The sequence below is a fragment of the Nicotiana sylvestris genome, chromosome 9, assembly GCF_000393655.2.
Source record: "Nicotiana sylvestris chromosome 9, ASM39365v2, whole genome shotgun sequence".
Classification (NCBI taxonomy): Eukaryota; Viridiplantae; Streptophyta; class Magnoliopsida; order Solanales; family Solanaceae; genus Nicotiana; species Nicotiana sylvestris.
Window position 1 is genome coordinate 191678249 of NC_091065.1, and position 72089 is coordinate 191750337.

The 72089-nt window shown below is 39.1% G+C and overlaps 1 protein-coding gene and 1 pseudogene across 1 annotated transcript; both read right to left on the reverse strand.

The window, feature by feature from the left end:
- Positions 1–14449: 14449 nt before the first annotated feature.
- LOC138877125 (acylamino-acid-releasing enzyme-like) lies at positions 14450–58208 on the reverse strand (annotated as a pseudogene).
- Positions 47406–48743, reverse strand: LOC138876924 (aquaporin PIP1-2-like). The gene is made up of 4 exons (XM_070156174.1): positions 48690–48743; positions 47839–48356; positions 47580–47635; positions 47406–47464 (listed from the first exon to the last, which is right to left on the reverse strand). Exons 1-4 carry the CDS (start codon positions 48741–48743, stop codon positions 47406–47408), a joined length of 687 nt encoding a protein of 228 aa, XP_070012275.1.
- Positions 58209–72089: the final 13881 nt, after the last annotated feature.

Genomic DNA, 72089 nt, shown 5'->3' on the forward strand with positions numbered 1-72089 from the left:
GTTGGAGTTGTTGAAGGATTATGATATCGCCATCTTATATCATCCGTGAAAGGCCAATGTGGTGGCCGATGCTTTTAGTAGGAAGTCAGCTAGTATGGGCAGTCTTGCTTATATTCCGGACGGTGAGAGACCGCTTGCTTTGGATGTTCAAGATTTGGCTAATCAGTTCATGAGGTTGGATGTTTCTGAGCCCAATCGGGTGTTAGATTGCACAGTAGCTCGTTCTTCTTTATTGGAGTCTATCATGATCGGCAGTATGATGATCCCTATTTGTGTGTCCTCAGAGACACGGTGCAGCATGGAGGTGCCAAGCGGGTTACCTTAGGTGATGATGGAGTTTTGAGATAGCAGGGTCGAGTTTGTGTGCCTAATATGGATGGGCTTCGCCTTCATGGTGTGCACGTGTCTATCATTTCGGACTGAGGTACGCAGTTTACCTCACATTTCTGGAGAGTAGTTCAGCGAGAGTTGGGCACACGGGTTGAGTTGAGCACAACATGTCATCCTTAGACAGACGGGCAGTCCGAGCGGACTATTCAGATTTTCGAGGATATACTCCGAGCTTGTGTCATTGACTTTGGAGGCTTGTGGGATCAGTTTTTGCCTTTAGCAGAGTTTGCCTACAACAACAGCTACCAGTCGAGTACCCAGATGGCTCCTTATGAGGCTTTATATGGTAGGCAGTGTCGGTCTCCGATTGGATGGTTTGAGCCGGGAGAGACTCGATTGTTGGGTATGGATTTGGTTCAGGATGCCTTGGACAAGGTCAGGATCATTTAGGATAGGCTTCATACAGTGCAATCCAGCCAAAAGAGTTATGCCAACCACAAGGTTCGTGATTTAGCATTTATGGTCGGTGAGCGAGTTTTGCTACGAGTGTCGCCTATGAAGGGCGTGGTGAGATTTGGGAAGAAGGGCATGCTTAGCCCTAGGTTCAATCGTCCGTTTGAGATTCATGATCGAGTGGGAGAGGTGGCTTATAGACTTGCATTGCCGCTGAGCTTATCAGTTGTGCATCCAGTGTTTCATGTGTCTGTGCTTCAGAAATATCACGGCGATCCATCCCACGTGTTAGATTTCAGCACTGTCCAGTTGGACAAGGACTTGTCTTATAAGGAGAAGCCGATAGCTATTCTAGACTGGCAGGTTCGTCAGTTGAGATCGAAGAGTTTTCCTTCTATTCGTGTTTGGTGGAGAGGTCAGCCTGCTGAGGCATCGACCTGGGAGTTCGAGTTTGATATGCGGAGCCGTTATCCCCATCTTGTCCCCGACTCAGGTACTTCCTACTTATGTCCATTCGAGGACGAACGGTTGTTTTAGAGGTGGAGAATATGATGACCCAAAAGGTCATCACTTGCTTTTAAATTGCATTCTGTGTTCTGAGGCCTTAAAAACCTCTTTTAGCATCACCTTGATTTGCGTGCATGGTCCGAACGTGTAGCCGGAAAGCTTATATGTGAATATCTATGAAAAATGATAAGTTTTAACTATAAAATGAATTAATTTGACTTCGGTCAACGTTTCAGGTAAATGGACTCGGACTCGTGATTTGACGGTCTAGGAGGGTCCGTAGGAAAATGGGACTTGGGCATATGCCCGAAATTGAATTCCGAGGTCCCAAGCCCGAGAAATGTATTTTGAAGAAAATTGTTTTTTGAAATTGTTTATAAGGGTTGGAAATGAATTTTGATTAGCACATGTTGGTATCGGGCCTGTATTTTGGTTCCGGCGCTCGGTACAGGTCTAATATATAATTTAATATAATTCTGCGAAGTTTGGTAAGAAATGGAATCCGTTCGACAGGATTCAGACCTTAAATGCAAAATTTGATGTTTTAAGAAGTTTGGAAATATTTCATTGATTTTGAGGTTTAATTCGTTGTTTAAGGGGTTATTTTGGCAATTTGATTGCACGTATAAGTTCATATGATGTTTTTGAGTTATTGCGTATGTTTGGTTTGGAGCCCCGAGGGCTTGGGTGAGTTTCGGATGTGTTTCGGAAGGTTTTAAACTCTTAAAAAGTTGCAGGTTTTCAGTTGCTGGTATTCTTGTATTTTCTTCTTCACGTTCGCGGGAGGACCCTCGCGACCGCGATGAGTTAATTGTGCTAAAGGAAAATTCCTTCTACGCGAACGCGAGACCCAGGTCGCGAACGCGAAGCTTAGGGGGGTTTCCCTTCGCGAATGTGGGCCTGTATCGCGAATGCGAAGTCTTATGGCCTGGTCAGGGGGGAAACTTATACCTACGCGAACGCGACCACCTGGACGCGAACGCAAAGGCTCGAGGAGTTAATTCTCTGTGAACGCGAAGGTCTGTCAGACTTAACTCATCGCAAACGCAATGAGCTTATTGCGAACGCAATGACCAAATCCGCCTAGTTATTTTAAAAGTCCAGAAACAGAATGCATAATGGGATTTAACCCATTTTTAACAAACTTCTTCTTCTCCACACCTCTTGGGTGATTTATGAAGAACTTCTTCACCATAACCTCTTGGGTAAGTAATCTTTGACTTGTTTTCTCCCATTTTATCAACACCCACTAGATTTCTAGGCCTAAAACATGGGATTAAGGGTAGAAAATTAGGAATTTGGGTAGAGTTAGGGCTTTTTGATTATTTGGGAATTCGACCTCGTTTTGTGGTCAGATTTCAAAACAAATTATATATTCGGGCTCGTGGGTGAATGGGTAATCAGATTTTGGTTTGAACCTCGTGTTTTGACCAAACGAGCCCAGTGTCGATTTTTGACTTTTTGGAAAGAATGATGGGAAAGCTATAATTAAGCATTGAAATTGGATTGTTTAGCATTTATTGATATTATTAAGTCGGTTATGTCTAGATACAATTGATTTGGAGCATAATTCGAAAGGAAAGGTGGTGTTTGAGGCTTGAGTTGGTTGTGGAAGTTCGAGGTAAATGTTCGGTCTAACCTTAACTTGAGGGATTAGGAGTTGTGTCTTATTTGCTATTTGCTTCTTGTTGAGTACGACGTATAGGCATAGTGACGAGTATCTATACGTTGGTGTCGCGCATTACAGTGAGTCTTAAATTGAAATTTGTTATGTTCTTAAATGATACTATAGATACTTTAATTGATGATTCTCGATATTGATCAAGGATTGAGTTTCGTTTCGTGGAAGTTACTTATGACCGAGTATTGGTGTTAGCTGAGATGAGTAGATGTTGGGTTAGGATTGGTTATAGTTGTTTCTCCCTTGCCGGGACGTAATTGCTTTTATTGTTGAATCCTTTGCCGGGATAGAGTAGTTTATTGTTGATCCCTTGCCAGGACTCGTGGTATGGTTGTTATTAAAGGTATATAAATATATGGATCGGGTTGCACGCCGCAACAATGTTATATATGGATCGGGTTGCACGCTGCAATAATGTTATATATGGATCGGGTTGCACGCCGCAACAATGTTATATATGGATCGGGTTGCACGCCGCAATAATGTTATATATGGATCGGGTTGCACGCCACAACAATGTTATATTGGATCGGGTTGCACAACAAAATAGTGATATAAATGGATCGGGTTGCACGCCGCAATAGTGTTAAATGATCAGGGATCGGGTTGCACATCGTACAGTGTTATTACTATTTTGTAGTAGATTTTGAATTGTTCTCCCCTATTTTCTTAAGTTTCTGCTAGATTAGATATTTTCCCCGTAGCATGTATCCCCTCCCATTTAAATTGTTTATTCCTGTTTATTTTCCACTATATATTATAAATCTGCATAGGTTTATCTGGAGTCTGGTCCTAGCCTAGTCACTACCTCGTCGGGGTTAGGCCAGGCACTTGCCAGCACATGGGGTCGATTGTGCTGATACTACACTGTGCACTATGTGCAGATACCGGAGCAGCATTTGGGCAGTAGCACTTGGGGAGCCAACCTTCAGTCCAGTCAGAGATCTCGAGGTAGTCTTGTAGGCATCCAGAAGCCCGGCGTTCTCTTTTATTTCACTATGTACTTTGTTTTCATTAGATTTCGAGACAGATTGTATCTCTTTCAGACATTTGTTATAGTAACTCTTAGTCCGTCCATGAATATTGTGACACCAGATTCCAGGTAGAGGAGTATATTGGCATGGTAGTACTGGCTTGGTTATTTTAACTATTTAAGTCTTCCACTTATTCTGTTTATCGTTAAATTTCTTTTTTTTTAAATGTTGATCACCTGTTAATTCAAACTGCTAGAAAGGATTAAAATGAAATACTCAGAAATTCTATATTTCACGGCTTGCCTAGCTTCTACGAGTAGGCGCCATCACGATTCCCGAGGGTGGGAAATCCGGGTCTTGACAGAAAGTACCTAGAAGATTCTAGCTATGTAGAAAATTCTAGAGAATGGACTTACTTGTAAATAATAAGTTCTTGTATAATACTCCTTTCGTTTTAATTTATGAGAACCCATTTGATTGGGCACGCAGCTAAGAAAACAAAAGACTTTTGAACTTGTGGTGTAAAATAAGGTACATATATTTATGTGGCTATAAATCATTGCATAAAGGTAAATTATTTCCAAATAGGGAAATAAGTCATTCATTTTGGCATGGACTAAAAATGAAATAGGTTCACATAAATTGAAACAGAGGGAGTAATAAACATTTACTCACCATTCCCTAGGAGACTAGTATATAATGGGGGCTATTTATTTGTAACTCATCAAGCAAAACGATTCAAGTTCTCTCTAATACAAAGCTTCTTTTAATAATTCTCGTGTGTTCTTTCTAACATTCCCTTAGCGATCTTGAGTGTAGTAACGGTGAATTGGCATAGCAAGAACGTAAGCTAGTTGTACAAGATCGTGAACGAGTTTCCAAGAGCCATACATGTACTTAGTTAACAACTAAGGACGTGACAATGTGGTATCAGAGCAAAGGTTGCAACTAAGGGAATGACAAACGATGGAGAAATTAATGCTGCTAACACCCAAGGAAATATCATCTTGGATGTTGTTGGCAAGAACGGACATAACAATAAAAGGAATGCCACTAACAAGAGCCAAGAGGTACCTCCTGAGGTTATGCCAAACAAAAGGCTTACTTCCCAAGAACCATCTGTCACTGAGGCGAGCGAGGATGAAGTGGAGGTCCTGCCGGAGGACGTCTCACTCGGTAAAGAATGGATAATGAAGGTGAACGCAAGGATGGACACCGTCGAGATCTTTGGCCAATGCTCGGGAAATGTAGAAGGCACCCTAAGTGCTCCTAAGGGACACACTCTTAAGGAGATTAAGAGTATCCGATGTCACGCCCCTTTTTCTTGCAAAATCAAGTTTCGACATTGACAACCATTTTAAGGAAGGGTTTTAAAAGAGAGAGTCGCCACCTAACGGATTAAGGTGTATTAGGGCACCAATTTGCAGATAACTTCGGATTAACTAGTTGCATCATCAGAGATCGGCTAAGGGCTCAAATTACCTTGAGGAGAAGGTGTTAGGCACTCTTCGAGGTCCATAATGATGGGTCCCGGCCGAACTTGAATTATATGAATTAGTCTAAGTGGAATGACAAATAAAGGATTGATTTTCAACAAAGATGGGGGATCATATGTTTTTAGCCTAAAGGATCACCCCGTGCAACGTAAATAATACTTCGTAACTTCCTCAAGGTGGGGTATTACTCATATTAGAACATCTTTTCCTCTTGAATACATGGTAGCGATAGACGTCCAATCAATCAAGTTCTTCGGGTTGTACATGTGTCAATGGAGTTGAACGGTACGCTTTCTTAGACTCTAACTTGAGATTGATTATGGATGGTGTTTTATTCTTTACTATGGTTGATAATTAATAATCTTACATACAAAATATCTCGCGTTCAAGCAGGATCCGAGAAATGTTGCACGAAGCATCACGAGTTTTGTAGCTTATTGCCATGGCCCGCCATAGCATCATGCCACTTGGCATATATATTTCCATATGGAAAGGTTACATATGAAATAGACTAACACATGTGGGAAGGTTCTACAGAAATATGGAGATTTCTTATGAAAGACCTTAGAATCCTATGGAATTGCTAGGAAAGTCTTTAGAAGATTCTAGCTATTTAGAAAATTCTAGAGAAGGGATTTACTTGTAAATAATAAGGGTCTTGTATAATAATTATTATTTAGTCACTAGCCCTTAGGAGACTAGTATATAAAGGTGTCTATTCATTTGTAATCCATCAAGCAAAATAATTCAAGTTCTCTCTAATACAAATCTTCTTTTAGCAATTTTCTTATGTTATTTCTAACGTTCCCTTAGAGATTTTGAGTGTAGATAGGCTATCTTGACATAGCAAGAACGTGAGCAAGTTGTGTAAGATCGTGAGCGAGTTGCCAAGTGCCCCATGTGGACTTAGTTAACGACTAAGGATGTTACAACGTGTTGTGCCAAACGAAGGGCTTACATCCTAAGAACTATTTGCCACTAAGACGAGCGAGGATGAAGTGGAGGTCCTGCCAGAGGACGTCTCTCTCGGTGAAGATTGAATGATGAAGGTGAACGTAGGGATGGACGCCATCGAGATATTTGGCCAACGCTTGCGGAAGGTAAAAGGCACCCTAAGTGCTCCTAAGAAACACACTCTTAAGGAGATTGAGAGTATTTGAAATGACTTGGAGAGATGTGCATAGACTAAAATGTAATTATATAATTTCAAAGCTTCACTTTGTTTCACTGTTTTGTCCAGTAGTATATATTCAGCAGTATGTACTCAATGTATTGTAGAATGTATTCATATATTTTTTTAATTAATATAATTTATGTATTCAGATGTATATATGTGTATCTGCAATATGTATTCATATGTTTTTGCACTATAGATGACATGTTATACTTCATGTTTCAATTTATTTTTATGCATTTAACTGTATTCAATGTAATTATATAATTTCAATATATAGGTCTATTTGTCTATCACGACCCAAAATCCACTAAGGGTCGTGATGGCGCCAGACACCACTGTCAGGCAAGCCAACCAAGATACTTAATTAAATTCTCGTTTTAATAATTTTGAAAACTATGATTTCCCTTCAATTTACCAGTAAAAGATAATCATTTCAAATCAAATATAAATGTTAAGAAGTTAATACAAGATACCCCATAATCATCCCAGAACCCGGTGTCACAAGTGCATGAGCTTTTACTATGAATGAAATAAAATATAGTAACTGTCTGAAATACAAGGGGACAGAAATGAAAATACGGTACAATACTCTGAAGGAGACTCTGCTGGCTATGATCGTCTCGATAAATGCAACTCACCTGAGTCTCTGTATCAACCATGCTGCTATGCCACTAGCCACACATAAACTTGTGCAACAAAAATGCACAGCAAGTGTAGTATGAGTATGAAAATGACATGTACACAATGAGTATCCCGTCTAATCTCGAAGAAGTAGAGACGAGAGGTCGACTTCGACATTTACTATTGGTCCAATAGTAATATATTTTTAATGCGAGTAGTCATGGATTTATTAAGAACGACAGTAATTTCAAATAAGTCACGAATAGGTAAAAGTTCCTTTTTATATTAAAAGTCTCCGGTTTCATAATCTATTAATTAACATTTATCTCAAGTCGGGGAGAGAAAATATCAATATCAGTAAATCTCCAGGCAAGCAATACAAGCATGCGCAAATCATGCCGAGGTCGTACGACCCGATCCAACATAAATGTATAATATGCACTGCCGAGGATCGAACGGCGCGAACCATAGATGCATCTATTACCCCGCTCGTGAATCATCCATGTGACGCGGTCAACATAAAATAAACAAACATCATGCTCGCGAATCATACATGCGACGCAGGTACACATAGAATCACATATTCAAACAGTTAATCAAGGCTTCATCGGGGAACAATTATCCAAGGAAAATCCAATTCTCTTTTTACAATTCAAGAAAATGAAGCTCAATCTTTTAGAAATTCACTTACTAATCTGATTTCCATGTACAGGATGCTTTTGGGTCCTAGACTACCCGGACAATAGCATAATAGTAGTTTCGCATGGACTCTCGTCACCTCGTGCGTACGTAGCCCCCACAAATAGGAGCACATAACCAATTAACTCACCTATGGGGACAATTCCCTCTTACAAGGTTAAAAGGGAGACTCACCTCGCTTGGAAGATCCCTAACCGGCATTTCCACGCCTTTTCGAAGACCCGAATCGATGCTAAATGCTCCAAAACTAGCCAATAATTATGCAAATCCATTAATATATGCTCAATTACTCATTACAATCCAATTTATAACAATTCCTAACTCCGACCGAAAAGTTGACAAAAACGCCCTAGGGCCTATGAGCCCGGATTCCAAAAAAATTTGAAGGATAAGTTTACCCATAACCTCACGAACTCAAATATATAATTTACTTTAAATTTCATACCCAAAATCGTGGTCAAATTCCAAGAATATCAATTTTCTAGGTTTTCCCTAAAACCCCAAGTTTCTACCAATTTCATGCTCAAATCCGTACATAATCAATGTATTTAACTCAAGATAGGTGGGGATACCCTATCTTATCGTTGATGATGAAAATCCCCTCTTGAAACCCTCCAAGAATCGTCCAAGCCAAGAAACTATGAGAGAAAATGGCCAAGTCCCGATTTTTAAAACACTCACTGCCTCCAGCGCTTTCCGCACCTGCGATCATTTGGCCGCTTCTGCGGTTCCGCAGGTGCGGTTACAATACCACTTCTGCGGTCCTCCTTCTGCTGCCCCAGCCCGCTTCTGCGGTCCACTGGCCACATCTGCGATCTCGCAGGTGGGGGATTTCCTTCGCACCTGCGGCCTTTGAGCCCTTCACTTCTAACCGCTTCTGCGGCACGACGACCGCTCCTGCGGTTCCGCACCTGTGGCCCTAGCCTCGCAGGTGCGGTTACACCAACAACTTTAACCTCCTCCAAAATTCTATTTTCGATCTGATAACCACCCGGAATCCACTCGAGGCCCCCAGGACCCCAACCAATCATACCAACCAGTCCCAAAACACATTACGGACTTGCTCGAGGCCTCAAATCGTATCAAACAACTCTAAAATCATGAATCGACCTCCAATCCAAGCTTTATGAACTTTAGAACTTCAAACTTCTACTTTCGATGTTTAAACCTTGAAAATCACGTCCGATTGCTCTCAAATTTTGCACACAAGTCATATTCGACATCACGGACCTACTCCAACATTCGGAATTGAATTCCGACCCCGATATCAAAAAGTCCACTTCCAGTCAAACTTCCCAAAAACCTTCAAATTTCTATCTTTAGCCAAATGACTCCAAAACGACCCACGGACCTCCGAATTCACTTACGATCGTGTTCCCAACTCTAGAATCACCATACGGAGCTATTCCCAGACTTGAAATCCCAAACGGACATCGATAACACTGTAATGCACTTCAACCCAAACTTATGAAATTTCTTCCAAAATGCTAACTTCCACAATAGGTGCCGAAACGTTCCCGATCCAAAACCCAGTCCGGACATATGTCCAAGTCTGAAATCATCATACGAACCTGCTGGAACCTTCGAATCCCGATTGCGAGGTTGTTTACTCAAAAATCCAACCTTAGTCAATTCTTTCAACTTAAAGCTTCCGAAATGAGAATTCTCTTTCCAAATCAACTCCGAACTTCCCGGAATTCAATTCCGACCATGTGTACAAGTCATAATACCTGAAGTGAAGTTGCTCATGGCCTCAAACTGCTGAACGACGTGCTAGAGCACAAAACGACCGGTTGAGTCGTTACATTCTCTCCTACTTAAACATACATTCGTCCTCGAACGTGCTAAGAACTATGCTGGGGTTACCTGAAATCACTGTTTAACACCTCGAGCACCTACTCGTGCTACACAACTCAGCTAGGCACCCTAGCTCGATCAATCTGAAGATACCCTTTTTCACTTAGGCAAATAAGGCTTAGAGCCCAATTCTAACATCTGAAATTCTCTGTCAGGCCTGTTTCCAACATACGAACACCGTATAAATCACTACATGATGTACCAGAACATGACTGCACATCTTTGCTGAATTCACACCTTGCAGTGCTTTATTCATAGAGCCACAATAACATTCTCTGAGCATAATAGTCGAAATTCCACGAATCTGATGCTCCCAATGCACCTCAAGATATATATAAGTCTTGCTCTAACTCTTACAATACCGCCATGATGGAAGAGATGTGTAGAAATTCATAACCAACTGTTGAATCAATAAATCATTGGGTTTATACTCCTGACAAGAACCATCACCTCATTCTAAACCAAATAATGGTCTTAGCTCCTTAATATACTTCATATAATCAGATTGCACTGATCCTAAATCTAATGATCTTGTCTCACCCAGTACGAATTGCTCAGGCAATGAGTCATCCCGGACATGATCCAAAGTCTCATATGATGACACAATGTGCCAATAGGCTACCAATTAGAACGTGATACAAAGGAAAACGAACTCTAAAAAGGAAATCCAGTTGCCCAGCTCGAGAATCATACATGCGACGTGGTCAACATAATTAAACAAACACCCCGCTCACGAATCATACATGTGACGCAGGCACAAAGCTAATACGAGTTTTCCTCAGAAAGATATGAAACAAAACACATAAAAATAGATATATGAATCTGTACTCAACATCACAATGTTGCGGCGCACAACCCAATCTAAACAACATACCAATGGCGGCGTGCCACCCGATCCACACATAAAATTCCCAAAGGAGTTACACACCGAGCCAGATTGCTCATTACAATAAAATATCGAATATCGGTCACAAGCATACTAAGTGGATAATACCATCCCTGGGGAGACATATAGCGCCATAGGCTACAAAACTCAAGCACAACTGAGGTACGATATACGATCTGAATCTCGAGAGCCATCTTGCTCATATAACATCATCTCTGTGCAGAACCTCAACGCATAAGAAATTCACCAAGCCATCTCGCAACTCATACAGCGCAATATATCATTATATGAAATAGCTGATGATGAAATAGTACCCCGACTACTCTTCTACAAGGAGCGCATTGCTGAAATGAACACATTTGGCCCGACATAGAGCCTATATTCACATTTAGATCCATCCACAGACCTTAAGTTGATTCTGATCACACTAAACTAGTCTAATAACCTTTCAAAGGTCCTTAATAACTCCCTTTTTTCTCATAACATCCCAGAACTACCATCATGACCGGAGTAATCCTCCACAGTCCACAACCCAATAAGTCGAGTGCCCTCTAGGCATCAATTCTCACTTTAACGACATCACTACAATCTTCATACTTGGTTTTACTCTTCAATCAATCAAGTGACTACCTGCCACACTTATACAACCTTCCCATGGGGCACGCTCCCACAACCTTTCGTAACGGATAACAGATCTGTACATCCAAACCACCGGCCATACTAATGCTAAAAAGCGATCAAGAATCCTTAACCAGGATGCAAAGCTTTTTTCACAAAGCACCAATCTCAGGTGATGCTGAGGACAATACCAACTTACGTTAAACATCAAAACTCTCTTCCTGCTCATCTGAGCCCGTGACATCCTTGTCAACACCAAACTGCAACCTTGATCCTTACTTCAATCTCTATACCACTTACTGCACCCATCATGCCAATATGCGATAGAACACGATTTTCATCATAACTCCGGAACTATTAATATGTTAACGCTTCATCATATAAAAACTTTTCACCTAACTCACTTCAGGAGAACCATAGTAACACACAGGTAAATTCTCATAACCGTAGAATATGCAAATATCTAAGTAGTAGTCTAAGACACCATACCCTTTCTGGGATCCGCCTCCACATAACAGGCCATAACAGTACAGTGCTTCTGAATAACATCAATTACGGCGACCGACAAGCCTCACACGTTCCATCACAATCACTTGCATAACTTGATCATGCTGAAGGAACTGATCACTACCACCAATATGCCAACTCAACTATGGCTAACCAATCTATTTTCTTCCAATTTATCCTTGATTGCCTTAGAAATAATAGTAACTCCATTCAACACCTAACACACTCCATCCGCACTCATCCCGAGTGACCTTGAATCACGAGACCATGTTGTCTCAGATCCCACAAACCATTTCATACCCCCCCCAAATGCTACATTGCAAGTCAAAACATCATAGGTCAGTCTGTTCCTCTTCTCATATGTTGCTACAAAGCGTGCTTCTTAACTGTACCTATAGGCTCTAAATCATTAGGCACCACACTTTTACCCATATGAATCCACTAGAACCATTGTTGAGAGCTACCCGCTCTGACTTGGCCCCGAACAAAATCAACTTCATGAATCTCTTAGCACATGAATACCTTCTCGACGAAGCACCCGACAAAATCACTTCCCTTGAAACCCGCATCTATACAAGGCATAAATCTTGAATCCTTTCTCAAGTCTGAACATGAACCAATAAGGCCAACCATAGCACTCCTTTAACAATTCTTTCGCTCAAATTGCCACTTATGTTCTTTTCTCGTAGCTGAAATAGCCCATCAATATGCTAATAACCAGAAACCTTGCAAGTAGTTAACCATGCAACCTAATCATAGGCGGTGGGACTCTCCCACTTAGCTCGAAGCCACTATTACACAACTCTAGAATTCACCAGGATTCTTTATCTCTTATTGACATAACCTTGCGCAATCAACCGCCAAAATTCTCGAAATCTTCATGTAAAACCCCTTTTATACTCTGAATCATCAACCACATTCGCACGACCGATCTCTTTGTTGTACAACCAATAGCATTCTTCGCAGAAGCCTTGCCAACCACGCAACCGCTAACTTGCTCACAGGGAATAACCCACCTGTGGAATCACCTCCCCACATCTTCCAACGTTGTTGCACGGGGTACAATCACTACGACATCAATAACTCATCCTGAGTCTGAGCTCACTCTCTAGCTGCACAAGTCCATTCACCCCTCGTGGACATCAATTAAATGTATGGCAACATCCTTCCAATTCAAAGTTATGTGGTATCCTTCTTCATTTCAAGCAGCTCATTCCCGTTATATCAAATCTCATGCCGCATAATAGCCCATACTTCAACTTAAATCCATAGACCCGAATCACCAATCACTAAAATCTCCAAATCATTCCAAACTCTCCTTAAGGTGCATAGTCATCTTACCACAAAGCCCACACGCAACTCTGCCATTCTCCTACTTTGGCGAAACTCACCCCTTTAATCGACTACTCGACCTTTGCTTCTTATAATTGACCTTCTAGAAATTTTAACCACCACATGACACTCCCCACATGTCCTTTCTTATCCTTCACTGCTCAGTTGTTACCTTAAATAAAATCTATCTTCGCAGCACTTGAACCCTCAAATCGCTACTAACCTTAAACTTTTCCGAAGAAAATCTTTCTCGATCCGTCAACATTAGAAACACCAATTCAATCCTGAATCACCATACCCTGCGATCTCTGACAGTCGTTTCTTCCATATTATTTCATAATATCTTACCCCAAAGGCAAATTGCAGAAGACCATAACACCGACGAACTTAACACATATAATCGAGGACGACGACACTACCTCGCAGATGAAAATTCCACCATGTTCGAAAATACCAAATCTCATTACTCCATCACCCCAAATCTGGACATTCATAGGCCAATTGCTTTTCCTCCGCTGAAAATGAAATATTAGATCTCTGAATCGTGCACTGAGTAGACTTTCTTTCAAATTATTCACCGCCCCAACACATAGGCAAGTATCCTACCATCAAGTCAATACTGTGCGATAAACCAATCATGAGTAATCATAGCAATCTGTGCATAGTCTCAAACCTCTCAGGAATACTGTTATTGAGCTAAAATGACAAGATATCCTCCCGCAAGGCAACGACAATAGCCCAATCAACAATACCGGGAGAAACATCTCGCACCACATCTGTAGTGCCATTACAATCCTTCAATTCTCAATTTATAACCAGCGGTTCCCGTCGAGTAAGATTGAGCAGGAAGGAAACAAAGGAATAAGCCCCAAGGGATCAAATCGCACGATGAGGAATCAAGAAGGGAGGTGCTCCTAATAGTCCTGTAGCCTCTCGAAGATATGTACAGACGTCTCTGTACCAATCAGCGAGACTCTACTAGACTTGCTCATGACTCGTGAGACCTAAGGGAACCTAGTGCTCTAATACCATGTTATCACGACCCAAAATCCACTAAGGGTCTTGATGGCGCCGAACACCACTGTCAGCCAAGCCAACGAAGATACTTAATTAGATTCTCTTTTTAATAATTTTGAAAACTATGATTTTCCTTCAATTTTACCAGTAAAAGATAATCGTTTCAAATCAAATGTAAATGTTAAGAAGTTAATACAAGAAAAAAAAAGATATCACATAATCATCCCAGAACTCGGTGTCACAAATGCATGAGCATTTACTAGGAATGAAATAAAATACAGTAACTGTCCAAAATACAAGTGGACAGAAATGAAAATACGGTACAATACTTTGAAGGAGACTCTGCTGGCTATGGTCGTCTCAATAAATGTAACTCACCTGAGTCTCCGTATCAACCATGCTGCTATACCAGTAGCCATACATAAACCTGTGCAACAAAAATGCACAGCAAGTGTAGTATGAGTACGAAAATAACGTGTACCCAATGAGTATCCCGTCTAATCTCGAAGAAGTAGAGACGAGAGGTCGACTACGACATTTACTGGTGGTCTAATAGTAATATATTTTAATTGCGAGTAGTCATGGATTTATTAAGAGCGGCAGTAATTTCAAATAAGTCACGAATAGATAAAAGTTCCTTTTTGTATTAAAAGTTTCCGGTTTCATAATCTATTAATTAACATTTATCTCAAGTCTGGAAAAGCAAATATCAATATCAATAAATCTCCAGGCAAGCAATAAAAGCATGTGCAAATCATGACAGGGTCGTACGGCCAGATCCAACATAAATGTAAAATGTGCACTGCCGAAAGTCGAACGGCACGAATCATAGATGCATATATTACCCCGCTCGTGAATCATCCATGTGACGCGGTCAACATAAAATAAACAAACACCCTGCTCGCGAATCATACATGCAACGCATGTACACATAGAATCATATATTCAAACAGTTAATCAAGACTTCATCGGAGAGCAATTATCCAAGGAAAATCCAATTCTCTTTTTACAATTCAATAAAATGAAGTTCAATCTTTTAGAAATTCACTTACTAATCCGATTTCCAAGTACAACATGTTTTTGGGTCCTAGACTACCCGGACAATAGCATAATAGTAGCTAGTACGGACTATCGTCACCTCGTGCATACGTAGCCCCCACAAATAGGAGCACATAACCAATTAACTCACCTATGGGGATAATTCCCTCTTACAAGGTTAGAAAGGAAACTCACCTTGCTCGGAAGATCCATAACCAGCATTTTCACGCTCTTCCGAAAACCCGAATCGATGCTAAATGCTCCAAAGCTAGCCAACAATTATGCAAATCCATTAATATATGCTCAATTACTCATTACAATCCAATTTATAACAATTCTTAACCCTGATCGAAAAGTTGACAAAAACGCCTTCGGGCCCACGTGCCCGGATTCCAATTTTTTCGAAGGATAAGTTTACCCATAACCTCACGAACTCAAATATATAATTTACTCTAAATTTCATACCCAAAATCGTGGTCAAATTCCAATAATATCAATTTTCTAGGTTTTCCCTCAAACCTCAAGTTTCTACCAATTTCATGCTCAAATTCGTACATAATCAATGTATTTAACTTAAGATAGGTGGGATAGCTTACCTTATCGTTGATGATAAAAATCCCCTCTTGAAACCCTCCAAGAATCACCCAAGCCAAGAAAATATGAGAGAAAATGGCCAAGTCCTGATTTTTAAAACACTCACTGCCTCCAGCCCTTTTTCGCACCTGAGGTCACTTGGCCGCTTCTGCGGTTCCGCAGGTGCGGTTACAATACCACTTCTACGGTCTTCCTCCTGCTGCCCCAGCCTACTTCTGCGGTACACTGGCCGCAGGTGCGGGATTTCCTTCGCACCTGCGGCCTCTGAGCCCTTCACTTCTAACTGCTTCTACGGCACGACGACCGCTTCTGCTGCCCTAGCCTCGCAGGTGCGGTTACACCAGCAACTTCATCCTCCTCCAAAATTCTATTTTCGATCTGTTAACCACCCGGAATCCACCCGAGGCCCCCAGGACCGCAACCAATCATACCAACCAGTCTCAAAACACATTACGGACTTGCTCAAGGCCTCAAATCGTATCAAACAACTCTAAAATCACGAATCGACCTCCAATCCACGTTTTATGAACTTTAGAACTTCAAACTTCTACTTTCGATGTTTAAACCTAGAAAATCATGTATGATTGTCCTCAAATTTTGCACACAAGTCATATTCGACATCACGGACCTACTCCAACGTTTGGAATCGAATTCTGACCCCGATATCAAAAGGTCCGCTTCCGGTCAAACTTCCCAAAAACCTTCAAATTTCTATCTTTAGCCAAATGACTCCAAAACGACCCACGGACCTCCGAATTCACTTCCGATCATGCTCCCAACTCTAGAATCACCATACGGAGCTATTCCCAGACTTGGAATCCCAAACGGACATCGATAACACTGTAATGCACTTCAACCCAAACTTATGAAATTTTTCCAAAATGCTAACTTCCACAATAGGTGCCGAAATGTTCCTGAGTCTTCCAAAACCCAGTCTGGACATACGCCCAAGTCTGAAATCATCACACGAACCTGCTGGAACCTTCGAATCCCGATTCTGAGGTCGTTTACTCAAAAGTTCAACCTTAATCAATTCTTTCAACTTAAAGCTTCTGAAATGAGAATTCTCTTTCCAAATCAACTCCGAACTTCCCGGAATTCAATTCCGACCATGCATACAAGTCATAATACCTGAAGTGAAGCTGCTCATGGCCTCAAACTGCTAAACGACGCGCTAGAGCTCAAAACGATCGGTCGGGTCATTACAAAAGATACCACTAAAAACTATTTTAGTAAAGATACCAGTAAAAAAAGAAAGGATAGATTGAATCTATGAAGATTGCTTTGTATTTGGGGTGTTTTTCGGTTGAGAATCTTTTCTATAATTAGAAAAATACAAATTTTGTGTGTTATAATTGAGTTTGTTGAGTTATATTAGGAGTCTATCACGTTAATTGATTCACTTACCGTTTTTAAACAGCTGAAGACTTTTTTCGCAAATTCCGTTACTGTATTCACGAATACAGCTCGCAAATACATATGAATATAGTCTATATGTTAGCTGTAATATCTCTTTTTTCCACCTACTTTTCCTATTGTATTCATGAATACATTAACTTAAATACATCGAATACACTCTATAACAAGTTTAAACATAGCTATAGGAAGTAATTTAGTAAATGGTAGCTATAGCAAGCTAATAATCACTAAAAGATAGTGGTTGCTGAAAATTTCTCATATTTTTTTCTTAAAAACCGAGAAATTCGAAGGCATGGTTCAAAACTTGATGAATAAGGGGCTCGCCCCTTCTGCTCCTCACCACTTAAATACATTGTCCCTCTGCTCTTCTGCTCTACTTGCAATATCAGCAGGAAGGAATGTGGATCTCTTGGATAAGATATGAATAGAATCCATCTATTTGCAGTACTTAAACCACACTCCAATATTTAATAAGCTTTAAAAGTCAGATTGTGGTATGCAAAAGAGATGCACATGTAAATTCAAAATATGAAAGTTAAAGAGAGAAATGAAACTCAAGTACTAGCTATACGGCAAATTCATGGACATAGGACCACTTTACCTATCAATTGCATGAGTGTCCTCAGGGAACACAATGACTTTAACCTCCACTCCTTTCTCCTTCAACGACCGTGCATACTGCGCGTAATAAGAGTGAAAGCATACACTTTCTTAAGCCATAAATTGTATGGAAATAAGTAACCAAAACTTAAAAAGCCATCAGTTACTGTGCCGCAACTAACAGTACTGTAATGGTTCCATTAGACCACATCAGCTTAACTGCCTTATAAACAACAAAGTAACCCGCTTTCATTTCATAGATATACATGGTTTGCTGATTCATTTTGCAGATTGGGTATCGGCGGATATGAAATTTTTGGTTCACAGATGATTGCCTACTTTAACAGAGATCTTTTTTACAAAAGTTTATAAAAAATACAAAGCTTGTAGTGTATTGGGAAAAATTGAGTATATATATATTGAAGTGATTGAAAGATGACGTGTCATGACACGAAGTCTGGTCAAAGAATGATGATTAGCAAAGAGACATGAGTCGCAACAGATACGAGCAGAGGCACGAGCAGATATTCAAAAGACTCGACGTTCGTACCTATTTAAATCCAAAAATTAAGGAGAATGAATCTGACCACATAAGAGAGTACAGATACAGTATTTAATAAGCATTAAATACTGAAAACGTTAGAAAATCTGTATTGAATTACAATGATTACCATTGTAACGTAGCATTAAATGTCTTTAATTGTTATTATGACAAAGGCAAAACGTATATCCTAGAAATAACTATAAATTGATCATTTGTAAGGACACGAAACAACAACAACAACAACAACAACAACAACAACAACGACAACAACAACAACCCAGTATACCTATCTTCTGTTCATCTTATTATTATCAAAGCCAATTTCTTTTATTCGTTTTATATATTGATTATCAGTAACTCGAGCTCTTCTAAAATAAAACTTTGACTGAAATTACTATTTTTGGTTAAACATGTAGGTTGCCTTGCCATATAAATAGAGCCAGCAACTCGATCCACAAAGATATGATCATATTATGAAATAGATCATATATTGACAGATGTTCGTAATTACAAACTTGCCCACACACTTGTCATGTTAAAAACGAAACGTGATATGCAACCAATAAAAGATGGAATTAAGAAAGATGATATAGAATCTTGATGGACTTCCATAACTGCAAACTTGCCCATACCATTGATTGCATTTAAGAATGAAACCTTATGTTCAACGGATAAAACAAGCAACCACAAAGATGGTAAGAAATCTTACTTGCAACCCAGTAGACATAAGTACACGGAGGCCCTTAGCACCTAACAAGACAAGTGTAGGAGTTTTGACCTACAAAATTGGTAAACACATAGATGTTGGAAATGCATTCAGAACAAAACCTTTCTAGAGAACTGATAGAAACACAAATTGTTTAACATGGAAGATCGCCTAGTCCCGATTTAACAGAGCATACCTTGGAGACGTGTGAAATTGGTGATTTTCTGTAAAAAGCATCAAGGTGTTCAACTGAAGTAGCCTCTGTAAAAATTGATTTTCCCTCATCTCCAAATGTCTCGGCATAGCACCAATCGGGTATATCAGATGTACCAACCATCAAAGCAAGGTTGCAAACAGGGTTCCTCGCAACTGCTGCTGCAAACTTATCTGGTGCCTGCAGAAATGTCAAGAAATACACATTTTGGGATCTTTACACAAATAGCCAGCCGGATTCACAGTTTACTTCTCCTGGCGGGTATACGTAGATTGTACACACGGTTATACACATATACAATATATCTGCCGGCTAGTTTTAGTTTAAGCGGTTGGGTGGACGAGCTAATTAGGTTAATTCTTCTTTTAAAAAGATAAGCTTGTCCAGCTTCCCTTTAGGAAGAGCGACAAGTTTTTGTTGGACAAATTTGACAAGGGCCATAAGTTAAGAAAAATGGATACATTTAGAAACAATAATGACAGTGATATCTTAGGAAATTGATAGACCTGGCCAATCAAGTGAGTTGTCAAAAATCCACCGTGGGAACCGCCGAGCACAGCTATTTTAGATGGATCTGCAAGTCCCTTTTCAATGACATGATCTATAGCAGCAAGCACATCACTAACATCCTGAAGATTAGGGAAAAAAGAGGAAGAAAGTCTTAGGTTCCAAATCCTTAATAGAATTATTATGAAAAGAGGAGCAATTCTATTTCATGAAACCTTTAAGTTAAGAGAATGAAAAGACGGTAAAAAAGTACCTGTGATCCAATTTTATCGGGAAGAGATTGTACTGCTTCCTCACCAAACCCCAAGGAGCCTCTGAGAGGAGTGACAAAAAATATGAACTTCTCTGCTTGAAATGCCTTAAGCAAGAGACCAGCAATTACTGCTCCATTGCTACCCTCGGAAGTTAAATGATGAGGGTGAAAAGAAGAGAGAAGAGGGGAATAGAGAGAGAGAAGCAATCCACAAGAAAAAAGTGCTTTACTAATAGTTCTATATAGTTTCAGTACGATGAGAAATTGAAATATACTATGCTTAAACCAGAAATTAACGACGGAAAGGTTACAAAGCAATTGAAGTGTTATTTTGCCTTAACAATGCCCCCTCAAAATTTTCTTTAAATGTTTACATGCCCCCCAAAACTGCAAAAGGAGAGCAACTGTCCCTAATGTCAAGTGATGATTTAGGAGCCAACTCAACCCAGATGTTGGGTTCACTTCATTCATCTCGATTCTGATTAATCTAAGAATCTGGCTTGGCATCAGTCTACTACGAACAAAGATAATTTGCTAATACCTAGTGTATTGAAAAACAATCTCCATTTAAAAGAATTCCATGAGTTCTATTTACAATTGCAAATATATTCTTCTAGTAATGTTTTGTTCCCAGAAAGCAGAAACAGAAGCAAATGAAAGGATGCTGTAAGGTCGTTGTAAGTTCATCATTTTCTGGCTAATCTGTGAGCTTTTCAAACAATTTAAATTATGTAAAAGAGAAATAGTTTTTTGGGAAAACATTTCCTAATCACTTGGTATCTCCATAGATTATATATCTCCCATCTGCAGGAAATTTTGACATTTGCACAACTTTTCTATGCGGAAAGGGGTGTGAGTAAGCTGTTTGGTTATTTATTTTATTTGCATGTCACCTTAAAGCTTAAATCTGAAAGAAATAAAATACATAGATGTCCAAATAAAAAGTTGCAAAGGTACTGTTAGTCTAGCGTCTCATATACGTTACATTTTGTAGTCATTTTGCACGTCACCTTACATCTAAAAGAATAAATACACAGATGTCCAAATAAAAAATTACAAAAGGAAGGGATATCTCACGACCTATAATATCCGTCTAGCATCTCATATACGTTACTAGTATTTCACAGCCGGAGTTACCATGAATCCCAGCAACCATTTAAAGTAACAGAGGCATGAAGAAGGAAGTAAGTTCTGTTTCTTACCAGTAATTTACAATCAACAAGCTATAACCAAGTGAGGAAAGGAAAGCTAAGGACTTTGAGAATGTCACGACCCAAAAATCCCTCTAAAGAAGTCGTGATGACACCTAGTCTCTAAACTAGGTAAGTCTAACATTTACTGAAATAATATGGGTATTTACTAACTTCAAATTAAACTACTTTGAACAAAATACAATTCTCAAAACCGGTAGTACAAGTCACAAGCCTTTATAGGAGTAGTTATACAAAATAAATACATCACTGCTCTGAAACAAAGGGAACAAATGGAAATAAGTACAATTGAAGGTGACTCTGAGGACTGCGAACGTTGCAACAGGTTTACATTGAGTCTCCACCGCAACGAATAGCTACAATCAATCAAATACCTGGATCTGTACACAAAAATGTACAGAAGTGTAGTATTAGCACAACCGACCCCGTGTGCTGGTAAGTGTCTAGCCTAACCTCCGCGAATTAGTGACGAGGCTAGGACCAGACTATCAAATAAACCTGTGCAAGATAGCGTACAAAATAATAGGAAGCAGATAACAATGATGGCAACAATGATCAACCGGTGATATAAATAGCAGGCAACAAGAACAACACAAATGTTTCTCAACACATAATAAATACAAGTGTAATCAATTAATCAAGTCCTTCAAATATAAATCTTTCGCCTATAAATCCTTCAAGTAATAATAATCTCTAAGATAATATTCTTTTCAATAAATATATATTTCCTTCAAATAAATAGCTTTCAAATAAGCACCTTCTGAATATAATTCTTTCGAGTAAAGGTCACCTTGTGACGCCTCATTTCATAATTATACATAATATAGGTCTCAACCCACTTTCAAAATTTCACGGCACCTCGTGCTCATATTTATAACACAACCGCACGGATAACTTACGTACCATTAAATAAAACCATAATATTTTCCCCGGTACCTTGTGCCCACATATTTCTGTCTCACATTGCACAACAATATACTCATGTTACTCAGTTCATATGGTCCATAACCCAATACAATAAAAAAAATGTTCAAGGACCCTCATTTACTTAATATAAAGTAGAGTACAACTTCCAACCCAATTAGGAAATCAACAAGAAATGATGAAGTTATTTTTAGAAATCATTTGAATAAAAAACTTTTTAATTAAAGTACAATTGTTGAAAATTTAAGTATTGAAAGCTTTATATAAATGCAACAAGGTATTGAAAATAATATGGCTTACAACACAAGGGATCACAACACAGTAAAGGGATCTAAACAGTTAATACACTTGAAATGTTAATAACAAATAAACACAACAAACAGAAAGTGCACGGCATCACCCTTCATGCTTTTACTCTCGTTCTCACCATGCATGACATCACCCTTCGTACTTTATACTCTTCTTACCATGCACGGCATCACCCTTCGTGTTTTACACTCTTCCTCACCCAAACAACATTCACAAAGCAATCCAGGCAAGGAAGTCAATAGTATCAGGTATTAACAGGAAACCAATAAAGGAATATAAGGAAAATCATAATTCAATTATCAACAAGAATCAGGAAAATCAAGGACAAATGCACGGCATCACCCTTCGTGTTTTTACTCTTGTCCTTACCATAAGAATCAATATAAATTGCAGGGCATCACCCTTCGTGCTTTTACCCTCATCCTCACCATAAAATAAATATAATCGGCACGGAATTGTACATCGTGCGGCACGACATCACCCTTCGTGCTTTATCACTCTTTCATCACCATATGAATAATGTAAATGTGCACGACATCACTTTTCGTGTTTTATCACTCTTCCTCACCCAAGCAACAATTACAAAGCAATATGGGAAAGGAAAAATCAAAAATATCACAATAAAACCCCGGCAAGGGAAACAATATCATAAATAATAACGTCCCGGCAAGGGAGAGAATATCAAAGCAACAACATCCCGCAAAGGAGATAATATCATCAACTTCTTCTCTTTTTCACATTTACTTCACAACTCGATTTACAATTTGAGTCAATGCTCTATAATGTTCAACAATTCAATTTTCAACTTGAGCCAATGCTCTATAATATTCAACAATTTTATTCTTAACTAGAGTCAGTGCTCTACAATGTTCAACAATTCAATTCTCAACTTGAGCCAATGCTCTACAATGTTCAACAATTCAATTCTCAACTCGAGCCAATGCTCTACAATGTTCAACAATTCAATTTTCAACTCGAGTCAATGCTCTATAATGTTCAACAATTCTATTCTTAACTAGATTCAATGCTCTACAATGTTCAACAATTCAATTTTCAACTTGAGCCAATGCTCTAGAATGTTCAACAATTCAATTCTCAACTTGAGTCAATGCTCTATAATGTTCAACGATTCTATTCTTAACTAAAACCAATGCTCTGCAATGTTCAACCATTCAATAATACTTCCACAAGTCATATTCCTCAATAGAAATTATCATATAGAGCATGAACAATACAAAACAGAGTCACATTAATCAAAGTATAAGACTCACGGGCATGTTTGACACCACCGTATAGATACTCGTCACCATGCCTATACGTCGTACTCAACAAACAACACATAGCAAATAGGACACAACTCTTAATCCCTCAAGCTAAGGTTAGACCAAACACTTACCTCGCTTTGCAACCAATTCAAAATTCCAACAAGCCTTTGCCTCGCGAATTCATTCGAAGTTTCAAATCTAGTCATAATAATTCAATATACTCAATATAAATCGTACGAATTAATTCCATTGAATTTACACATTTTCCAAATTAAAAATCCGAAATTTAACTCGAAATTGCTCGTGGGGTCCACATCTCGGAATCCAACGAAAAATATGCTTAATTAAGGCATTTATTTCCGCTTACCCATATTTAAAAAAGGCAAATGAGATATCGAGAGAACAAAAAATATGAACTTCTCTGCTTGAAATGCCTTAAGCAAGAGACCAGCATTTACTGCTCCATTGCTACCCTCGGAAGTTAAATGATGAGGGTGAAAAGAAGTGAGAAGAGGGGAATAGAGAGAGAGAAGCAATCCACAAGAAAAATGAGCTTTACTAATAATTCTAGATAGTTTGACTATGATGAGCAATTGAAATATACTATGCTTAAACCAGAAATTAACGACGGAAAGGCCACTCTACAAAGCAATTGAAGTGTTATTTTGCCTTAACAATGCCCCCTCAAAATTTTCTTTAAATGTTTACATGCCCCCCAAAACTGCAAAAGGAGAGCAACTGTCCCTAATGTCAAGTGATGATTTAGGAGCCAACTCAACCTAGATGTTGGGTTCACTTTATTCATCTCGATTCTGATTAATCTAAGAATCTGGCTTAGCATCAGTCTACTACGAACAAAGATAATTTGCCGATACCTAGTGTATTGAAAAACAATCTCCATTTAAAAGAATTCCATGAGTTCTATTTACAATTGTAAATATATTCTTCTAGTAGTGTTTTGTCCCCAGAAAGCAGAAACAGAAGCAAATGAGAGGATTCTGTAAGGTCGTTGTAAGTTCATCATTTTCTGGCTAATCTGTGAGCTTTTCAAACAATTATGTAAAAGAGAAATAGTTTTTTGGGATAACATTTCCTAATCACTTCGTATCTCCATAGATTATACATCCCTTATTTACAATTAAAAAATCATCCATTAAACTTTCTTCTTCATTTTACAATATTTTTAAGACTAAAATTTGTTTAGACCAAAATCACCAATATAAAATGTGGCCTCAAGTTTAGATCTCTTTTATATTATATCGCGTTAATCTTAACCAAACAAATTTGGAGATTGCCATTTTCATCATTCCACTTGATTATTTAATAATTTTATAATTTCATTCTACCAGCCAAATTTTCCTTTGATCAGCTATTTTCTCTCATCTGCAGGAAATTTTGACATTTGCACAACTTTTCTATGCGGAAAGGGGTGTGAGTAAGATGTTTGGTTATGTATTTTATTTGCATGTCACCTTAAAGCTTAAATCTAAAAGAAATAAAATACGTAGATGTCAAAATAAAAAGTTGCAAAGGGATATGATGAAAAGTTTCACGACCTATACTGTTAGTCTAACATTGTTGTGGAAGTCAAATGTATATAGTGTGAATGAGTCACTACTACTATACCAAAAATTATGACAGTCACCAAATGATAAATAATATAATAAAGGAACAATAAAAGTAACACCAGAATTTACGAGGTTCGGCCAATTTAGCCTACTTCCTCGGACACAACCAATATTTTATTCCACTTCAAAATACAAGTGAAATACTGCTAAAGAGAAAAGATACAAATGTCTTAAGAAGATAAGAAGGCAAATGAGAGGTGTGTTTAAATCCTAAACATTAGGCCTCCTTTTATAGGGTGAAATTCCCACCCAATTCACTCCCCAACCGATGTGGGCCAATTTTGACACTCAACAAATCTCCACTTTGGCAAAATTTCACATCTTCAATTTTCTCTTAGTAACAAATTTTGGTTGTGTCTTCATCTTCAATCTTAAGTGTTCAACAATGTTGATCAAATCCAAACAATGTTGAAACTTGACCGCAGTCACCACTTTTGTCAGCATATCAGCAGGATTCTCTATAGTATGAATTTTCTTCACCGTGACTCCACCTTCTTCTATGATTTCTCGTACGAAATGATATCGAACATCAATGTGTTTTGTCCTTGCATGATAAACTTGGTTCTTCGCTAATTGAATAACATCTTGAGTATCACAAAAAATTGTGATACTTTTTTGTCCAATACCAAGCTCCTTTAGCAACCCCTGAAGCCAAATTGCCTTATTCACCGCCTCTGTAATAGCCATATACTCTACCTCTGTTGTAGACAAAGCAACTGTTGACTGCAAAGTAGAATTCCAACTAACTGGTGCCTTTTGCAAAAGTAAACACATAACCAGTAGTTGATCTTCGTTTGTCCAGATCACCTGTAAAATCTGAGTCATAATATCCAACTACAAACTGATTGCCTTCCTGCTCAAAAACTAACCCAACATCTACAGTATTATGAATATACCGTAGAATCCACTTCACAGCTTGCCAATGTTCCTTTCCTGGATTATGCATATATTTGCTAATAACTCCAACAGCTTGTGAAATGCCAGGTCTCGTATAGACCATTGCATACATCAAGCTACCAACATCATTTGCATATAATACCTTTGACATATACTCTTGTTTAGCTTCATCTTTTGGCGACATAGTAGTACTTAGCTTAAAATGGGGAGCAAGTAGAGTACTAACTGGCTTAGTCTTTTCACATATGCCAAAATGTTGTAGTACTCTTTTCAGATATTCTTTCTGAGATAAACAGAGTTTCTTTGAACGTTTATCTCTTATTATCTACATGCCAAGAATTTTCTTTGCCTCACCCAGATCTTTCATCTCGAACTCCTTCTTCAGTTGAATCTTTAACTTATCAATTTCTTCCGAGTTCTTGGAAGATATCAACATATCATCAACATATAGGAGAGGATATATAAAGGAATCATCTTTAAGCTTGCGAAAATACACACAATGATCGTACTTGCTTCTCTTGTACCCTTGCCGCAACAAAAACTTGTCAAATCGTTTGTACCATTGTCTAGAAGATTGTTTCAATCCGTACAACGATTTTTCAAGTTTGCACATCATATTTTCCTTTCCAACACTTTGAATCCTTCTGGCTGAGTCATGTAGATTTCCTCCTCCAAGTTTTCATGTAAAAACGCAGTTTTTACATCCACCTGAACTATTCCAAATCCAACTGTGCTAGCAAAACCAACATAATTCTAATGGAGGAATGTTTTACAACTTGAGAAAATACTTCATTGTAATCAATTCCCTCCTTTTGAGCATATCCTTTGGCCACCAATCTTGCTTTGTAGCGAACATCTTCTTGGTTAGGAAATCCTTCTTTCTTTGCAAATACCCATTTGCACCCAATTGCTTTCTTTCCCTTCGGGAGATTGACCAATCTCCATGTATGATTCTGATGAAGGGACTATAATTCATCATTCATGGCAATCCTCCAATTATCTTCTTCTAAACTTTGGACTGCGTCTTTATAAGTGGTAGGAACATCATCAGCTACAATTGAAGCGACACAAGCAACTGTCTCTATAAGACGAACAGGTTTTGTTATTGTCCTTTTTGGCTTGCTAGTTGCAATTGATTCAAGTTGTTGTTGAGGTTCCTGAGTTGGAATCTCCCTCTCTACTGGCTCTCCTTCCAGAAGATAATCTTCATTTGTTTCCTCTTCTGCTTCTTGTGTAGGAAAAATAAATTTTCCCTCAAACTCCACCTGTTTAGAAGCATCTTCATTTTGTTTGGTATCTTCTGTTACCTTATTTACCATAGCAGATTTATCAAAGGTAACATCCCTGCTGAATATTACTTTCTTTGTCATAGGACACCATAAGCAATATCCTTTGACTCTAGAAGTAATTCCCATAAAAATAACCTTCTTTTCCCTTGGATCCAAATTTGACTATGTTACATGATAATATGCAGTTGAGCCAAACACGTGCAAAGAGTCATAATCTACAGCAGGCTTTCCATACCATTTTTCAAATGGTGTCTTGCCATCAATAGTAGTAGATGGTAAGCGATTAATGAGGTGGCATGCATATGTAACTGCCTCTGCCCAAAAAAATTTGCCCAAGCTAGCATTGGACAACATACACCGTACCTTCTCCAGCAAGGTCCGGTTCATACGTTCTGCCACTCCATTCTGTTGTGATGTATGTCTGACAGTGAAGTGTTGGACGATGCCATCATTTTCACAGACCTTATTAAAATGATCATTTTGTATTCACCTCCATTGTTTGTGCGAATACACTTGATCCTCCTGCCTGTTTGATTCTCCACCGTCATTTTCCATTTGATAAAAATTCCCAACACTTCATCTTTGCTCTTCATTGTATACACCCACACTCTTCGAGAAAAATCATCAACAAAGGTTACAAAATAGTGCTTCCCACCCAATGAAGATGTTTTGGAAAGGCCCCAAACATCAGAGTGTACATAATTCAATATGCCTTTAGTATTATGGATCGTTGTACCAAATTTAACCCTTGTCTGTTTCCCTTTGACACAATGCTCGCAAAACTCCAAGTTGCAAGCCTTTACTCCTTTTAACAATCCTTGATCTAATAGAGTTTTCAAGGATTTTCCTCCAGCATGTCCCAAGCGCATGTGTCATAGCCTGGCTGCTTCTGCCTCTTTTTCGTCACTGGATGTTACTGTCGCTATCCTAATAACTGTACTATCGCGATAACAGTACATGTTATTGTTCTTCCGATTGGCCTTCATTACCACTTGTGCACTGGAGCATACTCTCATCACTCCATTTTCTGCAATGATTTTGAACCCTTTTGATTCTAGGGCTCCTATAGAGATGAAATTTTTCTTCAAACCCGGTACATATCGAACATCTATTAATGTTCTGATCATTCTATCATGGTTCCTTAATCATAATGGACCAATGCCATATGAGGTAAAAGGGTTGTTATCCACTGTGTGGACGACTCCATATTCTCCTTCTTGAAAATCCACAAACCAGTCCCTGTTGGGACACATATGATAGCTACAAGCCGAGTCCATCAACCATATGTCTGATGATGTTGATGGCTCTGTTGTAACTAATGAGAAGTCTGAATCATCACCATCAGCTACATTTGAATCCATAATGGCCTTTCCATTATTATGTTTGGCATTATTCTTCAACTTCAGACAGTCTTTCTTCTAGTGTCTTCAACTTCGAACAGTCTTTCTTCTAGTGCCCATTTTCTCGACAAAAGGCACATTCATCTTTGTTGGGTCTAGCTCTTGACTTGGATCTTCCTTTCTTTGTCCTCATTTGATTTTGAGGAGGACCCTTCACAACCAGTGTTTCTCCTTTTCCGCCCTTTTGTTTTTCTCACTTTCTTTGTTCATAGCTGTACAAAGCCGAACAAACTTCTCTGAGAGAAATTTCGTCATTTTCATGGAGTAGAGTAGTTTCAAGGTGCTCGTACTCATCAGGAAGTGACCCCAATAACATCAAGGCCAAGTCACCATCATCAAAGGTTGCATCCATATTTTGCAAATCTGTGACCAACTTATTGAAACTGGTGATATGTTCATTCATCGTGGTACCAGGAATATAGGTGAAGTGAAACAGTCTCTTCTTCATGTACAATTTATTTTGACAGTTTTTCTTCAAATATTTATCCTCCATTGCTTTCCATAATTTACTTGCAGAATTTCCTTTATGTATGGATATTTCTGCTCTCTAGCAAGGTAGGATCGAATGGTACCGCAAGCAATGTGAGCACGTGATTTTTGTTTCACGAGACAATCGCTCCAAAAGAAATAAAAAATAATAACAATTGATCCTGTTGTACAACTTTTGGATTTTTACATGGCACTTTGTTAATTATTTATGACTTTGGCCCATTTTTACTTTATTAAAATAAAATACAAAAAATGTACGTGTCAGGCATAATCTGAACCGTAACACGGTTGTTAAATAGAAAAGCATAAACAGGCATCTTTGTCTGTGATTTTGTTTTGTTTGATTTTTACCTGTTTTGAATTATTTTTATGCATGTGCAAATAATTGTATTAAGTGTTTATCTTAATTGATTTTAATCAAAAAAAAAAATAAAGAAGAAAAGGAAATAATAATAAAAAAAAAAAGAAGCCCTCCCTTTCTGGACTTGGGCCAATTTGTTAACAAATTGGCCCAAACAAACAATACCCAAAACCAGGCCTGCCCGGTCCAGTCCAAGCTGACACCAAGGACGTCCAAACGACGTCATAATGGTTGTGTCTGATCTGAGCCGTTGATCTCCGAATGATCAACGGCCAAGATCACCTGCCTCATAACCCACTAATGAACCCGACCCGAACCAACCTTGACCCCTACTAAGCCAAACGATGCCGTTCCACTTAAGTCCTCAGATCCAGACCGTAGATCTGGATTGATCTAACGGTTGAGATCAAGCCATCCACCCCGTATATAAACCCTTCTTACCTTACCCTGCCCCCCCCCCATCCAAACCCCAGCCTTCGTCGTCTTCACCAGAACCCCAAACCCTAGAGCCGCCCCTGTACCCTTCACCATGAAAACCGGCGGCACGGACGCCGGTGACCCCGCCCTTAACACCATAGAATCCCCTTGCCATCCTAAACATGGATCTGTTAACTACTTAGTTCGAATCCCTTCCCATATTCTCGAATCTTCATTTGAAGATTCGAGTCAAACTCGATCTACACCGATCTGCCCTAAATTCATACCAGACACTCCCCAGACCCCCTCGTGACCAAACCATACTTGGTTTGGTCCGAATCTGACCAGGGAAGCATGAATCCTGGATCTAGTTTTCGAACCTTAGGGTTCCTCGTCACTGGTCCGTGTCTTGTTCGAGCCAAAGAAATTAAGGTCTAATGGACCTTAATCGAAGTGTTTCTCATCTGAGAAACACTTCGATTAAAGTCCGTTCAGCCTTAAGAAAGGTCTGTCCGAGTCCGAGTTAAGGTTTTGATCTTTAGAGGTTTAAGGTGAGTTCTTTCTTTTCTTATTTGTTTTGGTTCATCTGATTGTTATAAAGGTCTGTTCATGTTTTGTTTGTGTCCTTGACTTTTATCAACTGTGCCTTGACCACTTTGCCTGAACCTCTGTTGTTTGATTGAGTCTTTCTATTTGTTCTGATAATGTGTATGTAAGTGTTGTGCAATTAGCTGATTTTCAAAATTGGACTGACTAATTGATTCCTCGAGTACCACTTTGCTTAGTCAGTATAATTCAAATCATGTGTTGATACTGTTAAATGTCTGATTTTTGGTTATGATTGTATGTGTTATAACTAGTATAGTCGAGTCGACATATGTCGTCAATGAGTTTCAGTTATCCGAGCAATAACAAATCGACTTACTTCTGCTAAGCATTTGTTTGAATCAATTAAGAACTGAGTTGTTTACTTATAGTTGTTAATTTGAATCAGTAATGTAAGAGGAATGTTTTGTTTAAAGTTCTGAATTGGAGGGCATGTGCACTTGGCACAGCATGTGCATTTATGCACCACAGGTGCACTTGTGCACAGCCTGGTTCCTGCATAAAGGGCTTTGGATTTAAAAATGGTTTGACAGCATATGCTGTCAGATATATTCTGCTGCCCATACTTTGCTTTAGTTTAAAGAAGTATTAAACCTTTTTAAAAGAATAAGTCTGCCAGGGAATGTTGATGGGGGTTAATACTTAAATAGCTAAAGTGGAACTGAAAAGAAGATGGCACATGAGAGGGGTTTCTTTTAATCTATCAAGTTGTAAAAGGGGTAATGTTAAGGCTTATAAAGGGGAGGACATACAGAGATAAAAAAGGACCTGGAGAGAAGAGGAGGGTGGAAATACAAAAAGATACACACATACAGAAAGGAGATACACATGAAACACTGAGATTGAATGTTGAGAGTTTTGAGTTCTGAAAAAACAGAAAACTGGAAAAGGTTTCTTTTGATAACTCAAGCATAAGTTCAAAACTGAAGACTGATACTGTATTTTGAAAAGAAAGGAGAGAGGGAGAGGGATAAACAGAAAATCAACATCTATTTCTGCCTTGTTTGTGTGAATCTCAGTTTGTTCAAACTTTTCAATCAACTCTGTTTTCTTTCAAGTATCAGCTGAGTTCATTGGTTGATTCACATTGTTTGTTTCTCCCGGATTTGGTCTGTCTTGGAGTTTTGTTCCTACTGCATTGTCTGCTGCCACCTTTCTGCCATTTCTTATCGGTTCTAACTGTATCTTGCACTGGGAGCTGTCCTATTTGTACCTGCTGTTACTGCTGCTGTTTGGTGCTACTTCTATTGTCCTACTTACCCCTTGCTTCTTCTGTTGTATCCAACATCCAGGTACATACTAAGACTTTGCATTTGATGTAACAATGAAAGCATGAAATCAAAGATATGCAGGAGTTTAATCATTCGTCTGCTGCAGTACAACTTTACAAATGTTATTAAGATCTGTGTAATTTGTTTAGTTTGTAATTCAATAAAGAAACACGTTAGGTAGCCTTGTACTTAATCGCAGCTTAGTCCGTCCTAAATTGTGATTTCGTTTGCTTAATGGGTTGTCTAATAAGGAATGCATGAGTGTTTTAACACACAAATAATTAGGTAACTTTTCAACTAATATTCTGCATGTATAGAAAAGATTGCCTCAAGCTTGCCAGATATGATGTTTAGTTTTATTGAATCTTTGTAGATAGTTCACACGATCTTATTCAAACTCTATTAGTAATAGTTTCCGATAAGTTAATTCCACTGATTTGGTTTAAATAAACGAGTTTCAAACTTAGATCTGAGGAACATTTATTATAAGCTTTTAACAGTTCTATTAATCTTGTATATTAATTTCCCTTGACAATTTAACAACATGCTCCTCCATGAAATAAGGCACAAAATAATTCACGCCTCATAAGATCAAATAATCAAGTAAGGATCCGAAGCGAGTCAAGCATGTAATTAGCACGTAATCCTCTTTTTTTATTAGAGACAAATGTAATAGAAATGTAGACGCTTCAGGATATCTTTTTTTTTTAAAATAATGAGACGAGCCTCGCCAAACAAAAATGCAAATTGCGGGGCCCTCAGTAACTAAACATAATAAATATTTAGAATTCAGGGCAGGCCCCTTTAGTAAACTTCATGGCCTTTCCCAAAAGATAATAACGCGTTAGATTCTTTAGGCGCGACTTAATTAAATTACATTCTTAAATTCGGGTGCACATTTATGTGACCCAAATTCAAATCTCAACGGAGTCGAAATGTGTTAACAACTACGGGTGCATTGATTGTGACGTGGTTCGAGATGCATTTTCACGACGTTGCAATTCTATAAAAATAAATGATAATAATAAAAGCGGTTTAAACTTAATAAAAGCACGTAAGTCATAACATGTATTTAAATCAGATATTTAGCCATTATAACAATTTAAGCGACCGTGCTAGAACCACGGGATTCGAGGGTGCCTAACACCTTCCCTCGGGTCAACAGAATTCCTTACTTAGAATTTCTGGTTTGCAGACTTCATTTGGAAAAGTCGAAAATTTCCTCGATTTGGGATTCAAGATAAACCGGTGACTTGGGACACCAAAAGCCAAACCTTTCCCAAGTGGCGACTCTGAATTAAAATAAATAATCCCATTTCGAATATTGTCACTTAAATTGGAAAAACTCCCCTTGCGCTTTTATCCTTCGGGGCGGGCGAGCAAAAAGGAGGTATGACAGCTCTGGCGACTCTGCTGGGGAATATAACCCAGAACCACTGGTTCAGGGTTCAAGAATTCGAGCTTAGAATAATTGTTATATTTGGCTTTATTATCTGATCTTTATTACATGTTTTTGCATAACGTGCTAAATGTTGTCTTTTACCGCTTTGATATTATCTGAACTGTATATAAACTGTGCCGAAACCCTTCTTTTCTTACCTCCGGGGAGAAGCTCGCTGGTCGAGACTCCCTATTCTGTTAGTGTCAATACCTGAAATAAGAAAGAGGTCGGACAAGTTACAAAGCCGGACGATCTCGCGGGTCCCCGGTACGTAGCCCCCTCCTCGACTCGAGTTGTCCGCTCGGGTACACAGTCTAGAACAAATACCCAGGTTACGAACCTAGAATAACTTGACTTCATGCCGGATCCCTAGTAGGAACGCTTATTTGCATCATGTTGCATTTGACTTAGGGGACTCAACACAGGGGTTGGGTCCGTCTAGGACTAGCAACCTGAAATGAAAAGACCATCCTGTTGCATCCTATTTGTTTCCGTGCATTTATTTGTCTCGGACATGCATGCTGCCTGACTTTGGAGTATTTGAAAATATAAACAAAAAAATAAAATAACAGTGTATAAGGCTAATTTTCTACTTTGAAAAATAGCAATGCCCAATTACTGTCAAAACTCTGCCGAAATTTTGCGATAATAAAAGGGGAAAATGTTTTATTTACTAAGAAAAAGAAAAACAAAAAGATAGAAAAATAGTCTTTTATTTTTGGGAAGTTGTTTGTTGAAAAATAAAAGGAAGGAATTTTGTTCTAAATTAATTCGGTTAATTTGACCGAATTACGCGGGTCTGATTCTCACCGGATGTGAGATACGTAGGCAAACCTCATCGGTTCCGGCCCCAATTTTCAAATTCTATTTAGTTGTTTCTTTATAAAATTTTCCTTAGAAAATATAGAAAAAAAAGAAACAAAAAATAATATAGAAGTTTTCTTAAACTCAAATAAAATGGTCTCTTTCTTTCTGAAGTCTTTCATGTGAAATAATGAAATAAGAATTAAAAAGTAACAACAAAAATCCAAAAAAAATATACTCTTTGCTTTTAGTCTCCTTTTTGTAAAATGTCCAAAAAAAAAAAATTGAGAAATTGAATTTCAAAGTATTAGGATTTTTCTTTAGAAATGCTTTTGTAAATAAATAAAACTCAGAATTCCACATCATTTTCTTAAAAGTCCCTCTTTCAAAATATAAGAGGCAACATCATATACATTCTTTCTTCCGTAGAAAAGGTAAAACAAACAAAAAAAAATCAACCAAACACATTTTCTTTTTGTTTTAAAAAAAAAATAATAAAGAAAAAAAAAACATTTCCAAAGTTCAAGGCGAAAGCAAATAAATTTTTAGAAGTCTTTCTTTAAAAAATAAAACAAAAATCAAAATAAACAAAATTTTCTTTCTTCTTTTAAAGTATTTCTTTCAAAAATTCCAAAAAAAAATAAAAAAAAATTGAATAAGTAAATAAACAAAGAATAGTCAAATATTTTGAGCCCTATGCTAAATGAACACTTGCTTCTTTATTTTTGTTAGTCTCGAACTACGTAATGATCTGATTCACGTAGGCATCGTGATACGTAGGCAATCCTCATCGGATCCGGTCGCATTTCTTTTACTGCAAAATAAAAAAAATATAATAAAAAAGGGGAAAAACTAATAAGAGGAAAAATGCCGGAATGACGCATGCCCTCGTAGCAAACATATAGTAATCCACTTAACTGTATAGGTGCATCAGGCCCAACGTGAGATTAACTACCTGTTATTTGCTGCAAATTAACCGTGCGTTTGTCGATGAGTATTCCAGGGTTTTTGAAAAGATGGTTGGTTTGGTGAAAGTCTGGCCTCGCACTCATACTTCACGAGGTCAAGGAGAAGTGTTCAACTACCTGTTGTTAGGACCAGAAGCAGTACTCACACTTACTTCACCAGGTCAAAAGGAAGTGTGGAAATGTCTTCAGAAATTCCATTGCAAACAATCCCTGTTTCCGAGGAGAGCTCGATCTCAGCCGTCCTCACACCTGAATCCGCAACTGCGGAGGAAAATAGAATCCTACGGCTCCGCATGTTGGAAATGCTGGACGATTGGAATAATGGGAAAGAGCCGCCAAGTGTCGTCCCCGGATTCCCTGAATTATTCTCCAGGTCAAGTGGGACTTCTAATGTCCCCATAAATTATCCTGCTACCCCATTCGGGTACCCAGCCACCTCAGCCTTCTCTGCTGGATCGCCTTCTGAGCCTCATCCCCGAATGTCAGCCACCGATGCAAGCATGAACATCTTTATTGCATCGCCTTGCCCGATTACGGCACAGCCTGCCACATACAAGCCAAGCTTTGACTCACCCTCTTTTACATTCCAAGCACCATCGTTCTCGATGGAACCAACTAGATTCGCTACCAGCACTAATCCTCTACCGCCTCAGTGCGAGCTTGCACCCGGGCAGGATCAGAGCCCCAGAATTGCAGAACAAAATGAGATTGCCAAGAGAATGAGAAGCCTTGAACAAAGTTTGAAAAATATGCAAGGATTGAGCGGACAGAAGAGCGTCTCTTACGCCGACCTATGCATGTTCCCTCACGTGCACCTGCCAGCAGGTTTCAAGACCCCAAAGTTCGAGAAATACGATGGGCACGGTGACCCCATTGCACATCTTAAAAAATACTGCAATCAATTGCGGGGAGCCGGCGGAAAAGAAGAACTGCTAATGGCATATTTTGGAGAAAGTTTGGTGGGAGTCGCTTCGGAATGGTATATGGACCAGGACATATCTCGCTGGCATATATGGGATGATCTTGCCAGAGACTTCGTAGGGCAGTTTCAATATAATATTGACATCGCACCAGACAGAAATGCCTTGTCAAACTTAAAGAAGAAACCCTCGGAAAGTTTCAGAGAAATACGCCATCAAATGGCGTGAGCAAGCGTCAAGGGTAAAACCTTCCATGGACGAGATAGAGATGGTCACTACTTTTCTCCAGGCTCAAGAGTCCGACTATTTCCAAAACATGATGTCGGCCATGGGAAAGCCTTTCGCAGAAGCGATTAAGATTGGAGAGATGGTGGAGAACGGTTTGAAAACGGGAAGAATTTTGAGTCAGGCAGCCATAAGGGCAACCTCCCAAGCCGTCCAAAGCGGGTCTGGAGGAATGGCAAGAGGGAAGAAAAAAGAGGAAACATCCATGGCAGTGTCAGAGGTGGGAGAATATCATAATCCCGGGCTTTGTTCTTCGGAAAGAACCTCGCAACATTATTTCCCCCACCAAAATGCGACCTACGCTCCTCAGCCCTACATGGTCATGAGCACCCAGCCTTATATCCAGCGGACACAACCAGTCAATCGGGGGCAGGCCCCACATCCTAGGAATCAGCCTCCTCACCGAAACCACTACAATCCTCGACCTCCTCAAAATAATTTCCGTCCTCGGGAACCACCCAGGAGACCCAACTACACACCAATCGGTGAACCCTATTCCACCCTATTCCCTAAGCTTGTCCAAATGAATTTGTTGCAGCCCATACCACCGAACGGGCAGAACCCGGGATCACCATCATATCAGCGGGGTGTCAGATGTGCATACCATTCAGGGGTAGAAGGGCACGACACCAACGACTGTTGGACATTAAAACAAGCTGTGGAGAATCTGTTAGACCAAGGGAAGATTTTGTTGAGAGACGAGGATATCCCAAATGTGACCAATAATCTGTTGCCCGCCCACAACAACGGGCCGATAGTTGGGATGATTTGTGAAGACGAGGAAGTTGATCCGGCAATTAAAGCCATAATTGCTATTGCTGATACAGAAAAAGGACCCAGGGTAACTCCGGAGCAAGAAAAAGGAATAAGTGATGTATTCAAGCAGGCCTCCATGGTATGGGGGACGATCAAACAACCTCGGCCGAACGAGCCAGTGTTTGTCGGACGCATACCACAGGAACCAAAATACAACAAAGAGGGAGATGATAAGGTGTCCCCGCTCGACGAGAGCAAGGAAATATGTGAGGCGACAAGGGAAAAGCTATGCGAAATAAACATGGACCAGCCAGGAGAGGGCACTAGCACCGTTGAAGTATCGTACATGGGACCAAGCACCTAGTTCAAAACTAGAAGGCTACGCCATTCTTGATCAAACGGAAGTCCTAATGAACCTATCTTGCCACTTTCTCTACATCACGAGTAACCCCAGAGGGTGACTCAAATGTTTTTCTTCCTGAATGTCAACCTTTTTCCTTATCTTCCCCAAAATGCCAAGAAATGAAATCATGTTTCATTACTCACTTTCTTCTTCTATGTTTTCTTTTGTGTTCTCTTCAATTCTGATAAATGCAGCTTTAAATAACATGACATGTTTGCGGACTTCATGCCCGGATCACGAGAACTCCGATCAGATTTCAAATAATGAGTCAAAATTTGAGATATAAAGAATTTGAAAAGTAGGAACAACTAAAGAAAATTGGTTCATGGTCTGGAAAATGTCCGTCACTAAACCAGAGTCTGAGAGCAGTAAATGGGTTTAGACCCATACAGAGTGATAACCTTAATAACTGCGGTTTGTCACGAGCAATTGTACCAAGAAAGAAGGGTCCATACGTCATCGAAAAACGTTACCAAATGGAGCATTTGTATTTGGGCGACGTTGAAAGAAACGGCGTCAGCCTTGCTTGGAAAGCAGGTGCAGTGATATGTCTAAATCATTCTGGCGATATCTTTGCATAGTTTGAGATGACGAAGGCTTTCATTCTCGCTACCCAAACACTATCAACCCTTTGCAAACCCATTTGAGCTGGTTACTCTTCTTTGATTACCCTCTTTGGAACCTGAAAATATTATTGAAAAAAAATAAATGAAAAAAAAAGAAGAAGAAAGAATTGGAAGAATGAGGAAATATATATATATATATATAAAAAAAAAAGAACATTATGAACTACGTTTGACTTGATTCCGAAAGGATACGTAGGCAACCTCTCCTTGGGGTTCAGTCACACCAACAATAAAATCCAGGAATTCCCCCCGAAAGTAAAACTGGGGCAGAAGTTATAACGATTCAGCAATAATCCCACCCAAAAGGTTCCAAAGTTGTAGTTCAATCCAAATTCTTTTCACCCCAAACCTTTTTCAAGTCCTTCTGATCAATCAACGAAGCATTCCAAAATAGGAAGACGGAATTATTTGGGTCCGATACAACAAATGAGGAGAATAAAGATAAGAGAGTCTTGTCGGTGAAAACCTTTGGGCACCGTGAGGCGATGCGAGAAGAGAAATTGAAAATGAGAGAGCTTGTTTAGTAAAAACTCGCAAAGAGTACTAGCAGGCGACAGTAAGAAGAGAAATGAGAGAGGTCGACTAGCGAAAACCCGCAAAGGGCGTTGTCGGCCAAAAAGATGATTCCACCTCAGAAAGTCCTGGCAAGGTTCCCGGGTTTTGAAAAAATATAGATCTGTTTTGATTCATGAGGAAATGCAAGTTCTCGGAGGTCGGGCATCCAGTCCAAAAGGCATGTCATGTCAGTTTGAAACTGGCATACACTCCAGATAAGTCCTTCTTTTCTCCCCGAAAGGGGCGTTTCTCTTTAAACTCATATGTTCTCCTTTACATAGTTTTCTTTGAGTTCTTTTTTGATCTAACTCTTAATTCCGTAATAATCGCAAAGAAAGGTGGCAGGACCGGTTTTACAGGGCTCCGTTTGGCAAGAGTTAAATAAAATGTACGACCTCAGTAGCGCGTCAGTCCCATCCCGACTGGCCATGGTAGTTGATTTGCTTCCAAAACCGACAAATCCCCACAGGGTATCCCTTGTTACAAATCCCCATGTAGTTTCCCCTTGTACAATTCCCCAAAGAAGTCCACCCCAGCACATCCCCATCAAGTTTGTTACAAAAAAAAAAAAAATCCTCACAGAGTTCGCATTGGACAATTCCACACGGAGTTTCTCTTGTACAAATCCCCACAGAGTCTCCCTGATAAAATCCCCAAGCAGAACGGGACGGAAAAACCAAAGCCTTATAAGGCAAATCACCACAAAATCTGGAAACGCAAGTCTGATTAGTCCAAAGGGTTTCGCATGTAAATCTAATCAATGGCAGAGTTTGTCAACAAGAATTAGGCTAAGACAAAGCAATTGGAATGGTCAAGGCCCCCGAAACCAACCGCCACTTTCAAACTGACAATGTTTTCTTTGTCCAGGAAATTGAGACAGGTGCGACCCGAAGCAGCCATGCATGAAGCTGGTGTAGCCCAAAAGAAATGGAGCACACAAGCATTGAAACAGCCTTGCAGCGGGAAAACGACCAATGGTAAGTTTCCCCATAATTCTTTCGTGCATTTCTGATAAAAAAAAAGAAAAAAAAGAGAGAAAGGGAGAACCAAAGGAAGGAAAGAAGACAAGGAATAAAAAATGAACATCTCAAAAGAAAAACAAATCATGGTAGCATAGGACCTCGTTCCTCAACTATCCCGGTATAAACCCCGGATCTCCCTGGCATAACCCAAGGAACTTTTTCTATCCAAATTCCCGGCATAACCCGAGGACTCTTTTCCTTTTCGGCATAACCCGATGACTTCCCCGACATAACTCAAGGACTCTTACCCTTTTCCGGCATAACCCGAGAACTCGTTTCCTTTTCGGCATAACCCGATGACTTCCCCGACATAACTCAATGACTCTTACCTTTGCCGGCATAACCCGATAAATCTTCCCGGCATAACCCGACGAATCTTTTCGGCATAACCCGAATCCTCCCGGCATAACCCGATGAATCCCCTCGGCATAGCCCGATGAATCTTTTCGGCATAATCCGATAAATCTTCCCGGCATAACCCGATGAATCTTTTCGGCATAACCCGATGAACATCCCGGCATAACCCGATGAATCTCTCGGCATAACCCGATAAACCTTCCCGACATGATCCGATGAATTTTCCGGCATAACCCGATGAATCTTCCCGGCATAACCCGATGAATCTTTTCGGCATAACCCGATGAATTTTTCGGTATAACCCGATAAACCTTCCCGGTATAACCCGATGAAGCCTCCCGGCATAACCCGATGAATCCCCTCGGCATAACCCGTTGAATCTTCCCGGCATAACCCAATGAATCCTCTCGGCATAACCCGACGAATCTTTTCCGATAAATCTTCCAGGCATAACCCGATGAATCTTTTCGGCATAACCCGATGAATTTTTTCGGTATAACCCGATAAACCTTCCCGGCATAACCCGATGAATCCTCCCGGCATAACCCGATGAATCTTCCCGGCATAACCCGATGAATCCTCCCGACATAACTCGATGAATCTTTTCGGCATAACCCGAGAACTTTTTTCCTTCAATTAGCATTAGGGTTTTAAACCCTAAACTGAATTTTTCCATAAAATCAGCATTAGGGTTTTAAACCCTAAACTGAATTTTTCCTTTAGTCAGCATTAGGGTTTTAAACCCTAAACTGAACTTTTTTCCATTCAGCCAGCATTAGGGTTTTAAACCCTAAACTGAGCTTTTCCATGCAATCAGCATTAGGGTTTTAAACCCTAAACTGAATTTTTCCTTTAGTCAGCATTAGGGTTTTAAACCCTAAACTGAACTTTTTCCATTCAGCCAGCATTAGGGTTTTAAACCCTAAACTGAGCTTTTCCATGCAGTCAGCATTAGGGTTTTAAACCCTAAACTGAGCTTTTTCATGCAATCAGCATTAGGGTTTTAAACCCTAAACTGAATTTTCCTTTTAGTCAGCATTAGGGTTTTAAACCCTAAACTGAACTTTTTCCATTCAGCCAGCATTAGGGTTTTAAACCCTAAACTGAGCTTTTCCATGCAATCAGCATTAGGGTTTTAAACCCTAAACTGAATTTTTCCTTTAGTCAGCATTAGGGTTTTAAACCCTAAACTGAACTTTTTCCATTTTTCAGTCAGCATTAGGGTTTTAAACCCTAAACTGAACCTTTTCCCAGCTAGTCGGTATTAGGGCTCCAGTCCTGAACTAAGCATTTTTATCTTCCTTCATCAATTTTGTGAATTTCCTGGCGAATAATTAACGAAATTTTCCTAGTGAAACTGGGGCAGAAAATTTCGTTTGTTTGTTTTCTCCCGCAGGTCTAACCTCGAGCCACATGGATCGAAATGACCCACGAGATGAGTCCCAGCCCGGAATCAAAAAAGAAAAAGAAAAAAAGAAGATGTCTCGAGATATCAGAATAAATGGAAGGCAGATTGACTCCAACATCTGTTTAAGGTCCTGAACCCTGCCAATCGCGTCTCACTCAGTATCCCAGAGATTAAACAAGTCGCCGCAACTCGCAAGCATCAAGATTCAGATCGGAGTCTACAAGCAGAATCTGCTAAGACCCAAGATCAAGTCATAAAAGAATCATAGATAGGAATCTTGTAACTAGCAGTTTGAACGCATATAAGTAGTTAGTTCAGTTTCCAATTTTCGTTTGGTTGTAATAAGGCGGTCAGTGACGCATCAGTGACAACAGCAATAGCAGTAACAGCAAACATTGCAATCCCATGGTAGTCCCAGCTGCCAATGTTTTCCCGAACTACATTGACCTGATTCCTGTTTAGCCCAGGATATGTAGGAAATCTTTGAAGCAAGATTCGGTCAGACCTTTCAAAAACATGCTTCATACGGAGTAGTCCATAGGCAAAAAAATCGCTCATACACGCTCACTTTATCTTTGCACGAAAACTCTTCGTGTTTCCGAACAAAGAGGGGCAGCTGTGAGCACGTGATTTTTGCTTCACGAGACAATCGCTCCAAAAGAAATAAAAAATAATAACAATTGATCCTGTTGTACAACTTTTGGATTTTTACATGGCACTTTGTTAATTATTTATGACTTTGGCCCATTTTTACTTTATTAAAACAAAATACAAAAAATGTACGTGTCAGGCATAATCTGAACCGTAACACGGTTGTTAAATAGAAAAGCATAAACAGGCATCTTTGTCCGTGATTTTGTTTTGTTTGATTTTTACCTGTTTTGAATTATTTTTATGCGTGTGCAAATAATTGTATTAAGTGTTTATCTTAATTGATTTTACTCAAAAAAAAAAAGAAGAAAAGGAAATAATAATAAAAAAAAAGAGAAGCCCTTCCCTTTCCGGACTTGGGCCAATTTGTTAACAAATTGGCCCAAACAAACAATACCCAAAACCAGGCCTGCCCGGTCCAGTCCAAGCTGACACCAAGGACGTCCAAACGACGTCGTAATGGTTGTGTCTGATCTGAGCCGTTGATCTCCGAATGATCAACGGCCAAGATCACCTCCCCCATAACCCACTAATGAACCCGACCCGAACCAACCTTGACCCCTACTAAGCCAAACGACGCCGTTCCACTTAAGTCCTCAGATCCAGACCGTAGATCTGGATTGATCTAACGGTTGAGATCAAGCCATCCACCCCGTATATAAACCCTTCTTACCTTACCCTGCCCCCTATCCAAACCAAACCCCAGCCTTCGTCGTCTTCACCAGAACCCCAAACCCTAGAGCCGCCCCTGTACCTTCACCATGAAAACTGGCGGCACGGACGCCGGTGACCCCGCCCTTAACACCATAGAATCCCCTTGCCATCCTAAACATGGATCTGTTAACTACTTAGTTCGAATCCCTTCCCATCTTCTCGAATCTTCATTTGAAGATTCGAGTCAAACTCGATCTACACCGATCTGCCCTAAATTCATACCAGACACTCCCCAGACCCCCCTCGTGACCAAACCATACTTGGTTTGGTCCGAATCTGACCAGGGAAGCATGAATCCTGGATCTAGTTTTCGAACCTTAGGGTTCCTCGTCACTGGTCCGTGTCTTGTTCGAGCCAAAGAAATTAAGGTCTAATGGACCTTAATCGAAGTGTTTCTCATCTGAGAAACACTTCGATTAAAGTCCGTTCAGCCTTAAGAAAGGTCTGTCCGAGTCCGAGTTAAGGTTTTGATCTTTAGAGGTTTAAGGTGAGTTCTTTCTTTTCTTATTTGTTTTGGTTCATCTGATTATTGTAAGGGTCTGTTCATGTTTTGTTTGTGTCCTTGACTTTTATCAACTGTGCCTTGACCACTTTGCCTGAACCTCTGTTGTTTGATTGAGTCTTTCTATTTGTTCTGATAATGTGTATGTAAGTGTTGTGCAATTAGCTGATTTTCAAAATTGGACTGACTAATTGATTCCTCGAGTACCACTTTGCTTAGTCAGTATAATTCAAATCATGTGTCGATACTGTTAAATGTCTGATTTTTGGTTATGATTGTATGTGTTATAACTAGTATAGTCGAGTCGACATATGTCGTCAATGAGTTTCAGTTATCCGAGCAATAACAAATCGACTTACTTCTGCTAAGCATTTGTTTGAATCAATTAAGAACTGAGTTGTTTACTTATAGTTGTTAATTTGAATCAGTAATGTAAGAGGAATGTTTTGTTTAAAGTTCTGAATTGGAGGGCATGTGCACTTGGCACAACATGTGCATTTATGCACCACAGGTGCACTTGTGCACAGCCTGGTTCCTGCATAAAGGGCTTTGGATTTAAAAATGGTTTGACAGCATATGTTGTCAGATATATTATGCTGCCCATACTTTGCTTTAGTTTAAAGAAGTATTAAACCTTTTTAAAAGAATAAGTCTGCCAGGGAATGTTGATGGGGGTTAATACTTAAATAGCTAAAGTGGAACTGAAAAGAAGATGGCACATGAGAGGGGTTTCTTTTAATCTATCAGGCTGTAAAAGGGGTAATGTTAAGGCTTATAAAGGGGAGGACATATAGAGATAAAAAAGAACCTGGAGAGAAGAGGAGGGTGGAAATTCAAAAAGATACACACATACAGAAAGGAGATACACATGAAACACTGAGATTGAATGTTGAGAGTTTTGAGTTCTGAAAAAACAGAAAACTGGAAAAGGTTTCTTTTGATAACTCAAGCATAAGTTCAAAACTGAAGACTGATACTGTATTTTGAAAAGAAAGGAGAGAGGGAGAGGGATAAACAGAAAATCAACATCTATTTCTGCCTTGTTTGTGTGAATCTCAGTTTGTTCAAACTTTTCAATCAACTCTGTTTTCTTTCAAGTATCAGCTGAGTTCATTGGTTGATTCACATTGTTTGTTTCTCCCGGATTTGGTCTGTCTTGGAGTATTGTTCCTACTGCATTGTCTGCTGCCACCTTTCTGCCATTTCTTATCGGTTCTAACTGTATCTTGCACTGGGAGCTGTCCTATTTGTACCTGCTGTTACTGCTGCTGTTTGGTGCTACTTCTATTGTCCTACTGACCCCTTGCTTCTTCTGTTGTATCCAACATCCAGGTACATACTAAGACTTTGCATTTGATGTAACAATGAAAGCATGAAATCAAAGATATGCAGGAGTTTAATCATTCGTCTGCTGCAGTACAACTTTACAAATGTTATTAAGATCTGTGTAATTTGTTTAGTTTGTAATTCAATAAAGAAACACGTTAGGTAGCCTTGTACTTATTCGCAGCTTAGTCCGTCCTAAATTGTGATTTCGTTTGCTTAATGGGTTGTCTAATAAGGAATGCATGAGTGTTTTAACACACAAATAATTAGGTAACTTTTCAACTAATATTCTGCATGTATAGAAAAGATTACCTCAAGCTTGCCAGATATGATGTTTAGTTTTATTGAATCTTTGTAGATAGTTCACACGATCTTATTCAAACTCTATTAGTAATAGTTTCCGATAAGTTAATTCCACTGATTTGGTTTAAATAAACGAGTTTCAAACTTAGATCTGAGGAACATTTATTATAAGCTTTTAACAGTTCTATTAATCTTGTATATTAATTTCCCTTGACAATTTAACAACATGCTCCTCCATGAAATAAGGCACAAAATAATTCACGCCTCATAAGATCAAATAATCAAGTAAGGATCCGAAGTGAGTCAAGCATGTAATTAGCACGTAATCCTCTTTTTTTATTAGAGACAAATGTAATAGAAATGTAGACGCTTCAGGATATCTTTTTTTAAAAAAAATAATGAGACGAGTCTCGCCAAATAAAAATGCAAATTGCGGGGCCCTCAGTAACTAAACATAATAAATATTTAGAATTCAGGGCAGGCCCCTTTAGTAAACTTCATGGCCTTTCCCAAAAGTAACAATACACTAGTTGCTTTAGGAGCACCTTTAATAATTTAGCCTTCTTAAACACGGGTGCACATTGATGTGACCCAAATCCAAATCTCAACGGAGTCAAAATGTGTCGACGACCACGGGTGCATTGATTGTGACGTGGTTCGAGATGCATTTTCACGACGTTGCAATTCTATAAAAATAAATGATAATAATAAAAGCGGTTTAAACTTAATAAAAGCACGTAAGTCATAACATGTATTTAAATCAGATATTTAGCCATTATAACAATTTAAGCGACCGTGCTAGAACCACGGGATTCGAGGGTGCCTAACACCTTCCCTCGGGTCAACAGAATTCCTTACTTAGAATTTCTGGTTCGCAGACTTCATTTGGAAAAGTCGAAAATTTCCTCGATTTGGGATTCAAGATAAACCGGTGACTTGGGACACCAAAAGCCAAACCTTTCCCAAGTGGCGACTCTGAATTAAAATAAATAATCCCATTTCGAATATTGTCACTTAAATTGGAAAAACTCCCCTCGCGCTTTTATCCTTCAGGGCGGGCGCGCAAAAAGGAGGTGTGACAAGCAACATGGTTGATAATTCTCTAATCTTCTTCTCCAATAACATCTGGTCTTTTTTTTTCAATAGCAAGATCTAGCCCTTGTTGAAAAATGACATCTAGAACCTCGCCTTGCCACATCCCAAAATGTCCTGACCCGTCAAAAAATTCTACTGCAAATTTCGCATTTGACATAATTCTTGTCATAAGCGAAGATGCCAATGATGACGTATTATTGACACTTGATGTAGATTCTTCTTGTTTATTATCTCCCATCTTTGACACAAATATTATTTAATAGCTGATGACACAAATCAAGATTATTTCCTCTGGTGTGGAAGATCAGATTAAGCTGCAACCACAGAGCATACTCAGACATAACCTTGACTCAGTTACCAAGATAAATCTTTTATGATGTGGAAGAACAGACTATGCTGCAACCACAGAGCATACTTAGATAGTACCTTGGCTCTGATACCAATTACTGCGGAAGCCAAATATATATAGTGTGAATGACTCAGAACTACTATACCTAAAATTATGATAGCCACCAAATAATAAATAAGACAATAAAGCAACAATAAAAGGAACACCAAAATTTATGAGGTTCGGTCAATTTAGCCTACTTCCTCAGACACAACCAATATTTTATTGCACACCAAAATACAAGTGAAATAATACTAAAGAGAAGATACAAATGCCTTAAGAAGATAAGAAGGCAAATGAGAGGTGTGTTTAAATCCTAAACATTAGGCCTTCTTTTATAGGGTGAAATTCTCACCCAATTCACTCCCCAACCGATGGGACAATTTTGACACTCAACAAGCATCTCATATACGTTACATTTTGTAGTCATTTTGCACGTCACCTTACATCTAAAATAATAAATACATGGATGTCCAAATAAAAAATTACAAAAGAAAGGGATCTCACGACCTATAATATCCGTCTAGCATATCATATACGTTACTAGTATTTCACAGTCGGAGTTAGGGGTGGGCGTTCGGTATTTCGGTTCGGTATTTAAGAATTTCGGTTCGGTATTTCTGTATTCGGTTTATCAATTGTGTATACCAAATACCATACCAAAATATTTCGGTACGGTTCGGTATTTCTTATTTTGGTTCGGTACGGTTTTGGTACAGTTTCGGTTTAACAATCAATGAATAATCAATGCTAACAGTGCACATGCACAATTGAAATTTTCACTCTAAAAGAATCTGTTTTCCGATATGTAACAGTGCACAACTGCACATGGCTGATCTGAATCTGATGGCACATGCACAATTGAATAAGTGAAAAGCAAAAGCTGAACAAGACAACAACTTCTTTACAATCTGCAGTTGCACGCCAGTATACTGTATATCATATTATACAATATTACAATCTGCATTCTGCAAGCCAGTATTAGTATACAAGTGAAAAGCAAAAGCTGGCCAACTGCACAATGCATATTACACAACTATATCAAACAACTTAAACACAGTTGACAGTTCAATACTGCAATCAACTGCACATTACACAACTTAACACTTAACACAGTACACAATTGAATCTGTACACAACTACACAATACATTACACAACTTAACACTTAACACAGTACACAGCCAAACCATCTGAACAGCATCTGCAAGCATGAACTAAGATGCAGCAGCAGAGAAACCAGTGATTGGATTTGTGGCCAAGTGTACCGGGAACAGAGCAAATCCAATAGGCAGTGGTGCCAAAAGAGGGACATGTGAATCCCTAGCACTACGCTTAACATCAGTAGCAGAGACAACAGTGTAAACAAGAACGAAAGTGCCAACGATCTCAGCACCAAGACCTGATACCTTTGTGTAACCAAGATTTACAACATTGGCACCACCAACCTTTGTTTGATAAAGAGTTTTGCCGAACCCTTTGACCACACCAGCACCACAGATAGCACCAAGACACTGCATCACCATGTAGAACACTGCCCTTGTCAACGATAGTTTCCTTGCCAAGAACAACCCAAAGGTCACTGCTGGATTTATGTGTCCTCCAGAAATGCCAGCAGTACAGTAGACAAGGGCAAAGATCATGCCCCCAAAAGCCCAAGCAATGCCTTGAATACCAACAGTGGAGCATTTGGACTCAGACTTTGATATGAGTTTCGAATATAAAATTAATCTTCGCTAAAGAACATCGCTAGAAATCTTCATCAAATTCATTTCCATCGCTAGAAAGTAGAAATCGCTAGAAAGTAGAAACATACCTTTGAAAATTGAAACTATCGCAAGTTCGCAACAGCAGCATCTTCGTTTGCCCGAAATTTGTGAGGAGTGAGGAGTCGGAGCTCGGAACCTTGGTAAATTCTTTACGATTAGCAACCTTGGTAAATTCTTTACGATTAGCAACCTTGGTAAAAATCCAACAAATCCCATCACAACAAAACCGACTGTTGTACGAGTAGCAACCTTGGTAAATTATTTACGATCAGGCTTGTGACATTTTTTGACGAGCCTAACGCTGTCTTTGGCGAAATCTCTAAGAGGATCGAACACAGAATCGAGAGCGTCCATTTGAATTAGATCTGATCTGAAAGAAGAAGCAGATGAGGGTTTCTCTTTTGTATCTAAATTGGACAAATGACCTTTAGAGTTTAGGCTTGGGCTTGGGCATAAGAATTAAGATGGGCTTGGGCGTTTGGGGTTGGGGCAATGGGCTGGGTGTTTGCTTGTTTGGGGCTGGGGCGATGGGCTGGGTGTTTGGGGCTGGGGCGATGGGCGATGGGCTGGGCAGTAATAATTAAGAAAATGTCTTTTAAAAATCGGATTTTCGGTATTTCGGTATACCGAAATTTCAGAATTTTAATACCGAAGACCGTACCGAAATACCGAAATACCAAAATTGCAATACCGAATTGGACCGAAATACCGGAAAAAACCGAAACCGAAATACCGAATTAATTCCGTCCGGTTCGGAATTCGGTTTTTCGGATTTTATGTCCACCCCTAGTCGGAGTTACCATGAATTTCAGCAACCATTTAAAGTAACAGAGGCATGAAGAAAGAAATCAGTTCTGTTTCTTACCTGTAATTTACAATCAACAAGCTATAACCAAGTGAGGAAAGGAAAGCTAAGGACTTTGAGAAGATTGACAATAAAGCAGAATGAGGACCCCCGTGAAGGACTACAATCAGCGGATCGCACACATTATGGCTCTAAGACTTGGATGATACAAAGATAGCCTCATACGGTTTGCTGGCACCTAACATTAATAAAACACATTAAAGATTAAAGTAGAAATATAGCAGAGATTAGTAATCTGGAAGGACCCAAGCAACTATTGATCTGCAAATAGTCTGGTATTACATAGATTCAAATGGTTATCAGGTCCAAGATTTTTTTTCTTCTTTTTGATTAATAAAAGTAATTGTGTTAAAGAAAAGCAAAAAGGGAGTTGTAGTCCATATACTGTCATATTTAACATTATTAATTCAGGAAACAAGTATTTGAACAATAGAACTGCTTCTGATCTATAGCACATTATGCAATCAAATTACCAAATTTGAAAAGCACATTAAGAAAGTGTCAAAACTATGTCCTATTTTCAGATCGTTATCAAAGAAAACAAATTATCAGTTACATGGACGCTGGAATATTAACTAAAACGGTTGCAGGAATAAATAAAAATTAATCAAAGCTTTACGCTAACAAGTTCCTCAAAAGGTGAGCTAGAAGGTATACTAAATCTTTATTTTTTGAGACACTATGCCAGGAAACTAATATATTCTTGATTTTGTGAGACACTCTCCACTATCGGACTTTGAATTTCTGAATATCAAATCATCACCAGGAGCATAAAACTTAAAGTACTCAATCTATTTCAAAGAAACAGCGCAGCATAAGGTTATGGCAAGAAGTTGGTCTCTATATCATACACAAACCTATCCTAAGTACTTAAAATATCACATGTCCACGTGTAAGCAAGTCTATAGTGAACACTACGACGAGTTATATTACCTTTAGTAAGGTTCTCAGAGATATCCCTGACAGGAATCCTCGTAATACTAAATTGGCGTGAAAACAGCAAAGACGTAACTTGTGAGAATTATTGGGACATTCAATTTCAGAAAAGCCTTCCTACCAAGTACATGCCAAACATAACAGACTAGATGAAACAATAAATAAAAGAAAAAAGAAACAACGAAGAAAAGACTGACCTTTTCAGAGCATCTAGACATGGGGCTTGAAACACCTAACCAACTCCATGAGGCCTCTGCGGATGCCTTACGGACAAGGGACCCATACTTGATTGCAGGAACATCAACGGGACTACTACAGACTTTAACCAAAAAAAAAATATGATAGACTCTTTGATTAATGGGATTGCTATTACAGGAACCAGTATAAATTGAAATATACACCGACTCTTACCAGCTATGATGTTGTCACCATCTAGTGCGAGCACATTCCAAGAGAAGCTAGAGTCTCCAAGGCTAATGTGTGATACCTTTCCGCTATCATTTTTGACAAAGACGCATTTCACTACTATAAACTTGTAGATACGGAAAAAGAATTCAAAGAATGTCGTGATGCCATTCACATTGAATAACAAAATATTCGGTTACCTTATCACATTTACTGAAATTATTGCTTGTGTGCTTCCCCAGATAGAAGATAAGATCATAGTATATCCATCAGAAATCCAAGGTCTACTAGGAACACTATAGCAGTAAAGGCCAGGGAAGCAGCCATCTTCAAGACACATCACAATAGGAACCTGCAGTAGGATAAAGCTCGGAATCAAATATAATAATACTACTTAAAATGGCTAACAATGACCGGCTTCAAAGTGCTGATGCAAGTAATCAGAATCACAAAAGGTGAGTGTACCACATCAATAATTTTAGCATCTGGAGTTGGGTTTCCATTGAATGACCAATCAATCCTATGAAGTGAACCAGTTGCAGAATGTGCCCAAGAATCTACTAAACTTCTAGCGGACAAAAACAGAAGCAATTTTCCATCTGGACTGGAAATTTATTGAAAAGATTAATTAGTTCCATTTTATCAAGCAAAATACCTGCAACTGTTAAATAACATGAGGAAGCTGCAAGACTCCTTACATGGAACCTACTGATGTTTTAACGATTGTTATCTAAAAGAGAAAATCAAGGGAATAAGGACATGTCTCCACCAATTTCAGAAATTCGTCCACACATTTGCTCATCTTGTTTTTCTACATTATCTTTTTTTTACCCATGGTGTTTGGACCAACTTGCGGACACTTCGACTAATTCCACAGGGCATGTGTTACCTCCCACCAGCATAGGTATCGGGTAACTCTGTCTACCAATGCTTGGACATAATGGAAGAAATTACCTAGTATTTTTGCCTCGGCTGGGAGTTGAACATAAGGCCTCATGGTTCCCATCTCACGTCATTGACCATTAGGCCACGCCCTTGGGTGCTTATTTTTCTCCTTTTTATTTTGGGGAGTGTGGGGAGGGAGGATGGGGGCAAACCTAAAACGAGGAAAGTAAGCACTACTTATGCTTTGTGTCAGCTTAATTGAAGATACATTGTCAGCTGCATGAGTTTTGAAAGTGAGAAAATGTCAATCGAAATTAGTAAAATAGCATATATCAAATATAAAGGAATTCTCTACTAGCTAAGTCCCCTATATACATTCATATAGAAGAAGATGTTAATCCACAACATTTTCTTTTCTAGCAACTAACAAGTAATTACCCAGATTGATGGATGTCTGACTTTGAAAATGGAGCTCTAACAGCATATAAGGCACAAGGCCTGTTATAGCAAAATTTTATGCCAACTTTCTAGTATCTAAAGGCCAACCGGGCATTGTTGCAATCCTTTAGTGGATGGAGCCCATAGAACTTGTCTGACACTCAGTGACTACCCGATTCCTTCAACAGGACGTACTTCTCCACTGCACAAATTCGTAATTAGAATTGATATCTAAAAACATCAAAATTGAAAGGGAGCTTTGGGGCAACAGAAAAGGTTGTCGCCGTGTGACCTCTTGGTGACACGGAAATAGCCTCTTACAGAAATACACGGTAAGACTGTACGATAAGACCCAATGTGGTCCGACCTTTCACCTGAACCTGCGCATAGTGTTGTGATTCTCAGATCAATATGAAGATTATTTGGGAGGAAAAACAACTCTATTTCACAAGAATAGAATTACAGAGAATTTACACCAAGAATTTCTCTCTACAAAAAAACCTCACCAAACTCTTTTTTTGTTCTCACAATCTCTTCCTGGATTGTATTTCAATCTCTCTGGATTGATGTTTCTGTGTAAAACATAAGGCTCTATTTATAGCCTTAAAGAAGGTGGTTGGTGGTTGAATTCTTCATTCAACAATGGAGGCTTCAACAATGGTGGCTTCTAGAATGGGTTGGTGGCTTCAACAATGGTGGGCTTCTAGAATTGGTAGTTGGCAGCAGCTGAACTTATCAATTCTCCCCCTTCAGCTGCATTCCAACACAGCTACTATTTGAAAGTTATTCCAACTATGTCTCTGCATAGTTCTAATTTTTCTTGAGTGACCACCTCTGTTAACATGTCTTCTAGATTCTCCTTCGTATGGATCTTCACTAGTTTCAACAATTGTTGATTCATCACCTCGCGTATCCAGTGATAGCGAATGTCGATGTGCTTTGTCCGAGAATGATACATTGAGTTTTTGCTTAAATCAATTGCACTTTGACTATCACAATGTATCTTATACTCTGTTTGATTTATCCCTAGTTCTTGGAGAAACCGCTTTAGCCACAACATTTCTTTTCCAGCTTCCGCTACAGCAATATACTCTGCTTCAGTTGTGGATAGTGCAACACACTTCTGCAATCTTGACTGCCATGACACAGCTCCCCCTGCAAAAGTATAAACATATCCTGAGGTTGATTTTCTTCCATCAGGATCTCCGGCCATATCTGAATCTGTATAGCCTTCCAAGACTGGATCAGCTCCCCCAAAGCACAGACTTGATTTTGAAGTACCTTTAAGATACCTGAGAATCCACTTAACTGCCTCCCAATGTTTCTTTCTAGGGTTAGAAAGAAAACGACTTACCACACCTACCGCATGTGCGATATCTGGCCTCGTGCACACCATGGCATACATCAGACTTCCAACTGCTGAAGAATATGGAATTATAGACATCTCCTCAATCTCTTTATTGGATGAGGGGCACAAACTCTTGCTCAACTTGAAGTGATTTGCCAAAGGGGCACCTACCAGTTTGGCATTACTCATATTGAACCGTTTGATCACCCGTTCAATATAATTTTCTTGAGATAGCCATAACTTCTTATTTCTCCTATCTCGAGTCATCCGCAATCCCAAAATATGTTGAGCTGGACCTAAGTCTTTCATTTCAAAGGACTTAGAGAGTTCTTTCTTCAACTGTCTAATTTTTGTTGCATCTTGTCCGACAATCAACATGTCGTCTACATAAAGTAGAAGTACAACAAAATTGCCATCCGAAAATCTCTGAATGTAAACACACTGATCTGCAATAGTCCTTTTATATCCTTAACTTACCATAAATGAGTCAAACTTTTTATACCACTGCCTCGGTGCTTGCTTTAGGCCATATAAACATTTCGTAAGCTTATAGACGAGGTTTTCTTTTCCTGAAACCTCAAAACCTTCCGGCTGCTCCATATAGATTTCTTCATTTAGATCACCATGAAGAAATGTTGTCTTGACATCCATTTGTTCAAGCTCCAAATTCAAACTGGCTACCAATCCAAGGATGATGTGGATTGAAGTCAATTTTACAACTGGTGAAAATATTTCATCAAAGTTAATTCCCTTTTTTTGTAGGAATCCTTTGACTACTAATCGGGCTTTATGCTTCACTACCTTTCCGCTGCCATCTTTCTTGAGCTTGAATACCTATTTACTCTTCAGTACCTTCTTTCCTTGTGGAAGTTTCACAATCTCATAAGTGTTGTTTTTCTGTAAAGAGTTCATCACTTCGGTCATTGCTTGCAGCCATTTTTCTTTATCCTTATGAGATATAGCTTCATGGAAACTCTCTGGTTCTCCATCTTCAGAAAGTAGAATATACTCGGTTTCTAGGTATCGAGTTGATGGAATCTCACCTCGTTCAGGTCGATGAGGTTGTTGATTATTAGCTTCAGGAGGTGTACCGTCATCGTTCCCCTGTGATGGTTCTGTAGTTTCTTGAGGGGTTTGTGCCTCCCCCTGCCAAACATCCTCCTGTTCTGCTTCTGGTACTGCTTCATGCTCCTCCATGCTATTTGTGTCAAACTGCAATGGTAGTGGATCTGGACCAACTTTTTGGGCACTGGAACCTCTTTCATAAGACATTGTGGGCTTTTCAATGTCTTCAATTGTCTGGTTTTCGTGGAATACAACATCCCTACTTCTGATCACCGTCTTCTGTATTGGATCCCATAATCTATACCCAAATTCTTCATCTCCATAGCCTATGAAGATACATGGTATAGTTCTACCATCAAGCTTCTTCCTGAGCTCCTTGGATACATGTGCATGTGCTAAACAACCGAATACCCTTGAGTGAGAATATGAGGGATTCTTACCAGACCATATTTTCTCTGGAACCTCAAAATTCAACGGGGCTGATGGTGACCGGTTGATTAGGTAGCAGGCGGCGCGAACAACTTCTCCCCATAATGGCTTAGGTAGCTTTGCCATACTGATCATACTTCTGACTCTTTCCATAATTGTCCGGTTCATTCTCTCGGCTACTCCATTGTGTTGTGGGGTGCGTGGGACCGTATTTTCATGTCGAATCCCTTGTCTCTTGCAATAGGAATCGAAATCCTTGGAAGTATACTCGTCTCCATTATCTGAGCGAAGGCATTTTAATTTCTTTCCCGTTTCACACTCTACCATGGCATGAAATATCTTGAAATAATCAAAAGCCTAGTCCTTTGTCTTTAAGAAGTACACCCACACCTTTCGTGAAGCATTATTAATGAAAGTCAGAAAATACCTATTGCCGCCAAGTGATTTCTCCTCCATGGGACCACAAATATCAGAGTGTACCAGACTGAGTAACTCTGATTTTCTGGTTGAAGAAAATGTAAAAGAGACTTTATGTTGCTTTCCAAATAAGCAATGATTACAAGGGTCTAAAGCAGCATTCTTGTCCATTCTGATAAGCTGCTTTTTCGTTAGAATTGATATCCTATTTTCACTCATATGATCGAGTCTCTGGTGCCATAGGTTTTGAGACGCCTCTTTTTCCATAACATTGAGGCTGTCTGAACATACCTTCACTTGAGTTTTATATAAGTTGCCATAAATATGTCCTCGAGCGAGAATCATAACCCCTTTCAGCAATTTCCATGCACCTTTTTCCGAAATAACTTTTATAGCCCTGTTTGTCAAGAGCTATGCCTGATATTAGGTTTAGATAAAGATCTGGCACATGACGGACATCCTTCAATATCATTGTACTCCCGATATTTGTTTGTATTTTGATATCACCAATTCCAACTATCTCACATGAAGAAGTGTTCCCCATCTTCACTACTCCAAAGTCTCATGCTTTGTATGTTGTGAAGAAATCTTTTCGGGATGTGGTGTGGTATGATGTTGCAGTATCTACCACTTATTCGTTTTCTTCTTGACTTTAGACGTGAAGGCATGTCTCTTCTTGGATGGAATAAATGGCTACCTCTCCGTGGGTAGTGACTAATGCATCTCCATCCTTCTGCTTCAACTGCTCCTTCTCCTTATGCAATTTTCTGCAGTTCTTCTTTAAATGGCCCTTTATTCCACAGTAGTAGCACGCATATGATGACTTCCTACCATCTGTGGATTTTCCCCTACTCTTGCTTCTGCCTCTCCTCTTATCTTGACTTCTTTCTTGTTGTCTCCCTCTTTCTGTAATAAGGGCATGCGACTCACCATGATCGATGTCCTTTCTTCTTGCTTCTTCATTAAATAAGGCAACTTTAACCATAGACATGGTCAGATTTTCACTATGAGTTGAATTACTGAGAGAGACTACCAGCGTCTCCCAACTATCAAGAAGAGAACTAAGAAGTAGTAGGGCTTGCATCTCATCCCCGAGCGGCATGTCAACAAACGATAATTGATTTATCAAGCTCTAAAACTCACTGGTATGCTCGACAACTGAAGTTCCGTGCTTTAACTTCAAATTTACCAAATGCCTCATCAACAAGGCTTTGTTCTTAGCGGTCTTGGCTTGATACATCCCTTCTAAATTCATCCAGAGGGCATACGCGTCTGTCTCTTGTGCAACATGATGAAAAACACTATCGCCAATCCATTGTCGAATTTGACCGATAGTTTTTCTGTTTAATTTCTTCCACTCTGCTTCTTTGGTGGAATCGGGGTTCTTACCCTTTGCTTCTATGTACCATTTGCTTCTATGGGATCAAACAAATCTTTACAACTGAGGAGATCTTCCATCCGAGGTCTCCACAATGTGCAATTTGTGGCAGTAAGCTTTATCATAACTCCAGATGATGATGACTCTTCCATTATATCTTTAAAATGGCTTGGTCAAAATTTTAGAGCAGAATCTCACCAAACGGACCTCACCAACGCATCCGGAATGGTGAAAATTGGTAGGATTGACTCTTCTTGGGTCAAAATAGGGCCTCCAGAAAATTTTCAAAATTTACACCAAACTTTTGGGGGTTAAATAAAAAATATACTAAACTTGTGGGGCAAATTTATAATTTTAGTAACTTCAGGGGTTATTTCTGACTGGATGATGATATGGCGCTGACTGAGCAATTACTATTCATCATCTTCTTCCTTGGACAGAAGAAAAAAAATAGTAAAATTTAAATTGCCATAACTTCTTCATTTTAGCTTTGTTTTGCCTCCGGAAAATTGCGTTGAATTCGTATCGACGCAAGGAATCTAATGAAATGAGCAAAACACACTGAAGATCACGTTAAATCCAGGTTGAAATTTTCAGTGTTCCGATATTTCTCGATGAATACAGAATTGAAGGCTCTGATACCACTTGTTGTGATTCTCAGATCAATATGAAGATTATTTGGGAGGAAAAACAACTCTATTTCACAAGAATAGAATTACAGAGAATTTACACCAAGAATTTCTCTCTACAAAAAACCTCACCAAACTCTCTTTTTGTTCTCACAATCTCTTCCTGGATTGTATTTCAATCTCTCTGGATTTATGTTTCTATGTAAAACATAAGGCTCTATTTATAGCCTTAAAGAACGTGGTTGGTGGTTGAATTCTTCATTCAACAATGGAGGTTTCAACAATGGTGGTTTCTAAAATGGGTTGGTGTCTTCAACAATGGTGGGCTTCTAGAATTGGTAGTTGGCACCAGCTGAACTTATCACATAGCGGGAGCTAGTGCATCGGCTGCCCTTATATATGAGCAATATAATAAATAAACAGACCTATTGACATTGATGATGAAAAGAGGAGGTTGTCTTTTTCCAGCATAGGTTTCCCCCCACTCCTCTTCCCAGTCCCCTTGACCTTTCCACTTACCACATTTTTTTTCTATAGAATTCTCTTTCTTATAACCAAAAGTAGTAAATGTAGGCTTCGAGGGAGCCGGTTCCTCAGCGACATAAGCAATAAGAGTTTCATCGTTGTTCCACGATATTCCCTCAAACCTGCATTATCAAATATTAATGCACATTGAGTATGTGAATCTGGAAGTGAAGTAAGTAAAGTTAAGTGTTCATTTAATAACTTACCACCCATCTGAATATACGGAGCCATGGACAAAGGCAGGAACCAAAAACTCCTTTTCCACCATAGATTGACCCCAAATTTCAAACTTAGTAGGAGAATCATTTTCAGGATTTCGAACTACAAGAAGCTTTGAACCTGAAGGCGATGGGATCATCACAGAAACATTGGACATCTCAATAGGAAATGCAGCCCATTGAAAGTCCACATCATTTGTACTTTCTTTTGAAATATGACAAGATAATATGTATCTTCTCTTCTTGTTGGCTGGGAGATTCGGTTGGCTTATCGAGAACATACCCTAGGAACCTTCTTGTGCAGTAAAAAATAACAAAAAAATAGTTATGATCTAGCAGCAGTTAAAGAATAAAGAAATATATTAAGTGGGAATGCAATAATTTAACTAGAACTACATCAATTTTTTATCTACCAAACAAAGCGAATGAAGAATTAAAGAAATCATACCACCATCAAATGTGAAAGTCCTTGCCTTATCAATGGTGGGGATGCTAGTGAAATCTTGGAGCAAACTAGATTGAGAAGAGTATTCTTCCTCAGTACTTGCATCTAACCCAAGAGGAAATTCTTTCAGGGAGCCGACTTTTACATTGCTGTAATTTCATTGCTGTAATTTCTTTCTTGGATGGGACATTTAGCAAATACTCTCCATGCATATTACAACAACAACAACAACAACGACGATGATAACAAACTCAGTATACTTGCCCATGCATATTGAAAAGAAAAAATTCTTAAAAACAAACACCTACAATATGCTAAGGTCAATGAATAGTTGTATTTGATTTCGAAAGACCAACATCAATATATAACAACTACCATTTAGTTATAAGCATAAATTTGCAAAATTAGGACAGATAATGAAAGAGAATTTTACGAGTTTAGCCAATTGGGTCTGTAGGAAAGAGACTTGGGCTGCTTGGAAAAGCGAGTTTTACACGGGAGAAAGGGCGTAGTAGCACTGAGCCGATAAAGTAGGTGAGTTTTGCAGCTAAGGGACGAAATATATTATTCGCCATAGAATATGATTTTTACTATTCAATCTCGAGAAGGAATACCAAAACCTATTTCGCCGAGTCTTTTTGCATCCATGGCTGAATGGTTAAAGCGTCCAACTCATAATTGGCGAATTCGAGATTGGCTCCCTTTTTTTAAGTTAAATTTTTTCAGATTGGTCCCTTTTAATGAGACTCAAGATACATATATGTTGGCTGAATAGATAATTAAACACCTAAAGTCATCACTATTTTCATTTAGACACCTTAAGTAGCTCTTGTTCGGATTGAACACCTATAATAAGCCTAAAGTTGACCAATCAGATATATTTTCCTGACAGTTGTGACGTGTAGAACGCTCTTTGACTTTTGACTTTTGACTTTATATTCCTAACTGTAGTTTGCCAACAAATCTACCACAATTAGTAGGTTTTTCTAAGTAAAAATATGAAATGAAAGTATGTATGAACTAAGGGTGTCTAATTGGTGGGCCGGGCCGGGCTGGGTAGGGAAAAGTTAAAACCGTTCGGGTTTCGAACCGGGCCGGTTATGGGATAGGGGTTACCGGGCTTAACGGGTTCGGGTTCATCCGGGTAAAAAATAAACCGTAAGGGTTACGGGTCCAAGAGGCCGGGTTAGTTTTTTTTTATATTTTGTACAACTATTGTAATTTATATTAATATAAAGTAAAAATATAAAGGATACAATGAAGATGGAAAAAATTTGCACTTATAAATTGCAAGTGCTACATTTATTATAAAATTCAAACTTACAAATTGAAATGTTTACATTTAACAAGTAAATTAACGAAAAAAGAGTAAATTCAAAGGTTTTGCAATGCCTTAGACTCTAAAACCTTAAAAAAAAATTGAAATCTAGCCTTTGAACCGGGCCGGGCCGGTTAACCGGTTCTACAGGGATTTTTGGTGACCGATAACCGAATAAATTAAAGTGAATGGACCAACCCCCTAACCCCGGTAACCCACCCCACCCCGCCCCCTAAGTGCCGGGCCGGGCCGGGTTTCAATCGGCCTGGGTCGGGCCGGTCTCAGGTCAACCCGACCCGTTTGACACCTCTACTATGAACATACATTTATGTGTCGAAGATACTCCTAAGGGTTATTTTCTATGATGGATAAAAAAAATTGGGATAAAAATTTAGTACCACTTTATCATTTGTTTGGTTATTAATCCTGAGATAAGTTATACTTGGGTGGAATAGTACTAGGATACTTACGTACCAGAGGGTGAAATAATAATCGCATGATAAAACAATAAAATTGACAATCTCAGAATTAATATAACATATCAAACAATCAATAAAAAATAATGCTAATAATGTCACAACAACTAATCTCAATATAACTTGTCTTTACTAGAGGACGGTGATTTAAAATTGTATCCTTTGTAAAATGAGAAAAGTGTCGGGTTTGTTGTTGTTGTAAAACGAGGAAACGAGATTTTGCAAGAAATACAAGTTTGGGACGGGGGCAAATATACCAATTACACAATTATGGAGTACAATACAACATTAAAATAAACTTTAGTGGGGCAAAAGAAGAAAAACAAATTTATCTAAAAAGCATTTACTTTTTTTTTTTAAAAAGCAAAGAGCCAAAAAGCAAGAAAGGCAATAACAGACATAAATTCAATTTTGTAGTTTCCTCGGAAAATCTCCGGCATGGCTGGCAATCCACCGGAGGGCTACGCCGCCAGCAACGATTTTCTCGAGCAAATTCTGGCTATTCCTTCTTACTCTAGCCTCCCGGTAACTGATATTGTGATAAGTTCAGCTGCTGCCAACTACCAATTCTAGAAGCCCACCATTGTTGAAGCCACCAACCCATTCTAGAAGCCACCATTGTTGAAGCCTCCATTGTTGAATGAAGAATTCAACCACCAACCACCTTCTTTAAGGCTATAAATAGAGCCTTATGTTTTACACAGAAAGATCAATCCAGAGAGATTGAAATACAATCCAGGAAGAGATTGTGAGAACAAAAAGAGAGTTTGGTGAGGTTTTTGTAGAGAGAAATTCTTGGTGTAAATTCTCTATAATTCTATTCTTGTGAAATAGAGTTGTTTTTCCTCCCAAATAATCTTCATATTGATCCGAGAATCACAACAAGTGGTATCAGAGCCTTCGATTCTGTGTTCATCGAGAAATATCGGAACACTGAAAATTTCAACCCGGATTTACGTTTTTTCGAAAACGTGATCTTCGGTGTGTTTTGATCATTTCATTAGATTCCTTGCGTCGATACGAATTCAACGCAATTTTTCGGAGGCCAAACAAAGCTAAAACGAAGAAGTTATGGCAATTTTTTTTCTGCCCAATCAGCGCCACATCATCATCTAGTCAGCGCCACGTCAGCATCCAGTCAGTGCCACGTCAGCATCCTGTCAGCGCCACGTCAGCATCCAGTCATCATAAAATTTTTAGAAATTTATGAAATAACCCCTGAAGTTACTGAAATTATAAATCTGCCCCACAAGTTCAGTATATTTTCGATTTAACCCCAAAAGTTTGGTGTAAATTTTGAAAATTTTCTGGAGGCCCTATTTTGACCCAAGAAGAGTCAATCCTACCATTTTTCACCATTCCGGACGTGTTGGTGAGTTCCGTTTGGTGAGATTCTGCTCCAAAATTTTGACCAAGCCATTTTAAAGACATAATGGAAGAGTCATCATCATCTGGAGCTATGATAAAGCTTACTGCCACAAATTACACATTGTGGAGACCTCGGATGGAAGATCTCCTCAGTTGTAAAGATTTGTTTGATCCCATAGAAGCAAAGGGTAGGAACCCCGATTCCACCAAAGAAGCAGAGTGGAAGAAATTAAACAGAAAAACTATCGGTCAAATTCGACAATGGATTGACGATAGCGTTTTTCATCATGTTGCACAAGAGACAGATGCGTATGCCCTCTGGGTGAAGTTAGAAGGGATGTATCAAGCCAAGACCGCTAGGAACAAAGCCTTGTTGATGAGGCGTTTGGTAAATTTGAAGTTAAAGCACGGAACTTCAGTTGCCGAGCATACCAGTGAGTTTCAGAGCTTGATAAATCAATTATCGTCTGTTGACATGCCGCTCGGGGATGAGATGCAAGCCCTACTAACTTCTTAGTTCTCTTCCTGATAGTTGGGAGACGCTGGTAGTCTCTCTCAGTAATTCAGCTCCTAGTGGAAATCTGACCATGTCTATGGTTAAAGATGCCTTATTTAATGAAGAAGCCAGAAGAAAGGACATCGATCATGGTGAGTCGCATGCCCTTATTACAGAAAGAGGGAGACAACAAGAAAGAAGTCAAGATAAGAGGAGAGGCAGAAGCAAGAGTAGGGGAAAATCCACGGATGGTAGGAAGTCATCATATGCGTGCTACCACTGTGGAATAAAGGGCCATTTAAAGAAGAACTGCAGAAAATTGCATAAGGAGAAGGAGCAGTTGAAGCAAAAGGATGGAGATGCATTAGTCACTACCCACGGAGAGGTAGCCATTTGTTCCATCCAAGAAGAGACATGCCTTCACGTCTCAAGTCAAGAAGAAAACGAATGGGTGGTAGATACTGCAGCATCATACCATGCCACATCCCGAAAAGATTTCTTCACAACATACAAAGCAGGAGACTTTGGAGTAGTGAAGATGGGGAACACTTCTTCCTGTGAGATAGTTGGAATTGGTGATATCAAAATACAAACAAATATTGGGAGTACAATGATATTGAAGGATGTCCGTCACGTGCCAGATCTTCGTCTAAACCTAATATCAGGAATAGCTCTTGACAAACAGGGCTATGAAAGTTATTTCGGAAAAGGCACATGGAAATTGCTGAAAGGGGTTATGATTCTCGCTCGAGGACATATTTGTGGGAACTTATATAAAACTCATGTGAAGGTATGTTCAGACAGCCTCAATGTTATGGAAAAAGAGGCGTCTCAAAAACTGTGGCACCAGAGACTCGGTCACATGAGTGAAAAGGGGATATCAATTCTAACGAAAAAGCAGCTTATCAGAATGGACAAGAATGCTGCTTTAGACCCTTGTAATCATTGCTTATTCGGAAAGCAACATAGAGTCTCTTTTACATTTTCTTCAACCAGAAAATCAGAGTTACTCAGTCTGGTACACTCTGATATTTGTGGTCCCATGGAGGAGAAGTCACTTGGCGGCAATAGGTATTTTCTGACTTTCATTGATGATGCTTCTCGAAAGGTGTGGGTGTACTTCTTAAAGACAAAGGACCAGACTTTTGATTATTTCAAGATATTTCATGCCATGGTAGAGCGTGAAATGGGAAAGAAATTAAAATGCCTTCGCTCAGATAATGGAGGCGAGTATACTTCCAAGGAGTTCGATTCCTATTGCAAGAGACAAGGGATTCGACATGAAAAGACGGTCCCACGCACCCCACAACACAATGGAGTAGCCGAGAGAATGAACCAGACAATTATGGAAAGAGTCAGAAGTATGATCAGTATGGCAAAGCTGCCTAAGCCATTCTGGGGAGAAGCTGTTGGCGCCGCTTGCTACCTAATCAACCGGTCACCATCAGCCCCGTTGAATTTTGAGGTTCCAGAGAAAATATGGTCGGGTAAGAATCCCTCATATTCTCACTTAAGGGTATTCGGTTGTTTAGCACATGCACATGTATCCAAGGAGCTCAGGAAGAAGCTTGATGGTAGAACTATACCATGTATCTTCATAGGCTATGGAGATAAAGAATTTGGGTATAGATTATGGGATCCAATACAGAAGACGGTGATCAGAAGTAGGGATGTTGTATTCCACGAAAACCAGACAATTGAAGACATTGAAAAGCCCACAATGTCTTATGAAAGAGGTTCCAGTGCCCAAAAAGTTGGTCCAGATCCACTACCATTGCAGTTTGACACAAATAGCATGGGGGAGCATGAAGCAGTACCAGAAGCAGAACAGGAGGATGTTTGGCAGGGGGAGGCACAAACCCCTCAGGAAACTACAGAACCATCACAGGGGAACGATGATGGTACACATCCTGAAGCTAATAATCAACAACCTCGTCGATCTGAACGAGGTCAGATTCCATCAACTCGATACCCAGAAACCGAGTATATTCTACTTTCTGAAGATGGAGAACCAGAGAGTTTCCATGAAGCTATATCTCATACGGATAAAGAAAAATGGCTGCAAGCAATGACCGAAGAGATGAACTCTTTACAGAAAAACAACACTTATGAGATTGTGAAACTTCCACAAGGAAAGAAGGTACTGAAGAGTAAATGGGTATTCAAGCTGAAGAAAGATGGCAGCGGAAAGGTGGTGAAGCACAAAGCCCGGTTAGTAGTCAAAGGATTCCTACAGAAAAAGGGAATTGACTTTGATGAAATATTTTCACCAGTTGTAAAATTGACTTCAATCCGCATCATCCTTGGATTGGTAGCCAGTTTGAATTTGGAGCTTGAACAAATGGATGTCAAGACAGCATTTCTTCATGGTGATCTAAATGAAGAAATCTATATGGAGCAGCCGGAAGGTTTTGAGGTTTCAGGAAAAGAAAACCTCGTCTATAAGCTTACGAAAAGTTTATATGGCCTAAAGCAAGCACCGAGGCAGTGGTACAAAAGGTTTGACTCATTTATGGTAAGTCAAGGATATAAAAGGACTGCTGCAGATCAGTGTGTTTACATTCAGAGATTTTCGGATGGCAATTTTTTTGTACTTCTACTTTATGTAGATGACATGTTGATCGTCGGACAAGATGCAACAAAAATTAGACAGTTGAAGAAAGAACTCTCTAAGTCCTTTGAAATGAAAGACTTAGGTCCAGCTCAACATATTTTGGGATTGCAGATAACTCGAGATAGGAGAAACAAGAAGTTATGGCTATCTCAAGAAAATTACATTGAACGGGTGATCAAACGGTTCAATATGAGTAATGCCAAACCGGTAGGTGTCCCTTTGGCAAATCACTTCAAGTTGAGCAAGAGTTTGTGCCCCTCATCCAAGAAAGAGATTGAGGAGATGTCTACAATTCCATATTCTTCAGCAGTTGGAAGCCTGATGTATGCCATGGTTTGCACGAGGCCAGATATCGCATATGCGGTAGGTGTGGTAAGTCGTTTTCTTTCTAACCCTAGAAAGAAACATTGGGAGGCAGTTAAGTGGATTTTCAGGTATCTTAAAGGTACTTCAAAATCAAGTTTGTGCTTTGGGGGAGCTGATCCAGTCTTGGAAGGCTATACAGATTCAGATATGGCCGGAGATCCTGATGGAAGAAAATCAACCTCAGGATATGTTTATACTTTTGCAGGGGGAGCTGTGTCATGGCAGTCAAGATTGCAGAAGTGTGTTGCACTATCCACAACTGAAGCAGAGTATATTGCTGTAGCGGAAGCTGGAAAAGAAATGTTGTGGCTAAAGCGGTTTCTCCAAGAACTAGGGATAAATCAAACAGAGTATAAGATACATTGTGATAGTCAAAGTGCAATTGATTTAAGCAAAAACTCAATGTATCATTCTCGGACAAAGCACATCGACATTCGCTATCACTGGATACGCGAGGTGATGAATCAACAACTGTTGAAACTAGTGAAGATCCATACGAAGGAGAATCCAGCAGACATGTTAACAAAGGTGGTCACTCAAGAAAAGTTAGAGCTGTGCAGAGACATAGTTGGAATAACTTTCAAATAGTAGCTGCGTTGGAATGCAGCTGAAGGGGGAGAATTGATAAGTTCAGCTGCTGCCAACTACCAATTCTAGAAGCCCACCATTGTTGAAGCCACCAACCCATTCTAGAAGCCACCATTGTTGAAGCCTCCATTGTTGAATGAAGAATTCAACCACCAACCACCTTCTTTAAGGCTATAAATAGAGCCTTATGTTTTACACAGAAAGATCAATCCAAAGAGATTGAAATACAATCCAGGAAGAGATTGTGAGAACAAAAAGAGAGTTTGGTGAGGTTTTTGTAGAGAGAAATTCTTGGTGTAAATTCTCTATAATTCTATTCTTGTGAAATAGAGTTGTTTTTCCTCCCAAATAATCTTCATATTGATCCGAGAATCACAACATATTGGTGCCTGTGCGTCATCGAAAACGACGTCGTCCGATTCAGTATCTGGTGCCGCTCAGCTCCAGCAGCCGCCGCAGCCGTTGGGGTTAAGCTTAGATAATGGCCGTGATGACGTCAGAAGCTCCGGAGCTTTTGCAGTGAAGCACGTAAGTGTAGTAAGTACTAATTTGTTAGTGGAATTTTAGAATTTATGCTTCTTCCGTCCTGTAAGCACGTGATTTTTGACCCTCCCCGAGATTTTTCACATTTTTAGCGTGAATATGTGAAATTGGGTCTAATATAGCCATTTTAACTATTTTTACTTTATTTCGTTGCAAAAAGAAAAAAAATCACAAAAAATACATATATAAATTTTAGTTTATGCATTTCTCATAAACGTGGAAAAAATACAAAAAAATTGTACTTTATTTTGGTACTTTATATAAATTCAAAAATTACTAAAATATATAGTTCTATTAATGTTTGCAGTCATTATAATTTTGAAAAATACAAAAATTGTACTTTATTTTGGTACTTTATATAAATTCGAAAATTACAAAAAAATATATATAATTCTATTAATGTTTTGTAGTCGTTTTAATACAAAAAATATTATTTTATATTTTGTCTTTATTAAAAACGAAAATTAAAAAAAATAGTTTTATTAATATTTTATAGTCATTTTTACTTTGAAAAAATACAAAAAATATTACTTCATATTTTACCTTAATATTTACGAAAATTACAAAAATAGTTTTATTAATATTTTATAGTCATTTTAACTTTGTAAAAATACAAAAAATATTACTTCATATTTTATCTTAATATTTACGAAAATTACAAAAATAGTTTTATTAATATTTTATAGTCATTTTAACTTTGAAAAAATACAAAAATATTACTTCATATTTTATCTTAATATTTACGAAAATTACAAAAATAGTTTTATTAATATTTTGTAGCTATTTTAAATCCTTAAAAATATTTAAAAAGATATAGTTTTGTTAAATACTAGTCTTATTTTTGGTAGTTATTTTGCTTACATAGGACTAGTTAAGCAACGTGTTCCTATTTCTCGGGTCTGGGCAAAAGAATAATATTCGGGTTCAAACTACCCGGTTTTAGGCCTAATTTTCGGACCTAGCCCATAATAAACCGTGTCCAGGACACGTGGGGAACCCCACCACGCGTGGGGGACATATGCCTTGAACCCCACCATGCGTGGGCTCATTTTTCTGGGCAAACCCATGCTAAATACACGGATGAAACATTTGGGAAGGGGGGGACTTTTGAAAAAATTTGGAAAAAAAACTACTGTTCATCTTTCTTCTTCATAAAGAAGAAAGAAAGAAAGACTAGTGAAAGAGAAAAACCCAGCGACCACCACCAGTCACGACCCAACGACGCCGGAACCACCACGTCCAAACCCACCTCGCGACCACCACCAGTCACGACCCAACGACGCCGGCACCCCCACTGTCGAAAACCACCTCCTTTCTCCCGTCGTCAACTGAAACCTACCCATCTCCACGTTCCACCACCATCAACACCCCAAAACCACCATTAACGATCCCATAACCGTCGCCCAAACACCATCACCCTCGCACCCCCAGCAACACCCATCGACCACCCGTCAAGCAGCAGCCATCGCTGCTGCGTCGTCCAACCACCCCCCTTCGTCAACTGCCCAAACGACCCCTCCAACTGCAGCTTCACGTACACAGGTGTCGCGCCGAAAAAATACAGCAACAACCAGCTCCTTGACACCGTCCAAACACCAGCTCACGACCATCCCTCATCCTCCTAGTTTCATCGTAGACCCCATTGCTACGTTGGTCGAGCAGCAGCCATTGTCGTTGCTGTTCGTTTTCAGCACGTCCGTCAAACAGCAGCCCACGACCACCTGCTACCCAGCATCGTCCAAAACCACCGGCGTATACCACCAAACAGGTCAGTCAGTTGCCCCCCCCCCCCCCGCGTCGACCTTACTGCTGTCGACGTCGTTCCGTCTTTCGCGAGCAGTTGTGGGTTGCCGCGATCCTGCCTTGCCGAGTTTTCTGTTTTCCGTCGAGGTCGACTTTGGGTCGTCGAGGTCCGGTACGTCGAGGTGCTTGGCAGAGGTTTCATCATTATTCCTCGTCGAGTGAGGTCCGGTTCGAGTTCCGTAGGAAGCACTGTTTGTCGTTCTGAGTTTGTCGAGGTGCAAAGGTCAGTAAACCTCGATATATTAGATAAATAAACTTTACGTTGAATGTTCGAGATGCAATATAAAAATTGGTATGGAAATTTTCTGCCTATGTTTCATTGTCTGCATTTTGGTTCATTTTCATGTTAAGTTATTCTTGTTTATTTGATGTCATTTAATTAAGTTGGGCTAGTCGTTCTATGACACAAGTTTGACGTTAATCTGTTCGTCCTTTCCTTTGGTTAGGTCATTCGAAAAAAAATAGTATTAGTGCATGTTGTTACTACTCCCGAAACACTCATTCGCTAAACTCCTTTTATTAAACTTCTAACAAGTCATGGGATTTTAGTTGTAAAGAGGCTGTAAGTTTTAGTATTGTTAAAGACGTAAAAATGGCATCCTTTTGAAAAATAAAAATAAAAAATAAAAATAAAAATAAAAACAATAAAAATGAGACGAGCCTCGCCAAATAAAAGGGACAAATTGAGGGGCCCTCACAAAAATATATGTATTAAATACTTAGATTCCGGGACGGGCCGTTTAACAAATTTCACGGCCCTAGCCCAAAATAATAATGCGCTAGTTGCTTTAGGAGCGCCTTTAATAATGTTATCTCCCTAAACTCGGGTGCACATTTATGTGACCCAAATCCAAATCTCAATGAAATCGAAATGTGACTCTAATCACGGGTACATTGACTGTGACGTGGTCTGAGGTGCATTTCCATGACGTTGTAAATTCCTTTTAATAATAAATGAGACGAGCCTCGACAAACAAAATGTAGAAGCTGCGGGGCCCTCTAAATGTATATATATATTAAAAATACTTAGAATCCGGGACATGCCGTTTAGCAAATTTTACGGCCTTCCCCAAAATAACAATACGTTAGTTGCTTTAGGCGCGTCTTAATAATTTATTTTTCTTAATTCGGGTGCACATTTATGTGACCCAAATCCAAATCTCAACCGAGTCGAGATATGTCAATAACCACGGGTGCATTGATGTAACGTGGTTCGAGATATATTTTCACGACGTTGCAATTCTCGTAAAAATAATAATAAAAGCGGTTAAAAGTTAAAATTTGCACATAAGTTCATACTTGTATAAAATCAAATAATCAAGCCGAATATAACAATTGAGCGACCGTGCTAGAACCACGGAACTCGGGAATGCCTAACACCTTCTCCCGGGTTAACAGAATTCCTTATCCGGATTTCTGGTACGCAGACTATAATATAAAGTCATTATTTTCCTCGATTCGGGATTAAAATTGGTGACTTGGGACACCCTAAATCTCCCAAGTGGCGACTCTGAAATAAATAAATAAATCCCGTTTCGATTGTCCTTTAATTGGAAAAAACTCCCCCTGCGCCCCCCCGGGCGCGGAAAAAGGAGGTGTGACAGCTCTGGCGACTCTGCTGGGGATATCGTACCCAGAACCACTGGTTCAGGGTTAAGAATTCGAGCTTAGAATAATTGTTATTATTTGGCTTTATTTATTATCTGATTTTATTATATGTTTGGGCTCAATGTGCTAAGTGATGCTTTTACCGCTTTAATATTATTTGAACTGTATATAAATTGTGCCGAAACCTTTCTCTTCTTACCTCCGGGGATGTGCTTACTGGCTGAGACTCCCTATTCTGTTAGTGTCACACCCTAAATAAAAGAGGCTCGGAAAGTTTCTAAGCCGGCTGGCCTTTTGGTTCCCGGAAAGGAGCTCCTTCCTCAGCTCGAGTTGTCCGCTCGGGTACACTGTCTAGAACACCGACCCAGGTTTTGAACATAGAATAACGTGACTTCATGCCGGATCCCTAGTAGGAACGTTTGTTTGCATCATGTGCATTTGACTTAGGGGACTCAACACAGGGGTTGGGTCCGTCTAGGACAAGCAACCTGAAAATAATAGACCATCCTGAGGCATCCTATTTGTTTTTCGTGCATTTATTTTGTCTCGCTGACCGGTGTTTGAATATTATGAATATTGTGAAATTGAAAAAAAAAGAAGAAATAGCGGTTAGGGAATTGGTTGTTTATTTTTGAAAAAAACCTAATACACAAATACTGTCAAAACTCTGCCGAAATTTTGAGAAAATGAAAAAGTGTCTTATCAATTTGTTTTATTAAAAGCAAGGGAAAAATAGAAAAAAAAGAGTAGTGGCTTTGTCTTGTTTTTCAAAAAAAAAAAACAAATTAGAAAAAAATAGTTTGTCTTGCCATAAAATTGAAAATAAAAAAAAAGAGTCTTGTTTTGAAATGAGTTTTTATTTATTTATTTGTTTATGAAAATGCCAAAATAAAAATAAAAAATAATAAAATAGTTTGTTTTTTAAAAAAAAATTAGTTTGTTATTAGTTGCAAATATATATATATAAATCCAAAGGTTTTTCATTATTTCCTAAAATGTATATATATCTTTATTTGTTGCGAAAATGTTTGTCTTGCAAAGTCTAGAAAAGTTCTTTTAGACTCCCAGTTTTCGAAACAAAAATCCAAAAATATTTTCCGTTATTGACTTCTTTAGAATGTTTTTTTTTAATTATTAAAAAAAAAGAAAAAATCCGAAAATATTTTCCCTCTTCTTTAAATATTGAAAAGAAAATTCAAAAAAAAAAAAAACATTTTAGAAGCATTTCTTATATTAAAGGTAAAATTACGAAAAATATTTTCTTTAGAATAAAAAAAAAACGAAAATTCAAAAAATATATATCTTAGAAGTCTTTTCTTTAAAAAAGAAAATCAATCAAAAAAAATAATACTTCCTTTCTTCTTTTAAAGTAGTTCCTTCGCACATTCAAAAAAAAAGAAGTTAGTTCATCTATTTATTCCTGATTGCCCGAACTACGCGGGTTTGATTCTCACCGGATGTGAGATACGCAGGCAACCCTCATCGGGTCCAACCCCCCCTTTTTGCTAAAAAAGCCAAAAATAAATAAATAACAAAAAAGTATATGTCAAATTTTAATTTTGGTGATGTTGTTTTGTCATAAATAGCCGAATGTTCCCGAATGGGACGCCGGAAGGCTGACTTTGCATAAACAGCCACCTTTGGGTCATTTTTAAGACTTGGTCCAGTCGACCCACATAGCCTTAAAAATCTTCGTCCCCGAGGCATTGAAAGGCCGTGTTTGCAATGTTGAATTTTCTATTTTTGAAAAATGATAAAAGAGTCATGAACAAGTCCGGGTGATGCCGTTTATGTCAAAAATGGCCAAATGTTCCCGAAAGGAACTCCGGAAGGGTGCCTTGGTACAGACGGCCACCTCGTTTTTTTTTTCCTCACACAACCTTAAAAATCTTCGTTCATGAAGTGCTGAGAGGTCGTGTTCAGAAATCCTTTTGAGAAAAATCGCATATATTTTGTTTTTTATCAGAATAAGTGTCGTTTGTTAAAATCTTATTAATAAATGTGCAGAATGAGCACGACTCCAAATGAACCCTTTTCAATCATGAGTAAAATCCCCCTCCAATTGCGGCTCTGGTGGAATGATTTAGGCAAAGAAGGGCATGACGAAATCAAGAAGTATCTGAAAGGCCTCACGAGTTTGTTGGATATCAGGCCACGAGGAGATATCATAAGGGCACTAGTCCCCCACTGGGATCCTGCGCACAATGTCTTCCATTTCTCGGATTTTGAACTTACCCCAACTTTAGAAGAAATAGCAGGGTATATCGGCAGCGCTGAGACTCCTTTGAGGCACAAATATCTGATTGCTCCAAGAGCTGTAGCAATACACCGGTTTCTGGACTCCTTAAAGATAGTCAGAACAATTCATAACCCTGACTTGGCAAAAGGTTTTTGCAGCATGAGTTTCATATATCAAAGATATGGTCACATAGGAGGATTCGACAAGCCAGAAAACCAGTTGTGCAGCAAAAGTAATCGTCAAAAGTGGGAAGAACATAGACGGATTGCTTTCATGATAACTTTCTTAGGACTACTAG

What these genes read in the sequence shown, in the direction of transcription:
- LOC138876924 (XM_070156174.1), bottom strand. Translation starts at nt 48,743, where the DNA reads ATGGACGCTCTCGATTCTGTGTTCGATCCTCTTAGAGATTTCGCCAAA. An exon ending in TTCTCTGCTGCTGCATCTTA is followed by an intron (nt 47,636 to 47,838) that starts GTTCATGCTTGC and finishes TGCATTGTGCAG; the next exon opens with TTGGCCAGCTTTTGCTTTTC. An exon ending in TGGCTTGCAGAATGCAGATT is followed by an intron (nt 47,465 to 47,579) that starts GTAATATTGTAT and finishes ATGTGCCATCAG; the next exon opens with ATTCAGATCAGCCATGTGCA.